The sequence below is a fragment of the Pan paniscus genome, chromosome 19 (genome assembly GCF_029289425.2).
Source record: "Pan paniscus chromosome 19, NHGRI_mPanPan1-v2.0_pri, whole genome shotgun sequence".
In the NCBI taxonomy this organism is placed as follows: Eukaryota; Metazoa; Chordata; class Mammalia; order Primates; family Hominidae; genus Pan; species Pan paniscus.
Genome location: NC_073268.2, coordinates 18,591,118 through 18,662,221, shown reverse-complemented (window position 1 = coordinate 18,662,221; position 71,104 = coordinate 18,591,118). Strand labels below are relative to the sequence as shown.

General features: G+C 47.3%; 2 protein-coding genes across 5 annotated transcripts in view; one reads left to right on the top strand and one right to left on the bottom strand.

Annotated features, from left to right (window-relative positions):
* Nucleotides 1-25,613: 25,613 nt before the first annotated feature.
* LOC100988926 (putative uncharacterized protein encoded by CRHR1-IT1) lies at nt 25,614-54,687 on the bottom strand. 4 transcript variants are annotated; one of them, XM_063598983.1, is made up of 5 exons: nt 51,521-54,687; nt 49,851-49,984; nt 41,243-41,498; nt 30,809-35,128; nt 25,614-30,005 (listed from the first exon to the last, which is right to left on the bottom strand). In XM_063598983.1, the coding sequence occupies exons 4-5, from the start codon at nt 30,891-30,893 to the stop codon at nt 29,620-29,622; spliced, it is 471 nt and encodes a 156-aa protein (XP_063455053.1). In that variant the 5' UTR covers nt 30,894-35,128; nt 41,243-41,498; nt 49,851-49,984; nt 51,521-54,687; the 3' UTR covers nt 25,614-29,619. The 4 variants fall into 4 exon arrangements, 1 of the variants encoding a protein (XP_063455053.1); XR_010110624.1 differs by lacking the exon at nt 25,614-30,005 and adding an exon at nt 43,331-43,633 and having other exon boundaries at nt 32,159-35,128; nt 51,521-53,784; XR_008621677.2 differs by lacking the exons at nt 25,614-30,005; nt 51,521-54,687 and adding exons at nt 43,331-43,633; nt 50,741-51,171 and having other exon boundaries at nt 32,159-35,128.
* A 10,854-nt stretch (nt 54,688-65,541) lies between these two features.
* LOC100985578 (C-Jun-amino-terminal kinase-interacting protein 1-like) overlaps nt 65,542-71,104 on the top strand; it is a 5,566-nt gene continuing 3 nt past the window's right edge. The window contains 2 exon segments of the mRNA XM_034941619.4: nt 65,542-69,368; nt 69,371-71,104. The exon segment at nt 69,371-71,104 is cut by the window's right edge and continues 3 nt beyond it. Coding sequence (XP_034797510.3) covers nt 68,933-69,368; nt 69,371-70,359 — 1,425 coding nt within the window. The 5' untranslated portion in view covers nt 65,542-68,932 and the 3' untranslated portion in view covers nt 70,360-71,104.

Sequence of the window (71,104 nt, the reverse complement as noted above, 5' to 3'; positions counted from 1 at the left end):
AGGGTCCCCATGGCCGAGTCTAGTTGGAGGTGAGGCCAGCTGGACTTCCTGGGTAGAGTGGGGACTTGGGGAACTTTCCTGTCTGACAAGAGGATTGTAAAATGCACCAATCGGCTGGGCGCGGTGGCTCACGCCTGTAATCCCAGCACTTTGGGAGGCCGAGGCGGGCGGATCACGAGGTCAGGAGATCGAGACCATCCTGGCTAACACGGTGAAACCCCGTCTCTACTAAAAATACAAAAAATTAGCCGGGCGTGGTGGCGGGCGCCTGTAGTCCCAGCTACTTGGGAAGCTGAGGCAGGAGAATGGCCTGAACCCGGTGGGCGGAGCTTGCAGTGAGCCGAGATTGCGCCACTGCACTCCAGCTTGGGCGACAGAGCAAGACTCCATCTCAAAAAAGAAAAACGCACCAATCAGCGCTCTGTAAAACGAGCCAATCAACGCTCTGTAAGATGCACCAATCAGCAGGATTCTAAAAGTAGCCAATTGTGGGGAGGATTGAAAAAGGGGCACTCTGATAGGACAGAAACAGAACATGGGAGGGGACAATCAGGGAATAAAGCTAGCCACCCACTAAGGCCACCCAACCTCAGCCAGCAGGCAACCTCCTGGGTCCCTGTTCCATGCTGTGGAAGCTTTGTTGAAGGTTTGTTCTTTCACTTTTCACAATAAATCTTGCTGCTGCTGGCTCTTTGGATCCGTGCCATCTTTAAGAGCTGTAACACTCATGCGAAGGTCCGCGGCTCCATTCTTGAAGTTGGTGAGACCACGAACCCACCGGAAGGAACCAACTCCGTACACACTAGGGCTGCCTTCAGCCTGGTTGAAAAAGCCAAGGTGGGCTGTGTCTGTGTGACTTGAAGCCAACCTGGCAGGGATGGACCTTAAAAGAATAGGATCCAGGAAGGAGGGGATGCTGCTTACCTAGTTCTGCCCTCCTGGGCGTCAGAATCTTGGCTCTCAGAAGTCAGGTTCGGCCCCCTGGCTCAGGTAGCTGTAATACCTACACATGTTCTTGAACTTGGACTTTATGAAAAGTACAAATGATTGATATTTTAATGACTTAGCCCTCACAGACTCAAAATGAGAGCTCAATGTAATTAAACTATATGGAAAATATTTTGATTATCCTTATCAGGCAATACTTAATAGTATCCACGATGTGCCAGACTTTCTAAGGACTTATTGAATCATTAGACCTTTTGAGGGTAGATAGAATTATCTCCGTTTTACAGATGGAGAAACTAAGGTCCAGCAAGGCTAGATAACTTGCCTGAGGGAACAGAGCTAGTAAATGGCAGAGCTCGTTACCAATGCCTTAAACTTCCTCGCAACTCAGGCATAATTAACAAGCACACAGCTAGTAAAAAACCTATTATCAGGAATGGCTAAGAGGATGCCCGGCTCTTTCCCTGATTGAATTGGAGTTTGTTCCTTATTTGGAGGAGCTTGGACCTCCTCAGGGGGCCCCAAGGTCTTTGTGCTGCACAGGAGGTTTGGGGTTTGGCACTGTCGCTAAGCCCTTTGTTGCTCATTCTCTGTCTGCAGTTGCTTCAAGTTCACCTGAGCACTGGTTCTTTAGCAACAGCATTCCCAAGGAGGTTTTTGCCCTCTGAGATGTAGTATGCAGGATGCCAGGTTCTGATGGATGCCAGGGCATGGCCTCCTTCTTGATGTACAGGCTCAGCGCCCTGACCTGGGCACTCTGTAATTATGCTACCCTCATGATGCCCTGTGCCTGTCCTCCCTGTTCTCACGAGGTGAGCATGGGAGGGGACTGACCCACTTTTCTGGACAGCAAGAGTAGCTTCCTGATTGAAACAGATTCTCTACTGGACAAAAAAATGTGAATGTCGTGACCCCTTCTGGGGAACATCATTGATTATCCGCGGAGTTTCTGCAGCCCAGGAGTGGTCGTGTTTAACCTCGTTTTTTTAGCCAAGACCCCATGGGTTTCATACCTGATGAGGAGTGCCATCCAGAGGATGGGGGGTGTGGGCAAATCAGAAGACCTCTGGAGTCTTCCAGACTGCATGAGCATCAGCCGGCTGGGAGCCATCCAAAGTGGGGAATCAGGAACTCGAACTGAGCAAATGCGTTGTATCTATGGAGGGGCAGTTTGGAGCAACCACCTCCAGGAGCCTTCTCTGAGTCTAGCCCCATGAAGAAGAGGGAAGGAAGTGGAGGGAGGGAAACCAAAACTCACAGCAGCAGCAGCAGCAGCAGTGGCTGATATTTCCCACCCAAGGGCCTGGGATACATTCGATGATGCCCAGATGTTACAGGGCACCTGCCGTGTCTATGTCCTTTTCCAGACAGAAGAACACCACCCAGCTGGGAAATAGGACATGTATACGACATAAGAGCTGAGGACTCAGGACAGCATTGCCTGGAGGGGCTGCAGGGAAGAGGTAAGCTGAAAAAAAAAAAAATGACACACCTTGACTGGCCAAGAGGAAGGTAAACATGTTCCAGACAGAGAGAACATTTGTTCATTCATTTGTTCATTAATTCTATAAGCATTTCTTGCTCTTCTACTCTGGTTGGACACTGTTTCAGGCCCCAAGCTCAAAGATGAATAGAAAGTGACCTCCCTCCTAAGCAGGGCTGTGTGTAGGGTGACCTACGAAGGGGACCTAGGATGCAAAATAAGGAGGCAGTCATTATCAGGTGCCGGCGTGCACTGGTGCGGCTGAGAGTGAGTGTCTCCGTAAATTTTGCACCTTGCTTGTCCTGCTCCTGAGGGGGCACAGTCTATGATGAGCAAAGGCCTGGAGGTGAAAAGCCATGACCTCTCAGTGTGACATTCAAGGCCTTCAGGGTTTGGCTCCACCCAGCATTTGAGGACATCTCCTGCCCTTTTACCCTCAAGCCCTTGCCAGGTCAAACCATGTATATTCTTCCGAATATGATGCCCACCTCCATCTCCTACCTGGAACTCCCTGCACTCCATCCCCTCACCTGCCTGGCAAACCCCTGCCCACCCGTCAAGACTCAGGCAAAGCATCACCTGCTCCCTGGTGCACCCTGAGCCACCAGAACTATAACTGGCAACCTTGATGCCCAGGACAAGGATGATAAAGGTGTCCTCACATCAGCTTGGGAGTGCCTGGTTGTGGCTGGGGAGACAGTGAGGAACAGGATAGTATTATGTGCACTGCCTGGGAGCTTCCTATTGTAAATAACCATTCCTGCCAAGTACTTGCTGCATGGGAGAGCATGTCCTATCCTGTAAGTGTAACATTCCCCATCACACATCTAATCATTTCCCCCAAATGTCATAGCCTGTGTATTTGGCTGGCCTGGGGCAAAACTCCAATTGTCTGACCTCCAGCTCTGCCAATCACTGTGCTTCCAAGAGATGAGGGTTTCCCTCTTTGAGCTCCCAAACTCCACTGTGCATGGTACCATGAGCACAGGCATCTCATGTTAGTGTCTTGTCTTCCCTCCCACCCACACACTCAGCTACCTGAGGGTGAGTGGGTGGAGAGGGGGCTCCCTGTTCATCCCTGGAGCTCCAGGACATGGTATGGGTGAAAGTATCAGCTGAGCTTGTGGATGTGCTGGAGCTCAGAGGTCACCATTGAGGGGACCATCAGGCTCGGACAGTGCAAGAAACAAGAGGTGACCGAGGCACAGGCAGGTGCCACCCATGGCAGAGACAGCTGGAGGCCACACGTGAGTCAGCCAGAGAGGGAGGCAGAGAAGGTGGTAGAGGAGGAGGACAGAGGTAGAGAAGGAGGACAGGCCCCAGATTCAGAGCTCCTCTGATTCAGAGCAAAGCCCAGGACCTCTGGGGGGCAGAAACAGTGATGAGGCCTTGTCACACCCATGCAAGTGGCTCCATAGACGTGCCCTGTCTGCTCCAATGAGAATTTCCTCACAGCATGCCAACAGATGCCTCATCAAGGAGGGAAATTGCAGAGAAATTACAACCCCTTGTTGTGAGTTCTCCCACGGAACTAAAAACAGCACATCAATCCCACGCTCTCTGTCTCCAGATGGATTCTGCAGCCTCCCCACCCTGGTGGGACTAAGGAGGAAGGGACACTGGCCCAGGGAGAGGGTCCTTGGAGGAGAAGGACAATCCTTGAAGCTAAGATAATGGGGTTCCTCCTCAGGCTGGGTTTGCAAGCCTGGAGAAAAAACACCTAGTGTGCTCTCTGTGCCATTCCCCATGACACCCCAATCTCCAGGCAAGTCTTGGGGAGCCAGGAGACAGGGGGTCTTCTGTCCCCTTTATCTCAATGGGGTCAGTCAGGCATGGTAGGCTAGGGCACATCAGCACCAGCTGAAAAATCAACCTTTTCCCCCACGTGACCCACCTGAAAAAGAGCTCTGAACCCTGAGAAAGGAATCAGAGGTTAAGAGCATGGCTTGAGAAGCTGGAGTGAGGCAAGTCATAGTAAAGCACCTGTGAACATGAAGCTGCTATGTTAGTACAGCTGGGTGGGGTGGCATCAGGGTTCTGAATGCAGTTACAGTCACCTGGAGCCTAATTGGGTGGACCCCAAATCAACTATCCAGTCCCCTTCCAGGCCCACTGGTCTGTTCCCTCCTCCCCCGCTCCCTGGTCTATGGGAAGGCTGCCCAGGTGTCAGGTAGGGTGGCTGCGGTGGGCTCAGACACCTTGGGCCCGGCCTTAGTAGTGAGGAGGGGGTGGATTGCAAGTTCTGGAGGAGGGGCTGCCACAGCCAGAGCACATGGAAGGATGTGACAGTGATGGTCAGGGAAGACTTCCTGTCCCAGCCCAGGACCAAGGCACTCTCTTCCCAGAGCAAATGGCCCTGGGTCAGAGCAGCACGGGATCCCTTAGGGGTATGTGGGGAGCTCCAGCCAAGTACAGCTTCTTGCTTCCCATCCATGGCATCAAACAGAAGCTCCTTGGCCATCCTGCCACGGCTTTTCCCTGCTGTGCCTCTCTTATTTTAATGTTTATTAGAAGCTGCTTCCTTTTCAGCCTGACTGGCTATGCCTATTGTGTGCCACACAAGGTACAAGGCCCCTTGGAGGCTACCAACACACAGGGCACACCTGCCCTCACCAGGGGCAGTTTCCCCAATCCAGCAGGGTGCAGTAAAGACCCTGACCACAGCGGAACAGAAGCTCAGGAGCTGGGGGAGAGGAGGAGCAGGTTCCAGGTGGCAGTCTGGACACAGGCAGGTTTGGTGACATTTGAATGGGTCCCCAGAGCTGGGTCTCATCACAGCTTGCTCACCCCCACCTCATGGCCTTTCTTTGGCCATTGCCCATGCCTGGACTGCCCTCTACCTTCCAGCTGGATTCCTGCTTCTGACTTTGCTAAGTGCACCCACAGCAATGGATCTAATACCAAGATAAAATAAAAATACTTGTAAATGCTGCTGTTTATTAGCACTGGTTGTGTGCCAGGAACAATGCTAAACATTTTACATGGATAATCCCTTCTAATCCTTACAACACCCTCACAAGGCAGGCATTATGATCAGCCCTATTCTATAAATGGAGAAACAAAGTCTTGGATTAGGTAACCTGCCCATGTCACACAAAGCTAGTAAATTGAGTTGTTTCTCTCTAAAACCTACCTTTACAAAAAACTGCCCTCCATGTTCCCTCCCAAACTCTGTTCCCCAGTGGGCCCTCAGGGTGCCCCATTTTCATTTTAGTTCCTAGATCAGCCGATCTAAAGTTTACATGGGAAAATCCACCTGTCAGGAGGGGAGAAAGATGACAGCCCCGAGAGGCAGCTCAGGTCAGAGATCTGACCCAAATGGCACTTTGCCGCTTTGGAGGAGTCCCTTAAATCAGACTGACTGTGAGAACGTAGACCTGCTGGCTGTCTCCGGGCTTCGGTTTCCTGATGTATAAAATGATGCAGTTGGATTGGGGCAGTGGCTCTTAACCCCAGACTGCATGTCAGAACCACCTGGGGAACTTGAATAAATGCCCATGCTCAGGTCTGGCCCCCAGAAAGTTGACGAAATTGACTTTCTACATGGGGCCCAGATATGAGTAGTGTTTGAAAGTTTCTCAGGTGACTTTACTATGTGGGCAGGACTAGAAATCACTGGTCTCTGAGGCCCTCCCAGTTCTGTCCTTCTCCAGGAGTCTACACTCACTGGGCCTGTTTTTATAAATAGTTATTAGAACACAGCCATGCCCATTCATTTACATGCTGTCTGTGGCTGCTTTTCAGTGGGGGTGGGAACGTTCCACAGGAAGGGGGAACCTCATGTCCACATGGACCAGGGACCTATGCACTTGCTCAGATGCTGCAGGCAGTTGCCAGTTTCCTGTGAAAGCAACTTTGCTTCCTACGGACTCAAGTTCAAAGAGACTGGAGAGCAGCCTGTCATGGCCCCCTTGCAGGGGTTAATACAGGGGTTAATAACCCAACTGTTTCCTGAAGATAGTTGTGAAGCTGCCCCTCATGCTGCTCTTCTGTAGCTCATAACCCCGGTTCATTTCATCCTTCCCTGTAGGTCCCATGCTCCAGCCCCTTCGTCGCTGTTAAACGCTAACGTTTTCTCCCTTTCCCACATGCCTCTGCCTCTCCAAATACACAGCAGGACAGAAGCCCTTAATGCCACCTTCTGGCCAAGGAGGCAGCCCTGGGATGATGCTCCCACCTCTCATCTGGTGCCTCTACTTCCTTCTATGCACTGAGATCCCAGCTCCTGTCTGGGCCTATGGGATAGGGGGCTTGTGCTCCAGCAAAGTCAGCCACAGAGTGAATTGCTGTCAGCAGAATCTTTCCTCACAGCGTCCGTTATGCAACCAGTGATTATTTTCAAGGATGGCAGAGAAAACCTTAACAAGCAGGGTTGTGAATGGTCCTGCATGGTGGGGCCCCAGCAGCCTTATAGGAAATGGATGGTATCACCACCACCTAGTAATTCTTCCCTCCTCTCCCTACTCTGCAATCATCCTCCTTTTTTCTTTTTAGCTGCTTTGTTGAGATGTAATTCACATACCATAAAATTCACCCATTTAATTCAATGGCTTTTAGTAGATTCACAGGCCTGTGCATCCGCCCCTTTGTTACCCAAGTTAACAGTGTCTCCCGTCTGTGGGCTAAAGAAATGTTTATTGTGGTATGCCACTCAGGTTTTGTGGCTATTTGTTATACAGCATTATTGTGGCAATAAATAACAATGATCTCATTTGTTTTTTAGCACAATCTTGTGAGATTGGTAGAGTAGAAAAAAAATCTAAAGTTAAGAGATTAAAATAGAGGAGAGGGAAGAAATTAGCATGTATTGAACACCTACACTAAACCAAGTTCTAGGCTTGGAATTTTTGCATATTTGTTATCTTATTTAATGCTCACAACAACCCTGTGAGATTGCTGTACTACAGGGAGGAATGCTTTAGGTGCAGGTAATGGAATACCCAATTGCCAATGTCATATGGAATAAAGATTCTTCGCTCTCAGATAAGAAGTCTGGAGACACACACAATCCCAGAGTCCATGCAGCAACTGACACTGCCCCCAGAGGGTTGACAAGGGTTGCATGCCAGGTTCTGGACAGAAATGTAGTTAGAATTCAGCACTAATCAGGCTGCACTTTGGCCCATTTCCTTGTTGCTAGAGGTCGGGTAGTGCTAGATCCTGACTGTTTGCATCCCCATTGCTCCTATAGACAGAGTCTCTGACATCAGAATCCTAAAGCTTTTTTTTTTTTTTTTTTTTTTTTTTTTTGAGACAGAGTTTCACTCTTGTTGCCAGGCTGGAGTGCAGTGGCACAATCTCGGTTCACTGCAACCTCCACCTCCTGAGTTCAAGCAATTCTTCTGACTCAGTGTCCCAAGTAGCTGTGATTACAGGCGCCCCCCACCACACCTGGCTAATTTTTGTATTTTTAGTAGAGACGGGGTTTCACCATGTTGGCCAGGCTGGTCTCACACTCCTGACATCAAATGAGCCACCCCCCTCAGCTTCCCAAAGTGCTGTGATTACAGGTGTGAGCCACCACACCTGGCCAAATCCTAAAATTTTATGTAGCGTATCCATATAATGAAATAATATTCAGCCATAAAAATGAATAAAGTAGTGATACACGCTATAACATGGATAAACCTTGAAAACATTATGCTAAGTAAAAGAAGCCAGTCATAAATACTATATATTAGATTCCTTATGTGAAATGCCCAAAATAGGTATATCCATAGAGAGAAAAAGTGGATTAATAGTTGCTTAAAGCTGGGGGATGTAGGGGGTTGGGGAGTGATAGCAAAAGCATAGAGAGTTTCTTTTTGAGGTGAAGAAAATATTCTAAAATTGGTTGTAGTGAAGTTTGCACAACTCTGTGAAGATACTAGGAATACTTTAAGTGGGTGAATTGTATGGTATGTGTAGTATATGTCTCAATAAAGCTGTTAACAGCCCCTCCAAAAAAAAATCATAAGGCTTTTGTTTAAGGATCACTTCGGATGTTTTTCACAGAGGAATGGGCTCAGTAAGAGAATTCAGCTTCTTCATCTCCCTGTCCCATGACTTCACCCTGTACTCTTCAGCCAATCAACGATCTCCACAGTTTGGCACACTCCAAAATCCTTTAAAAACCCTAGCCCCAAACTCCTCAGGGAGATAAATTTGAAGTTCCTTCCCTTCTCTTCATCCAGCGACCCTATGATTAAACTTCTTTCTCTGCTGCAACCTAGTGTCTCAGCATATTGACTTGCCTCGCACATTGAGCAATGAACCTATTACAGTTCCACAGATCAGCAAAATGCTCAAGGACCCAGCTTCTTTCTGTTTTTCTGCATCACCATCCTTGCTGTGTTTTCTTTTCTTTCTTAGGCTTATCACCTCATGGTTGCAGAATGGCTGCCACAGCTCCAAGCATCACATCCTCACCCAACCACATTATGGTAGGAAGATGACAGTAGGACTCTTTGACATAATCAGAAAGAAAAATCTCATTGGTTAAAATTAGGTCACATGCCCTCTCCTAAACCAATCAATAGCTAAAAGAAAATGACATGATTATGCTTAGATCCGACCAATTGCAGTTTATCTTGCTGAAGCTGCAGGAGAGGCCCTTCTTCCCTAATGTTTCATCTAAACAAAATCAAAGGAGAAAGGGAGATTGGCTTGTGGATGAAAAACAAACAGTGACATCCTTGGGTATTATTCCTACTTTACAGCTAAGGAAACAGATTTAGGAGTTTTCAAATAAGATGCTCAAGGTCATCTAGCTGCCAATCAGTAGAGCTAGGATTCAAGCCCAAATTCATCTGACTGCAAAGCCCTTTCTACTCCATTGTCAGGGTCTTTGGGCAGATTTACAGAGCTAAGTGCCAGAGCACAGCTAGAACTATGGGAACTCCAGTGGGAGCTTCACCCTCACCCCAGGCGCCTGGGCACTCCCTTTACACATACAATGCCGTTGCACAGTTCCCATCTTCCTTCCTCCCTTTTAATATTTCCAGTGCCTCTGGAGTAGCCACGGTGCCACAATTGATGGTGCATCACTGGAGGAGCTCCCACCACGTAATGTATTCCAGCCTGAGAAGCCTCCAGTCAGGGCTTCAGGGTCTGCAAAATGATTTAGAGTCCTGCCTCTCCCTCACCATAAATCCAGAAGCCTGTACATCACATTTCCTGCAATAAGGATACGTGTACCTGAGCCTGATAAATAGATAGTCCCCCATCTACCCACCCTAGCCTTCTGCCTGCTCTTCTCCAGAAGAAACAGCCTCAGCTCTTTCAACTCAGCATATTTTACCCTCTTCCTACCACCCTTCTGGCTCCCAGAGAAGCATCCCAGGGACGCTTGCTTCTGTCCTGATGATCAGGTATTACAGGCTCATTCATCGTGCTGATGCGTGTCAACTTCAGGCCCATGAGGCCAATTTGATAGCCAGAAAACATCCTTGTGGGTGGCTCCCACTTGACCTCCCTTCTCACCCTCCACTGGGCCTGGGAGTTCACTGGTGTTTCACACAGGACTGTCATGGGAACTGTGAAACGAGTTCCTACTCCTTTGTGGGTGGCGTCTTCCACGTGGAAAACACACACACACACACACCCGGGAAGGCTCGTAGTGACCACTGCAACCTCCTTCCCCTACTCAGCCCCACTCCACCTTGCTTGAGGTGCCATGCCCTCCTAGACTGGCCAGAGGGCTGCAGCAGTCACCACCCAGCCAGCCGGCCACTGCCCTATCCCTGTCATGGAAGAAACACGTGTTCCTGAGCATTGAGTTCCAGAAGCTCAAGGAAAATTCAAGACTGGTGTCACATGCAGGCTGGGACTTGGAAAAGATGTAATGGTCAAAGAACTATAGAATATAGAAGATGAAACCAGAGGGGAAAATGTTCAAGATCATCTCGGCTGTTGATTTTCAAACTACTTTTTCGCAGCAGAACTTTGTCTTCCAAATGAGATGTTTACATAGAACTTTCAGATATCAAATACAAACGAGGCCACTCTAATAAAGCAGAGGTGGCGAACTCGGGGTATACCTTGGCCTTCAGCAAATCCTCGAGCTCTGTGGAACATGGTTACAAAATCATTGCTCTCGTCGTTTAATTTGAACAATGGGGAAACTGAGGCCCACAGAAGGGAAGTGATTTGTATGCAAAATGGGGAAATCTGAGATGTTGGAAACTGTTTGCCAAAACCAGAGGCCAACAGTAGGCAAAGGTCTCCAAAACTAGAGTTTGGGAGAAAGAGAAAGGGGCGGGTCAGAGGGAGCCAGAGTTGGGAGCTCTGAAGCAGAGGACCCTGTGACTGGCTACCTTGGACAGAGCTTCAGTGGACGGCTCTGGGGCCTGGATGAAAGGCTCTCTGCTCCAGAGGAGAGGCCAGGCTTTCATTGTTTTTTTCCCACAGGCCTTGAGGGAGGTATTTCAGGGCAATCTTTCACCAGACTCAACGCCTGTCAGCCATTTAACACACTGAATAAAATGCCAATGCCTCACCTAGAACAGCTCCAGAGTGAAAAGTCGATTGAAGCTGATCCAAAGCTAACTTGGAACTTAATTCTTGTGCCGCTGTTGGCCCCAGCAAAGGCCCTGACTTGTTTGCAGAGACAGAACAGGGGACACTCATATTCCAGACGGAGCAGGACAGAGAGTCTGGGAATTGAGGAAGGGAAGGAATCCCTTCCCTGTCTTCCTCCCCGGAGCCTAACAAGATCTTGAGTTGCGGGACTTCTGTTTTATGCAAATGTGGAAGGGAAAGAACTAAGCAGAAACCTCCTAGAGCAAAATATAAAATGTGATGCCTTCAAGCCTTGGTTCTCCAGTGATCCCCAGACCAGCAGCATCAGCACCTCCTGGAAAGTTGTTAGAAATGCCAGTTCCGGGGCCCCACCCTAGACCTGCTGATGTGGACCTTCATCTCAGCACCCCACTTCCTGGGTTACTGCAGCAGCAGTTGGGCTAAGGAGACTTGGGATGTGATGGGACCATTTGAGGTCGAGTTCTAAAGAGAACAGAAACCTCCTGAAGATGACCCAGAGGGGGCTGTTGCTAGAAAGAATAAGAAACCTGTTTCGGCTGGGTGCCGTGGCTCATGCCTGTAATCCCAGCACTTTGGGAGGCTGAGACAGGCAAATTACCTGAGGTCGGGAGTTCAAGACCAACCTGACCAACATGGAGAAACCCCGTCTCTAATAAAAATACAAAATTAGCCGGGCATGGTGGCGCATGCCTGTAATCCCCTAGCTACTCGGGAGGCCGAGGCAGGAGAATCACTTGAACCAGGGAGGCAGAGGTTGTGAGGAGCGGAGATCGTGCCATTGCACTCCAGCCTGGGCAACAAGAGCGAAACGCCTTCTCAACAACAACAACAAAAAAAAAAAAAAAAAAAGAAAGAAAGAAAGAAAGAAAAGGAAAGAAACCTGTTTCAAAAATAACAAGAGTTGTTCAGGATGGAGAAATCAGAACCCATGCATGTTGCTGGTGAGAATGTAAAATGGTGCTCTCACTGGGGAAAGCAGTTTGGTGGTTCCTTAAAAAGCAAACATAGAATTATCATTTGATCCAGCCATTCCACTCCTAGGTATGTACCCAAAGGAATCGAAAGCAGGAACCCAAGACTGGGCGCGGTGGCTCATGCCTGTAATCCCAGCACTTTGGGAGACCGAGGCAGGTGGATCACCTGAGGTCAGGAGTTTGAGACCAGCCTGACTAACATGGTGAAACCCCATCTCTACTAAAAATACCAAAATTAGCCAGGCGTAAGCCAGGCATAGTGGCAAATGCCCATAATCTCAGCTACTTGGGAGGCCGAGGCAGGAGAATTGCTTGAAGCTGGGAGGCAGAGGTTGCTGTCAGCTGAGATCGTGCCACTGCACTCCAGCCTTGGTGACAACAGCAAGACTCTGTCTCAAAAAAAAAAAAAAAGAAAGAAAGCAGGAACTCAAACAAGATACTTGTACACAAATATTCACAGCAGCATTATTCACGATAGTCAAAAGATGGAAACTACCCAGTGTTATCAGTAAATGAATGGATAAACAAAGTGTATATAGACAATGGAATATTATTCAGCCATAAAAAGGAATGATGTTCTGACACATGCTACAACATGGATGAACCTTGACATTGTGCTAAGTGAAAGAAGCCAAATATAGAGGGACAAATATTTCACTTATATGAGGTACCTAGAATAGGCAAATTAGCAGAGACAGAAACATTGATTAGAGGTTACTAGGGGTTGGGTGGTGTGGGGGATGTGGAGATGTTGCTTAATTGGTTCAGAGTTTCTGTTTGGGGTAATGAAAAAGTTTTAGAAATAGATAGTGGTGATGATTGTACAACATCCTGAATGTGATTGATGCCCCTAAATTATCACCTTAAAAATGATTAAAATGGGCCATGTGCAGTGGCTTACGCCTGTAATCCCAGCACTTTGGGAGGCCGAGGCAGAAGGATTGCTTCAGGTCAGGGTTCGAGACCAGCCTAGCCAACATGACAAAACCCCGTCTCTACTAAAAATACAAAAATTAGCCGGGTATGGTGGTGCATGCCTGTATTCCCAGCTCCTCGGGAGGCTGAGGCAGGAGAATGACTTAAACCCAGGAGGCAGAGGTTGCAGTGAGCCAAAATTGTGCCACTGCACTCCAGCCCGGGCAGCAGAGTGAGACTCAGTCTCAAAAACAAAACAAAAAACAAAAACAAAAACAAACAAAAAAATGATTAAAAAGGTAAATGGTAAATTTTATGTTATGTCTATTTTCCCACACAAATTCTGCTGGTGGAAGATTAAGGCAGGGTCGACTTACAGGTGGCTGTGAAGTGAGAACAGGCGTCAGGGAGGAGACCCCTGTGAAGCCAGGCAAGAGCTGAGGCTCAACTGGGAAGGGCAAGGGACCGTGATGGGGCCAGGCAGGCGTGAGGGACAGAGAAGGGGAGAAGGTATAAGTTCAGGGGCATCAGTAAGTCTATCTCAGGGTTGAAGACATTGGAATACAGTCAAGGGATTAGACAGAGGAAGACAGCTCAGGCTACTATGATTATGCTACTGCACTCCAGCCTGGGATGGCTCTGGGTTTGAAGGATTTGGGGAAACCAGACTGCAATCCTAACTAAGCTAGTCTTGAAGATTTAGCTTCCCAGGCTGGCCACGGTACTGGCCTGGGCAGGGCCATAGCACTGCTCAGTGGCTATTTCTGGCCACCTGCACACATCTAAAGTTACTGTGCCTCTCTGAACCTCCCAGGTGTCTCCTGCACCTCCTGAGGCCTGAGCTACAGCCCTGGAGAGGCCTGAACCCCCACCTCAGCTGCTTGACCTGAGGGAAAACGAGGTGGCCTGGGTCATCTAGGGACTTGACAGCCAGAAGAAGAGCGGAGTGCATATGAGTACCAGGGAGGTGTGGACACACCCAGCTGAGCACTGGCTTGACTGTTACTCTGAACCTCACCCAAGATCACATGGATAGTCAATGAAGGATAATCAGGCCTCCTGGCTGGATTCACCAAGCACCTACACAGGTGCTCAGAGGCCCTTTCTCTGTACTCTAGAAAAGCAAGTCCCTTCCTTTTGTGGGCTTAATTTCCTTCTGTATAAAATGAGGAGCTGAGGCCAGGTGTGGTGGCTCATGCCTGTAATCCCAGCACTTTGGGAGGCCGTGGCGGGAGGATTGCTTGAGCCCAGGAATTTGAGACCAGCCTGGGAAACATAGTGAGACCCTGTCTCTATAAAAATAAAAAAAAATAGCTGGGTGTGGTGGCATGCAACTGTAGTCCCAGCTACTTGGAAGGCTGAGGTGGGAGGATCACTTGGGCCCAGGAGGTCAAGGCTTCATTGAGCTGTGATCACCCCATCACTGCACTCCAGCCTGGACAAGAGAGTGAGACCTGTCTCAAAAAAAAAAAAAAAAAAAGGAACTGGACTAGGGATCTCCCAAGTCCCTTCTGGCTCTGAACTTCTAGGACTTTTAGGAGAGGGTCATGACTTATGGGGAGGTAAGGGTGGGGAGGCCTGAGTAAGAATGGGAGGGGGAGGAATAAACTGAAACTAAAGGTGACAGGTGGCTCCTTGGCAAAGGGATTACCCAAGTCCCTTCCATTAGCGTGACCTAATGATTCCGTGAGTTAATCCGTAAATGCTATGTGCAGCCTGGCACATAGTAAGCTCTCAATCATTTTTAGCAGCGATTATTATTATGATTATCAGCAGCCTAGATTTATAAACACTCTGCTTACTTAATCGCCGGTACCCACAAATCTTCAAATGACCACATCATTGAATCAAGAATTGCTGAGTCATTGAACCTGAACGCTGCTGGACCATCAAAAGTGAGTCTCTCCAAGTCACAGCATGGACCCATCGCTGAGTCGGCACAAAGTGCCCTGCCGAGCCATGCCTCTTATCCATGTTGCCCTTGCTGCTTTTGGTGTCCTTCTAGATCTTTCCACAAGGCAAATTCCGCTTGAAGGTCCAATCCATGGATGTACTGTGTGGACATGACTTCATGTGACTCTCCCAACTCCATAAATAGTTACTGCCATATGGTACTAATAAGGAAACTGAGGTCCTCAGAAGTCACACAGCCTGGTGTTTCATGCTAAGGCCCATGGGTGGCTGGTGTTTCACTCTAAGGTCCATGGGTGGCTTCCAGCTTCCCGAATGAGCTGAGCTAACTTTTCCCTCCGTGCTGCCCGGTTATTTTACCTTCATGTGTAGCACACTCCACAGCACCCTGTAATTTCTCTGGGTGCCTGTTTCCCCAGCCCCCTAGACTAGGAGCGCCCATACAGGCTGACAAGGGTCATGTCTGACCTTCCTTATGTTCCCCACAAGTGCCAGGTTCATCAGGGGTGCCAAACAGGTGCTTTGAATGGGATCATCCATAGAAGGGTCTTGACTACTGTCCAGGTAGCATGGGGACAGACCTTGTGAGGGAAACGACATCCTGGGGCTTGAGTCTCTATCTTCCTTTGGGTACCCAGCCCACCCCGAAACTGGAGGTGGTCTGCATTCCCCACTCTTGCAGTGGCCCTGCTGGAATCATGTGCTGGCCCACCTTTTCCTGCCTTAGCATGGTCTACCATGATGGTTTCCATGGTGGGTGCCGAACCCACTGGAGAGCAGGTAAAAGCTCAGGCCCCCTTCCCAGAAAAGAATTCTAAACCCGGCCACATGAGATTTTTTTCACACCCATAAAGTTTTGCATATAATATCAATGGATTTTCTTTTCTAGAGACAGGGTCTCGCTCTGTTGCCCAGGCTGGAGTGCAGTAGCATAATCTTGGCTCACTGTAGCCTCAAATTCCTGGGCTCAATCGATCCTCCTGCCTCAGCCTCTCAAGTAGCTGGGACTACAGGCTCAGGCCACTATGCCTGGCTAATTTATTTTAAAAATTTTTGTAGAGATGGGGGTCTCACTATGTTGCCCAGGCTGGTCTTGAACTCTTAGCCTCAAGCAATCCTCCCACCTTTGCCTGCCAAAGTGCTGAGGTTACAGGTGTGAGCTACCACACCCGGCCCAATATCAATGGATTTTAAAGTTCATCAGTGGGGCCCCTAAATTGCACCCCAAATTAGAGAAAAGCCCAGGAAGCTTGGGAAGCAACTAGTATAAATAACAGAGATAGGGCACTGAGCTCTCTGGGTGGACATAGGGGTCACAGTGAACTTCAGAGGGGAGCCTAAACCATCCCTCCCTAAACCTTCTTGGGCCATCCTCACATCTCCCCCACCTCTTCCTTGGCCCACCTTCTCTGAGAAAGCCTCTGCTCTCCCCAGTATGGCTGTACCACAGAGGTTTGTCTAATGTGTGAGTTGTTTTGTATTCGCTTCATTAGAAAGCCTTTTAAAATGCATTTTCAGGTCTGTGTTCAGTACAGTGTGTATCCAAATAAAAATTCTCTGGCAAATCACCTTAAGAAGTTTGGCTGTTTTTATTCCTTCCCAGCCAGCATTGTCAGTACAAACCAAGGGAGAATGTCATAAACCATAAAGCAAATTTGGGGCATCTGAGGGCCCTGACCTGCCTGATTATCTCCAACACTACATCTAACTGGTGGGGACCGGTGGCTATCACCTGTGCAGCTAGACCAGAAGATAGACTGTGAGATATCAGTAACCCCTTCCCACACCCAGACCCAGGTTGACCTTGACCACAGTCATAAAACTACCCTTCATAGGGGTTCTCGTCTCAGTTTTACAGATGAGGAAAAAAGCTCGGGGAGATGACAGAGACCCAGTGGGTCCCTGGCAAGGCCTGGTCATCTGGCAAGGTGAAGAGGGCCTCAGAAACCACTGCTGGCGTGTGCTTTTCTGCTGGTTAAACATTCCAAGAGAAAAGAAAACACTCAGAGATTGTAGACAGAACCTAGAATTGGCCTGGAGTTTTCTAGACGCTGTAGTTCAATCAGCTCAAAAAGGCCCAGACAGGGCCGGGGACAACTGTGGGGACAGGGCTGGCAGCTGGGCTCCAGACCAAGTGCAGGGCTGCTGACTCTGAGTGATGACATTTGACTCCAGTCCCACAACAGGGGTGATGTGTCTGACAGAGGGGCAGCAGGAAAACAGCTGAGCCTTCCACTCCAACTCAGGTTTCTGAGGTCTCTGTGCAGTTTCTGCGGCAACAATTCCTTTTAGAAGTGAGACAGAGGGCAGCATGGATTTCTCCTCTGAGCACAGGGGCCTGATGTCCTCAGGAGACCACCTGTGTCCTTAGATCAGATGTGGCCCTGCTTCCCATCTGGTTTTCTGTGCCCATCCTACTCTTCCTCTGCCTTGATGGTACCTGCACAGACTCAGGGGCATCTTGAGTCAGATGTGCTTCTCCCTGGGCGGGTGATAATCTCAGTCCTGCCACAGAGGCAGGTAATGAAGTGGCCCAACCCAATGCCTTGCACACAGTGGGCATTCAATAAGCTTTTGCTGAGTTAGAAATTTGGGGGGTGGGGGAAATCATGAGGGAGATGTAGAATCTGGAAGACCAAGTCTGTTGGGGGAAAACACATTGACATCTACTGGCTCCAAAGGAATATGGTTCTGTCCTAGACAGAGGAGGCTTTACTGGGAGGCTAATAAGCTTATGCTTAAGGCCCACTACTGCAGAGTTTACGAGCCCCTTCCTAGGCCCCGTATCTAATTTGACATCCATAATTTTGCATTATTTTTCTTATACAAAGCACCGAAAATTGTATAAGCTTCAGGTTTCACAATACCTGGGTCTGTCCCTGGTCCTGATGCTCTCTAGCTTTGCAAACTCTGAGCCCCTCGACCCACTTGAGGGTAGAATCCCAGAATTAGATGGGCTCTCAAAAGAGTATCTGGTTTGTCCCTCAAGCAGGTATTAAAGATCCATCAACTCCCAGGAACTCTTTTTTTAGGGATCTGCAAGGATAGATATCACCTTGTCTTGGTCCATTTTTTGCTGTTATAACAGAATGCCAGGGGTTGGGTAATTTATAAACAATAGAAGTTTATTTGGTTCACAGTTCCAGAGGCTGGGAAGTCTGAAATTAGGGGACAGCATTTAGTGAGGGCCTTTTGGCTGCATTGTAACAGGTGGAGGATGGCCGGGCACAGTGGCTCATGCCTATAATCCCAGCACTTTGGGAGGCTGAGGTGGGTGGATCACTTGAGGTCAGGAGTTCGAGACCAGCCTGGCCAACATGGTGAAACCTCATCTCTACTAAAATACAAAAAATTAGTCAAGCGTGGTCGCGGGCACCTGTAATCCCAGCTACTTGGGAGGCTGAGGCAGGAGAAGTGCTTGAACCTGGGAGGTGGAGGTTGCAGTGAGCCAAGGTTGCGCCACTGCACTCCAGCCTGGGCAACAGAGTGAGACTCCGTCTCACACATACATACACACACACACACACACACACACACACACACACAAAGATAAGAGGAGACATTTCACCCATGATACCAAAACAAACAACTATACACAAAAGAATAATTTAAACTGGATTGTGGTGATGGTTACAGACCTCTGTAAATTTACTAAAAATCATTGAATTAGACACTTAAAATGAGTGAATTTTAGAGTATGTAAAGTGTACCTCCAATAAAACTTTTTTTAAAAAAAAAGAATAATCAGAAAAATAGTGCAAAGTACTGAAAATTTGATCCCATAAATAAAATAGTCAGTAGAGGATTTGGAAGATAAGGTCAAGGAAATCTACCTGGAAGAGGAAAAAAAATAAAGGTATGGAAAATCAGAGAGAAAATAGAAAAGCAGAAGATCCATCTAGGAGGCCCAACAAAAGGAATAGGGAGTAGAAGAAATGGAGGAGAGTCCATTATCAAAGAAATAATACAAAATCACTTCCTAGGACTGAATGACCTGCATCTGCAGAGTTTATGAGCCCATTGTGCACCCAATACAATGAATGAAAAAAGGCCCACGCTAATTTCATAGTGATGTATATGAAAGTAAAATCTTAAAATTTAGGCCAGGCATAGTGGCTTACGCCTGTAATCCTAGCAGTTTGGGAGGCCAAGGCAAGCGGAACACTTGAGGTCAGGAGTTCAAAACCAGCCTGGCCAACATGGTGAAACCCCATCTCTGTTAAAAATACAAAAATTAGCTGGCCATGGTGGCACATGCCTGTAATCCCAGCTACTTGGGAGGCTGAGGCACAAGAATTGCTTGAACCTGAGAGGCGGAAGTTGCAGTCAGCAGAGATCGCACCACTGGACTCCAGCCTGGGTGACAGAGTGAGACTCCATCTCAAAAAAAAAAAAAAAAAAAAACACTTAAAATTTTCCACAGAGAAAAATAAAAGATTATAAAAAAAGATCAAGACTAAGAATGGCATTAGACTTCTCCCTGGCAACTTCTTATTCTAGAAGTCAGAAAACAATAAATGTATTCAAATCGCTCTCTTATAGTATAAAAACAACAAAAGACAAACTTTAATTTTACAAAGCAAGTTTTCCATAAGATCAAAATGTGTGTGTGTGGAGGGATGGTTCCATGTTCATCTCTTCTCCACTCTCTCTCTTTGCGTCATCATCTCTGTGTCGTACTCTCCTTCCTTCCCATCTACCCTTCCCGTTCTATCTTTTCTGTGCTCTCTCTTCCTTTACTGGCCATCACATAGAACTGGAGTAATTTTTTCTAATTACTTCCTTCATTTGTGAAGTCATTTTATGTTCTCTGTTCTCCATTTTAAAAGCAAACAAGCAGAACACTTCATTTCTGCATTAAAAAATCTAAATTAAATTGCTTGTTTGTTTGTTCCCTCTGTAGCCTTTGAGGCATCTCCCTGGGTTCTCACTGGGAAGCCCCATCTCACTTTCCTCCAAGTGGGTGCAGTTCAGGTTTCGTGAGTGCCTTCAGTTGGGAACAAGAGGCTCCGCTACCTCTAAACTCAAACTCATCCTGTACATTTAGAGACAATTCCAAACTGGTCTCTCCTAGTTTATTAGGAAAAAAGAGTTGAGAGCTTTGGTCCTCAATAGGAAAAGACCTCCTCATTCTAGATCCTTGTATCCAGTGGGCCTTCCAAACCCCAACCCTTCACTAAAGCAGGTTGGTCACTTTAAGCCAGGCTTCCAGCAGGGGTGGGAGGCTGCTCCGTGTCAAGACTTGTGCAGGGGTGGATGGTGACATCAGTAATGACAATCCATTCCTCAGCACGCATTTGCAGAGTGCCACTGTGTGCTCGGTCCTGCAGAGAAAGCTGAGACTTGGCTGTTCTTGGCCTCAAGAACTCAAGGTCTAGGGTAAGGAGAACAGACACCTAAACAAATAATGACCACCCAATGTGACAGTGTGGTAGTAAAAGCATGTCCAAGGCATCAGGGCCACTGGGGGGAGGTAGGGACTCCCGTGATCCTGGAGCACTGCAGGCTCCCAGAGCTTCCTGGGGACTGAGGCTTGGGGACATGTGGGACACTCAGATGGAGAAGGCCCGATCCAGGGGAGGGCAGGCTGGGCAGAGGGAGCAGCCACGCCAAGGCACAGAGGTGTGTAAGAACATTTCTGTGTGACTCTGGGGATGCGTGGCATGATTGAGGGGTGGGCAGCTAGCCTAACTTTCCCCCCGAAGCTTCCCAAGCCCTCATGACATCTATTACCCTGCCTAGGCAAAGGCAGCAATGTCTGGTTCAGCACAATCCAGGGGAGACCTGTGAGTGACATCCCTGTCATTAGCAGGGCAGAGGGGCACTGTCCATGGATAAGCTTTTGAATGTGACAGCCAAGCTGTCAGCCAGCAGACCCATTCACTCCCAGCCAGAATCTCACCTCTGCTGCCCCCATCTTGTCTTGGGAAGGAGGATCTCCATCCCGCTGAATCACCCGGCTCTTCCTGGACGCTGAGGCCAATGGCAGCTCTCTTTTCGGTGGGGGCTGGGCAGGCTCCGTCTTCAAGGCCTGGGTGTCTCCAGATTCCGGCTCCCCCGTGACGATGATGAATCCTGCATCAGCATGGACTAACTGCTGTTCTGCCTAGCTGTGGGCACTCGGAGGGTCCTGTGCAGGGCTCACTGTTTATTCCATCTCTGTAGCCCCCCATCCTCCCCGTCCCCAGCGCCTGGCACAGGGCAGGCACTTCATCCGTGTTTGTTGAATAAATAATGTGCTAAGAAAGGGAAGATGAAAGGGAGAAAGATACGGAGACAGAGAAGTGAGATTGATTTTTTAATGGGAGAAAAAGAGACTAGATATTGGGGCGCCTAGGGCACCAGGCACACAGACATGACCCCAAGACCTGGAACCGATGCACAATTGGCCACAGAGATGACAACAGCCCCAGATAACACCTGTGGGGCACTTTTTAAATGCCAGGCACTGCTGCCATCTCCTTATAAGCATGAACTTGGTGAACTCTCACAACTCCATTTTGTAGTCCAGAAAACTGAGGCAAAATGTGGCTAAGTAACTTGCCCAAGGTCACACAGCTAATGCATGAACCCAGGTAGCCTGGCCTCAGAACCTGCCCTTCTAACTGTGCATTGTGACAGGTAATCATGGCCATGGCAGGGAGCAGTCTTCATAGGATCCAGAGGAGATAGTAGCCCCACGGGACAAGAGCACTGACCAGGAAGGAAGGGCTGTCACTACTCCCTGGCGATTTGCTCAGTGCAGGCTCTGGGCCTCTGGCCTTGGCACTGGCTTCCTGGAGACAATCCTGCACCCCCTGGCCGCTGCAGTGTGCTGGCTGGAAGACTGCTGATGAGAAGGTGATGGTCTCCAGGAGGACTTCTTTGGCCTCCGGTGCCAACTGTGGGTCAAAGGAGCCCAGCTCCCAAAACCTTTGACACCATCTCTTTTTGTTGCAGAAACAGCCGGCCAGATGGTCAGCTCGCTTTGCCAGGTGCCCAGATCCCTGCCAGCACGGCTGCCTGAAAATGTCAGCAGAGTAAAGGTGTGTTCCCACAGCAGCTTTCGAGAGGTACCAAGAAGCCTTCCTCTGCAGAGCCCACCGTCTCTTCCCTGGCATGTCCTTCCCTCCCTAACTCTCCTTGTCGTCTCCTCCCCGGGCTGATACCTCCTACCCCAATGTCTGCTCCTGATCTAATAGTCACCACTATTTGAATATCCCCATGTGCCAGGCACTATACCAAGCCTATTGCACGCCTCTTCTCATTGAACCCTCACCACTGCATCCTATAAAGCAGGTACCATCTCTTCTTTTTAAACGCAGGGAAGGGAGCCTTGGGGCCTTCCTTAACAAGCCCCTGGTCACACAAATGCTAAACGGTGGAGCTTGGATTCCAAACAGGATGTGGTGGCGCCAAAGCCTAGCTCTTTAGCTGGGTCTGTGAAGACAGGCCTTTGCCTTCTAAGCTTCACACAGGGGTCTTGGGGTCTTCTTTCTTTTAGCATTGGCTTTTTCAGTCTGCCTACCTTCATCTTGGATGGGAAACTAAGTCAGAACAAGGGTGTTTCCAAGAGTGGAGCTGGCAGCCTCTGTCACAGGCGGATGGGAGCCCAAGGCGTCATCTTCATCTAATGCTAAAATGCTTCACAGGGATTAAACACACTGCCTGCTGCAGTGGTTCCCAGGGGGCCAAGTGGGGGCTGGGTGGCTTAATTTGGTGAGGTGCGAATGTGATGGCGGGGGGGGGGAACTTTTGTGAGGGATACACACCCAGGACATGCAGGTAAAGGAAATCCAGACTGGATCCACCTATAGTGCCAAACACGCCCACATCTAGTCTGGCTTGACTAGACTTGGACATGTTTAATCAAGCTGCCCTGATTTACTGCTGGCTGCATTCTCCAGGCCACAGCGCCATCTGCAGGGAAGCCCTGCACCAGCAGGGGTGGGGGGGGCTGGTCCTAGGGCCTGTCCCAAGACCCTGTGATGGTCAGCATTAAGGTAAAGGTTGTGAGCTACAAAGCCGGCACCGATTGCTGTCCTTTCAAGCTTAGGGCAGTCGTACAGGCACCACCCCTTCTCAACAACCAACCTCCTGAAATGATCTGGGCAGATATTATCATGCCCATTTTACAGATGACGAAACTGGGCCTCAGAAAGCCACAGTCACCCCCCAGCGATGGTGCCAGGCAGGATTCCAACTCAGGCTCTTTGACAAAAAACTCTGGGCTCTACATCTGCCTCTCCTGATGCAGAAGAAAGAGAAGAAGTGTGGAGGGTGAAGGATGAAGCGAAAAGCTGCTGGCTGGATGGACTGAGAGCCAGGATTCGTGGCTTGGTTCTGTTCGCACTGTCTCTGCTGCCAAACCCTACTCACCCCAGCCAGGAAGAGCAAACATTCCCAGACACAACATCCTCCTGGGTCTGTCATCAGGTTGACACAGAGAAAATCGAGCTCCTTACAGGAGACTGTCAGGGTGGGCTGGGGTGGAGTTTTTAAGTGTCTCAATAACTGGGAAGATAATTGAAGACATTATATTTTTTACTCTTTTCAGTGCCTGTCTCAGCAGCAAGCACTTGTCAGCCAGATCTTGGAGGCCAAAGCCTGTCTACCCTAACACAAAGAAGACACTCAAGTTGTCTAAATTCATCGACTTTTCTGAAATTTGAAATCTGCAATTTCCCGAGCTGTGTTCTGTTGTTAAGTGGCTGTCCAAATTCCTGAGCTCATGTTTAAGTGTCGCTGATAAAGAAGGAAACAATCCAATCAGGTTTACATTGGCGGTTCAATTAGGCACATATGAAGTAGTCACTCCAAAGCGGTTCACAGCAAATTTATTCCTGGGACAACCTTCTTTTACCACCCAACTTAAATCTCCCAGGAATTTGTTCCAAGAATAGAAGCTAACTGCTATAATATCCCGAGCTAATTGCAATATTATCCTGATTGGAGCCTAATTAGAAGGCAGATCTGCCTCACTAGCCAACACCACCTCTCCTCCTACACAGAACCCTCAGGGATAGATTCTCTTGTCCTAGACAACTTTGTTATTTGATTATCTACACTGCAGCTCTTTCTTGCTAATTTACCACTTTTACATATTTATGCCCCCTAATTAGTCAACAAGTATTTATTAAACACCTACTGCATGCTCATGCTCATCCCATGCATCCCAAGCAAACAGAAGGATGTTTGCTTCTGGTTCCAAAGAGTAATACATGCTTCTTTGGGGTGCTGGTCTCTTTTGGGGTCTTCAGTCAGATGAACAAGTAACGTATATGAGCAGAAGCTCATGCCTGTAATCCCAGCACTTTAGGAGGTCAAGGTGGACAGATTGCTAGAGCCCAGGAGTTCAAGACCAGCCTGGACAACATAGTGAAACCCCACCTCTACTAAAAATACAAAAAATTAGCTGGGCATGGTGGTGTGCACCTGTCATCCCAGCTACTTGGGAGGCTGAGGTGAGAAGACCACCTGAGCTCGGACAGTCAAGCCTGCAGTGAGCCGAGATGGCACCAATGCACTGGTGCATTAGACAATGCCTGGACAATGAACCTTGTCTCAAAAAGTAAAATAAAATCATACATATGCAGGAGTATTTGCACATAAAACACACGCCTGGAAAAATACATGTCTGGGGTATTTGCATATGCCTTGTGGAGAATTTCTAGGGTCGGTTAAAAGGAGAAAGAAACTAAATTATATTGTTCTGGAACTCTTCTCCACATCACCCAGCCAAGGAGCATAAGGAGAGTGCTTTCATTTCATTCATTAACTCACCAAATATTTGCTGAACATTGACCCTGTGCTTGGCCTTGGAAGACAATTTTGCAGAAACACAGTCCCTTATTTCAGATTTGACAACACAGTGGGGAGACTGTATCTTTTTTTTTAACGCAAATCATAGAACAGAGGCAACATTCAGGACTGATGAGGAAATTTGGCTCTTGGGAAATGGTCAGAACACCTCATTCTGCTAAGAGCAGAACATCTTGAAAAGTTTTACCCTGCTCGTTGCCCCACTTAGCCCTCTGCAGGTCGAGGAAGCAGAGGAGGGAGCCACTCCTGTGGACTCAATTCTCACCCTCGCTGGTGAAAACAGAAATGATGGGTTCACATTGCTCACAGCTCCCCCTGGAATGACTTCCTTCTCTCCACTTCCAGACCCAAGCCCAGGCTTCCCAGGTTTCACCTTTGGACCTTTTCCCACTCCCCGCACCCGGGGCCCAGTGCTCAACCCACCTCTCCGCCCTTCACATCCTTCCGTGGTTAAATGTTGGCTTCTCTCTTCCCGTCTGTGGCTGTCTGTTACCCCAAGTCAAGGCCTTACATCATCTTGCTCGCCTCAGGGGACCCACCCCTCCTGCAGCCTCGGAAGGCTGAACTCCTCCGGTGCCCAGTTTGTCCTGACCTCAGAAGTACAACCCACTCCACTTGGAGGAAGCAAAGAGGGTTTTTAAAGAAATACAAGCAGCTTCACTGAGAGCTCATGACTAAGCTCAGATTTTAAGAGGACAAGAACAAGAAAAACTAAAGGACAAATTGTAAGAATAGTTTCAGAAATGTTTACTAATGAGATGAATACATGGAAGGCGTTTAGCACAGTGCCTAAAACACAGTAAGTAACCAACAAATGGTAGGTGGTATTAATACTATTGTTATTAAATCCCAGAATGACGGGATTACAAGAAAATGCATACGTAACAAAAGCAGCCTTAAAAAGCTAATTTTTTTCTCAGGGCCAGAGCAACAGGAAAGAGATAGACCCATTATTCAAGACAGATGATGTAATGTGAATAAAAGAGTGAACATTTTAAAGTGTATTTTCTCCTAATATTCTTCTATTTTCTTTAGAAGAGAGAATAATCTTCAACCTGGAAAGGATAATAAACATGATTATGGGGAAATCGGGATCTAAGACAGATGATGCAGCACTCAAGGAGAGCCCTTCTGCTTTATGGGAGCCCAACAGTCTTAACTCCAACTAAATATATATAAACTAAACTCAAGGAGAGCCCTACTGCTTTATGGGAGCCCAGCGCTCTTAACTCCAACTAAATATATCCAAGACCTTTACTGTGTGATTGCAAACTCCTACTGTAAATATTGAGAAGTCAGGAAGCTGAGAAGGGTGGAGAAAAATTAGAGATGAGCAAATGTCGCCCAGGTTTGTGACAGAGAGAAGGTGGATTCCAGAAACTACAGATGGGTATGTCTGAGGTTGATCTGCAATCAGATAGGCTTATAAAAGATGGCAGATGTTACCAGTGGTCAAAGCGGCTTACTAAGAGTAATTAGTCAAATTAACCTTATTTCCATTGCTGAGGGATTGGTACATGAAGGCATTGCTACGCATATTGTATACTTAATTTTAGCGAAGCACTTGATAGAATCTTTCAGGATTCCTGGTGGATAAGATGGAGAAATAAGGGCTAAATTTAAAGTATGATTAGCCAAGTTACATAGATGGCTGAACATCCACATCTAATGAATGGAACAGTGTCCACTACAGAGCACATTATAGGTGCTTAGTAAATATCTGTTACTGTTACACAAATGAATCAAGCTGGAGGGAAGTTTCTGATGGTATGTCCCCATCTAATTTTATATATATACATGGAGAGAGAGAGAGAGAGAGACAGACAGACAGAGACTTCCTCTGTCACCCAGGCTGGAGTGCAGTGGTGCCATCTTAGCTCAGTATAACCTCCACCTTCCAAAGTCAACCAATTTGCATGCCTCAGCCTCCCAGGCAGCTGGGACTACAGGTGGGTGCCACCACACCCGGCTAATTTTTGTATTTTGGGTAGAGATGGGGTTTCACCATGTTGGCCAGGCTGGTCTCCAACTCCTGACCTCAAGTGATCACCTGCCTTGGCCTCCCAAAGTGCTGGGATTACAGGTGTAAGCCACCGTGCCCAGCCTTATTCAGTATTTTTTATCATGACTCAGATGATGACTTATGAGTCATGGGTATCAAATTTATAGGAAGCAAAGCTTGGAGGGAGATCTGATGCATTCAATAACAAAATCCAAAATTCAAAATGAAGCCAACAGGTTAGGATGATGGGCCAAAGCCTAGATGAAATGAAAAGAGACAAATGCAAATCATTCATTATGTTCTTAAAAGCAGCTGCACAAATGCAGAAGAGGGAGCCCTGGCCCCACTGCATTTCATGCAAAAGAGATCTGCAGGTCTGAAATGATCCCAAGCCCAGTGTGCTTCATTAGTATGAGGCGGCTGCCAAACACAGCTGCGAACTTAGGCTACACAAGAGGATGGAGAAAAAGAGCCCCAATATGCATTGCCTCAGCAATAATAGCTCGTATTTATTGAGTGCTTATTATACTAGATGCTGCTACTGCACTGTGTTTACAGAAATGATCTCATTTATGTAAGTACCCGGGGGTGTAGTTTGCTTTCTTTTCCTTTTTCTTTTTTTTTTTTGAGACAAGGTCTTCCTCTGTTGCCCAGGCTGGAGTGCAGTGGTGAAATCTTGGCTCACTGTAGCCTCCACCTCCTGGGTTCGAGTGATTCTCATTTCTCAGCCTCCCAAGTAGCTGGGACTACAGGCGCGCGCCACCATGCCTGGCTAAGTTTGTATTTTTAGTAGCGACGGGGTTTCACCATGTTGGCCAGGCTGGTCTCAAACTCCTGACCTCAAGTAATCTGCCTGCCTCGGCCTCCCAAAGTGCTGGGATTACAGGCATGAGCCACCACACCCAGCCTTGGGTGTAGTATCGATCCAAAATGATATCTGATGTACAGGAAGGGGGAAAGATCTGTTTTGTATGTAAGAGTAAGTTAGTAGAAATACAGTGAGGAGAGTCATGAATGGAGGGGAACATTGAAGAGACAAGGCTGGCGGAAGGCTGCAGGATGTTTACACCCCTGGGACCCCGAAGAGGTCAGTGAGAAGAGAGTCAAGTTAGATTTCAATCAGATGGCACCATAGACCCGGCTAAGATTGAACCGGGTAGGCCTACCCTAGGCTGATCTAGTTCGGGAGCCCCCCTCCTTGGGGATCGTTTTGGGGAGGGGTTTGTGCAGTGGACAAAGGATGAGATCAAGAGGAGACTATGTTGAAAAAAAAAATGCCAGCCAGGCGCGGTGGCTCATGCCTGTAATCCCAACCCTTTGGGAGGCCGAGGCGGGTGGATCCCCTGAGGTCAGTTCGAGACCAGCCTGGCCAACATGACAAAACCCCATCTCTACTAAATATACAACAATTAGCCGGGTGAGGTGGCGCACGCCTGTAGTCCCAAATACTCAGGAGGCTGAGGCAGGAGAATCACTTGAACTCAGGAGGCGGAGGTTGCAGTGAGCCAAGATCATGCCATTGCACTCAGCCAAGATCACGCCTTTGCACTCCAGGCTGGGTGACAGAGCGAGACTCTGCCTCAAACAAACAAATAAAAATGTTGGGGAAAGGAAGAGAAAGCCAGCAACTTCCTGGGTATCCAAGTCAGGCACATCAGCAGGTGTTTGTGTGCTCCCCCCAGCAAGTTCCTCACCTCCTTTACCAGGGGTTACAGCTCCATGACAGAAAAGCCTGATAGATAGAGATGGAAGAGCCCCTTCTCCTAATGGTGGCTGTGTCTCTGCTTGGCTTATCAGCAGTGTGACAGTTTGCTGTTTGGATTGCTCTCCCTTGCCCAACCATTGCCAACCCAGGTTGAGCCCACCTCAAGGGATTGGGCAGATAGAAAGTGTGGGTCAGTACAATCCTCACAATAACTTAGATGATGACATTAGAGCTCAGAAAGGTAGATGTTTTTAACCATGGTCACACAGCTGGCCTACAGTGGAGCACGGATTTGAACCCGGGATCTTAATGCTAGGATCCAAATTGTTAACCACACAGCACTGGGCTGGCATCTGCAGAATCTCAGGTTCCCCATGGGTCCCCACATTTTAAGAAGGATGTGGACAGATCAAAGGGGTAGCTCCTGGAGAGCTACCAGGAGAATGGGAGAATGGGAGAGGCTGGAAATCTTGTCCTGTAAAAAACACAAGGAGAGCCAAGTACAATGGCTCACACCTGTAATTTCAGCACTTTGGGAGGCCGAGGAGGGTGGATCACCTGAAACCAGGAGTTCGAGACTAGCCTGGCCAAGGTGGTGAAACTCCATCTCTACTAAAAATACAAAAATTAGCCAGGTGTGGCGGCTCACACCTGTAATCCCAGCTATTTGGGAGGCTGAGGCAGGAGAATTGCTTGAACTCGGAATGTGGAGGCTGCAGTGAGCCAAGATTATGCCACTGCACTCCAGCCTGGGCGACAGAGACTCCATCTCCAAAACACACACACACACACACACACACACACAAAACAAGACAAAAAAACAAAAAACCTACAGGTCATCAGGGAATTCTGTCTGAGATAAAAATGACTTGGGAAAATGCAATAACTGTCCTCAAGCTCTCAGAGAAATGTTATGTGGCAAAACAAAGACATTTATTTTTCACAGCAGTACTAGAATAATAATGATGTATTTCAACATTCTAAGGTTTAGAGTTCTCTTAAACCGGAGTGGGCTGCTTTGAGATACTGAGTTCCCGGGCACTGAAAGTATTCAAGCAGAAGCTGGACGCCATGGGCCAGGCTTTCTTTTATTAAAACCGAGATGCTACTCTTCCTCTTCTCAAAGTGCCTACAGAACAGCTGAGACCTACTTACCCAGCTCCTTTGTCACTATTGGTTTCATGACTATAAATTTCATACAGCTTTACTGAGGGATAACCTATGTACTGTACAATTTACCCATTGTAAGTGAACAATTTGATGGTTCCTAGTAAATCTATACAGTTCTGCAACCATGACTACAGTCCAGTTGCAGAAACTTTGTGATTATAGATTTTTTCCCCAAAGAACATTGTTAGCATCAAGGGTAGATCCAGGTCCCATGGGCCGTGGTTTCCGCTGACCTAACAGCAGGCCTCTGTGCTGTGGCTCTTTCCTCACATCCTCTCCTCATTCCTTCTTGGGAGTCACCTGATGCTGCCCTGCCACATGCTGCTTGGCCTTCCTGGGCCCTGGGCACCTCGCCGCTCCCCGAGTTGTCCCCACTGGGCACCTTTGCTTCCTTCCCTCTTTTGCCATGGCTTGGGAGCAGGGGCTTGGTCTTCAGCAGATTCCAAGGCAGTAGGGTGTACTTAGAAGTACGTGAGCCCTGATAACCCAGACCTGTATTTGGCTCACAGCCATGTGGCCTCCAGCAAGTCGCCTTATTTTTTGTTGTTTCTGTTTTGTTTTGAGACAGGGTCTCACTCTGTTGCCTAGGCTGAGTGCAATGGCTCAGTCTCATCTCACTGCAGCCTCTATCCCCCGGGCTCAAGTGATCCTTCCACATCAGCCTCCCGAGGAGCTGTGACTACAGGCACACACCACCACACCCAGCTAATTTAATTTTTTTGTAGAGATGAGGTCTCACTATGTTGCCCAGGCTGGTCTTGAACTCCTGGATTCAACCAATCCGCCCGTCTCAGCCTCTTAAAGTGCTGCGATCACAGGCATGCGCCACCATGCCTGGTGACTTTATCTTCTTGAACCTTAATTTTTCCCCTTTTGTAATGCAGACATAATACACATGCCTCGCTCAGTGCAAAGATCAGAGATGATGTGTATCAAGTGACTAGCACAGTATCTACTTTTTTTTTTTTTGAGACAGTCTTGCTCTGTTGTCCAGGCTGGAGTGCAGTGACGCGATCTCAGCTCACTACAGCCTCCACCTCCCAGGTTCAAGTGATTCTCCTTCCTCAGCCTCCCGAGTAGCTGGGACTACAGGCGTGCACCACCATACCTGGCTAATTTTTGTATTTTTAGTAGATAGTTTCACCATGTTGGCCGGGCTGGTCTCGAACTGCTGACCTCAAGTGATCCACCCACCTTGGTCTCCCAAAATGCTGGGATTACAGGTGTGAGCCACCATGTCTGGCCAATATCCACTATTTTTAGTAAATGATAGCCATGATTACTGCTGCCACCTTCATTATTGACACTCAAATGTCCTCTGCTCTGAGTGCTTATTTTGCCTTTCTCTTCTAGGAATATCCCTGTTTTCTGGGTCTCTCCTGGTGTCCAGCCATTACCACAGGCACAGAGATGAATTCCTCTACACTTGGGAAACCCCAAGGCTGACCCCAGCCAGGGATGCATGTGGGTTAGTTGGGATGGAGCAGCAGCACCACCTAGTGGCAATGTGCAGCAGCACGCTAATTACTGGCCAAATGCAGGAGTTTGTCTAATAGCTACTACATCAGGACACCTTGGAAGTCACCTACTCCAGCGGTTCGTCTAGTGCTTGTGTGGCCACAGCATCCTCCTAGAGAGGGCTTCCCATGCCATGCACTAGAACAAAAGAGGATGCGGAGAATGAAAGACAAAATAGGAGAAAACTTCTCAGTGTAATGCTCCTCAGGGACCATAGGGTAGTAAAAAAAAGTTTAAAAAGCATCTCCACCAGATCTAGAGACAGGAAGTAGGTCAGTGGTTAGTGGTTGCCCAGTGCTGCGGAGGACGGGGGAAATGAGGAGTGACTGCTAAAGGGTACAGGGTTTCTTTTCAGGGTGATAGAAATGTTTTAAAAGTGGCCAGGTGCGGTGATTCACGCCTGTAATCTCAGCACTTTGGGAGGCCGAGGCGGGCAGATCGCTTGAGGTCAGGAGTTCAAGGCCAGCCTGGCCAACATAGTGCATCCCCGTCTCTACTACTCATACAAAAATTAGCCAGATGTGGTGGTGCACACCTGTAATCCCAGCTACTCGGGCAGCTGAGGCACGAGAATCACTTGAACCCAGGAGGCAGAGGTTGCAGTGAGCTGAGATTGTGCCACTGCACTCCAGCCTGGGTGACAGAGTGAGACTGTCTCAATAATGATGATAATAATAATAATAATAATAATGATGATGCTGATGAGTTTGTGGCCAGCACTGCTGTTCATACTTGGACAAGATATCTCCAGGGAAACACCGGAGCAAGACATTCAAAGGTAGGAGACAATCCTCATAACTCTATGAGGCAGGTATCAGTATCCCCATTTAACAGTTAAGCAAACTGAGGCTCCGACATACAGAGGCTAAGAGTCAGTGGCCTGAGGCTAGCAGCCAGTGAGGGACATGGCAGGGATGCAAACATGGCTTTCAGAGACCCAAGTCTTTCCTCAAAACTACTGTACTGAAAAGTGCTCCCCACTTATACTTACTCTGACTCACCAGCTCCAGTGTCACAGTGTGGGAAAGGCTGTAGTGGGTGTGCCGTGAAAAGGCAAAGGCGTACTGCCAGGGCCTAAGGCTGGGACAGCACATCTCAGTTTGTCTTCCATAAACACACCCTAGGAGTTTCAATAGAAACTCTGCTAAAATTGATGGGGAAAGAGATTTCAAGAAGTTCAATACATTCAGAAGCACATGACTATCCTCTCCTCCTTCCAAAGCAAGTTCTTTATTGTCTGAGCAATCAATAAGTGTTTAACGAGGCCTGGCACTGTATTAGGTAAGCTGTAGCATAAATACAAAAGTGTAAGACACAGTCCCTGCCCATTTGAGGCGTACAATCTAAATATTTCTCAGAGGCCAGGTGCGGTGGCTCACACCTGTAATCTCAACACTTTGGGAGGCTGAGGCAGGCGGATCATGAGGTCAGGAGTTCAAGACCAACCTGGCCAACGTGGTGAAACCCTGTCTCTACTAAAGATACAAAAATTCGCCGGGCGTGGTGGAGGGCGCCTGTAATCCCAGCTACTCAGGAGGTTGAGGCAGGAGAATCGCTTGAACCCAGGAGGCAGAGATCACACCATTGCACTCCAGCCTGGGCAACAAGAGCAAGACTCTGTTTCAAAAAAATAAAATAAAATAAAACAAATATTTCTCAGAAATTACTCCATGGTTAAAAAGCAAATCTGGACTTAGTTGCCAGTATTGCAATGAACATTCTTTAAATTCAATATTTTAAAGAAAAACATGATACCACACATTTATCATGGAATGAAATTTTTTCCTAGTAATATCAACTTCATTGTTATGAATAAATAAGGTTTGCTTCAGTTAAAATTCACCTGACATGGCCCTCCTGTATAATTTTTTATTTAATTTTATTTTTAAAATTTTATTTTATTTAAAATTTATTATATTAAATTTGGGACAGGTTCTCGCCATGTTGCCCAGGCTCATCTCAAACTCTGGGCTCAAGCGACTCTCCCACCTTGGCCTCCCAAAGCGCTGGGATTACAGGCATGAGCCACTGTGCCTGGCCAATCTTCTATAATTTGAATAAATATTTCTTGAAAAAGTAGTTTTAGAAGGTTAAATAGGCCAGGCGTGGTGGCTCACGCCTATAATCCCAGCACTTTGGGAGGCCGAGGCAGGTGGATCACTTGAGGTCAGGAATTCAAGACCAGCCTGGCCAACATGATGAAACCCTGTCTCTACTAAAAATACAAAATTTAGCTGGGCGTGGTGGCGGGCGCCTGTAGTCCCAGCTACTCAGGAGGCTGAGGCAGGAGAATCGCTTGAACCCGGGAGGCAGAGGTTGCTGTGAGCCGAGATCACGCCACTGTACTCTAGCCAGGGTGATAGAGCAAGACTCCGTCTCAAAAAGAAAAAAAAAAAAGAAGAAGAAGTTTAAATAGAAGTGCTTAGGTACTAATATGGCCAACAATTGCCTGGACAAACGAGCTCTAGGCTACTTAGTGAACCTCCTCTCCGGGATATTTTTATTAATATTTGGAGAACAACATAAAACACATTTCCAAGTGGTTCATGAGATGCCATGGCCATCCAAAAGAGGGAGGCAATGCGCCGGAGCTTGGTCTTGACAAGAGATATTTTCCATAGCAAAATTTACCACTAACTCGAGGGCAATACCAGGTGGGCTGGGAATCTCACATCTCCCAAAATAGCCTCTTGATTCTGTCACAAACTTTCAGAACTCAAAGGCTTGTGGTTCTGGGAATGGAAACTAACCAAACATCATCTGGACTGAGACAGCCAAACCTGGGGACAGCGCCATCCCAAAAGTGAACCGTCTGCTTCATGGGAAGAACATTTAGCTCAGAGCAGGGATGTAGCAGCTGCAGTCGCAGGGGACCGAGACCCAAGACGGTGATGCCCAGAGCACAAACACGACCCTCCACTGGCCTGTGGGGCTCTGGGAAAGAGCTTCGGCCTCACACTGGGTCACCTCCCCACAGGGTCCCCATCTGGCAAATAAGGGAAGGAACTAGCATAAGGAAAAGGCTGGATACCTTCCTAGTGTTATGAAGTATTGATATGCCAGTGAAAAAGCTCACGGATGTCTTTAAATAAAGCATCTTACATCAGGAACTCTGGGCTACAATACAGCTTCAGGGAAAAGTTCCAATCTGAGCCTCTTTGCACCTGCAATAAGCAAATACCTTTTCTTTCCTGAGGATCATTTGCTTAAAGCACTGAAGAGTGAGCTGCTAGCTGCAGCAGTGGTGGTAAAGAATGACCATTTCTCAGTAGCGCAGTGGCTCATGCTTGTAATCCCAGCATTTTGGAAGGCTGAGGTGGGTGGATCCCTTGAGCTCAGGAGTTACAGACCAGCCTGGGCAACATGGCAAGACCCTGTCTCCACAAAAAATACAAAAATTAGCCAGGTGTGGTGGTGCACACCCGTAGTCTCAGCTACTCAGGGGGCTGAGGTGGGAGGATTGCTTGAGCCCGAGAGACGGAGGTTGCAGGATTGCTTGAGCCCGAGAGACGGAGGTTGCAGTGAGCTGAGATCGCACCACTGCACTCCAGCTTGGGCGACAGAGTGGGAGGCTGTTTCAAAAAAAATTTTTTTAATAAAAAATAAATAAACATGAAAAGGTACAGTAAAAATATGGTTAAAAAAAAAAAGAATGACAATTCCTTCCTTTTTACGAAAGGATGCCAAAGACTAACAGGACTCCAGACGCCAGACCAGGATTGCAACAGCTGAACTCAGTCCCCGCTCCAACTCGCCTCCATGAAGCCCGCTCTGGCCTTCGAGCACCAGCAAGCCCTCTGGACTTCTCCATCAATTGCAAAAATGATCATCAAAGCTACTGAAATGGAAGGTGGTGTTTAAAACTTAACACTGGGTTTCTTAAAATGTAACACTGCTTTTCTTATGGCATGGATAAGGCACCGTGAGAAAGCTGCCTCCACTCCCAGCACACACGTACACGTGCACACAGCAGAGGCTAGCTGATGTGGCCACAAGGCACAAAGAATAGATCCTTCTGATCAGTTCTGGTTCTGGAACTGGTTGGCGAGCCAGTTCAGGCCTTCGTAAAGCCCATGTCCAGTAGTGGCACAAGTAGCCTGAATGTGCCAGTTTCTGTAGCGGAGGGAATGGAGGCCGAGCTTGTCCGTTATCTCTGCCGCGTTCATAGTATTAGGGAGATCCTTGAAAAAGAACATTCAAAAGTCAATGTATACTGTTGTATCCATATAGCGAAATATGCTCTTCCCTGTTAAACGTGCCCAAACCCACAGTCTTCTCTGTTGATGGCCAACTCCAACCTTCCAGTTGCTCAGGCCAAAAAGCTTGAAATTATCCTTACTTTTTTTCTCTCAATGTCACAGCCCATCTGTCAGGAACTCCTAATGGCTCTACTATCAAAATGTATCCAGAATCTGACCACTTACTAACTCCACAGCTGTCGCCGCGATCTGACACCACATCGCTTCTCACCTGGATGACTGAAATAACTTCCTAACTGTCCTCCCTACTTCTCTGCTCTTGCTCCCGTGAAGCCTATTCTCAACCCAGCCATCGGTGAATCAGATTGAATCATTCTTCTATCAAAACTGCAACAGCTCCCCCTCTCTCAGGATACGAGTCCGAGTCCTTATGGTCTACAAAGCCTCCTGGACTGGAGACCTCAACGAAGTGGTCTGTTCCATCTTTTCAATATGGCACTCACCATACATTACTACATCACGACATTTACTTATTTAAGTATATTTATTATTGACTATCTATCTGTCTCCCCTAACTAGAATGCAAGCTTTACAAGGGCAGGAATCTTGGTCTATCTCGTCCTCTGATGTATCCCAAGTGCCTTGAAATGTGCTTGGCACAGAATAAGCTCAAACTAAATTTGAATAAATCAGCATTAAAGAACAAAGTAAGGCTGGACACGGTGGCTCACACCTGTAATCCCAGCACTTTGAGAGGCCGAGGTGGTCGGATCACCTGAGGTTGGGAGTTCTATACCAGCCTGACCAACATGGAGAAACCCCGTCTCTATTAAAAATACAAAATTAGCCAGGAGTGGTGGCGCATGCCTGTAATCCCAGCTACTCGGGAGGCTCAGGCAGGAGAATTGCTTGAGCCCAGGAGGCGGAAGTTGCGGTGAGCCGAGGTAGCGCCATTGCACTCCAGCCTGGACAATAAGAGTGAAACTCCATCTCAATAAATAAATTAATTAATTAATTAATTAAAGTAGCTGTAGATGTACTGATATGGAAGGACTTCCAAGATATACTAAGTGAAAGAACATAATCATACAATTGCTTACACAGGCAGAGAAAGTTGGATCTCTGGAAAGAGAAAGAATAAATTTAACAATGAATAGTAGCACTAGAATATTTCACTTGAATATTCTGAACTGTATGCATATTTATACCATGAGAACATTCTGTTTTCATCATTGAAAACAACAGAGGCACCAAGCACGGTAGCTTATACCTATAATCCCAGCACTTTGCGGGGCTGAGGTGGGAGGACAGCTTGAGCACAGGTGTTTGAGACCAGCCTGGGCAACATAGCAAGATCTCAGCTCTACAAAAAAATTAAAAAATTAGCTGGGCATGGTGGCACGTGCCTGCAGTCCCAGCTACTTGGGAGGCTGAGGAAGAAGGATCACTTGAGCCCAGGACTTCGAGGCTGCAGTGAACTGTGATCGCACCACTCCACTCCAGCCTGGGCAACAGAGTAAGACCCTGTCTCAAAACAAAACAAAACAAAAAAATCACACACACATACACACACACACCCTCCAGAGTCATTTTCTTTCTTTAATAGTCATATGTTCACTGTGCAAACTCTGGACTGACATTGAACCTGAACAGTGAGAGTAACGGTTGTACAAATGATGATCCATCCACCGTTTAAAATCAGGTCTACAAAGAGTTGGATAACAAGAGACAATGATTTTGATAAATCTAAAGTGATAAGACAGGATGCAACATTGTCACAACAGTATGATCACAATTACATAATGAATGCACTCATGGAAGAGAAAGTGAAGGAAGGATGTCAGAATGTGACGGTGGTCATCTCAGACTGGTACAATTCCACGTGGTTCTTTCTACCTTCTTTTTCATGCTTAGTTTAGCTCAGAGTCCTGAGGCTGGATAGTTCTACACTTGGTCTTCCTCCCGTATTTCTTTTACTGTTTTACATTTATGTACAAGCCCTTTTCCTCCTCCAAAACAGGCCCTATATGATTCAATCTCATCTCCTCTCTCTCTCCCCGGCTCATTCTGTTCCAGCTGCACTGGCTGCCATGCTGTTCCTAGAATTGTGTGGCTCCCTTCCTCCCGGCCTTCTGGTCTCCGCTCAGATGTCATCTCATCAGAGAGGCATTCCCAGTCTTTCCCACACCCGCCCTGCCCCTTTACTATGCTTTTGCTTCTTCCACAACACTTAAAAACCATTTGACACGTATTATTATTTATTTTACTCTGTAGCCCAGGATGGAGCATAATGGAATAATCTCATCTCACTGCAGCCCCAAACTTCCAGGCTTAAGTGATCCTCCCACCTCAGCCTCCTGAATAGCTGGGACCACAGGTGCATGCTACCACATCCAGCTAATGTTTGTACTTTTTTGTAGAGATGGGGTTTCACTATGTTGCCCAGGCTGGTCTTGAACTCCTGGGCTCAAGTGATTCCCCCCGCTTCAGCCTCCCAAAGTGTTGGGAGTACAGGCATGAGCCACCACACCTGGCACATTTCATGTTATTTATTGGTTGACTCTCTTCCCCCTAGCAACGTAAACTCCAAGAACACAAGGACTTTATCTGTCTTGGTTTAAGCCTAAAACCAAGTCTGGAACTTAGTAGATGCTCGGTGGCTCACACCTGTAATCCTAGCAATTTGGGAGGTCGAGGTGGGCAGATCACTTGAAGTCAGGAGTTCGAGACCAGCCTGGCCAACATGGTGAAACCCAGTCTCTATTAAAAATACAAAAATTAGATGGGCATGGCGGCGCATGCCTGTAATCCCAGTTACTTGGGAGGCTGGGGCAGGAGAATCACTTGAACCCGGGAGGTGGAGGTCACAGTGAGCTGAGATCACACCACTGTACTCCAGCCTGGGCAACAGAGTGAGACTCTGTCTCAATAAAAAAAAAAAAGACATTCTAGCAAGGAGATGGTGGGAGATATTATGGTTGGTACTGGAGACAGGGAGGCAGACATCTCATTTAAATGTCTGTATTTACAAGTGAGACATTTGGCAGTAAATTTCAGTTCCAGCATTCAGAAAGCCAATAACAACATACTTGTTTATTGGCAAATACCAATAAAACTGCATTTCTGAGCTCATCGTCCTCTAACAAGTAAGTTAGCACTTCCCAGGCCTCATCAATCCGCTCTCTGTCATTACTGTCAACCATAAAAATCAGACCTAGAAAGAAATCACGAGCATGTTAGTGATCTGAGCCTGGAAAACGCAGCTGTTTATGTATCTTCACGACTTCTCCCTGCTTATGTGTGTGACTTCACAAAGGCAATCGATACGGAAGGATACATCATCTCTAGAGTTAGGAGGCCTGCTATACACTCAACTCACATTTTGCAGAAGCATCACAGCCCTGCACCATATTAACAACAAGAATATATCCTGAAAAAGTTAGTCTCATTTTTTAATCACTTAATTTCCACGTCAGGGAAAAAAACTTTTTTTAAATTTATTTATTTATTTATTTTGAGATGGAGTCTCGCTGCAGCCCAGGCTGGAATGCAGTGGCGTGACCTCGGCTCACTGCAACCTCCACCTCCTGGGTTCAAGCAATTCTCCTGTCTCAGCCTCCCGATTAGCTGGGAATATAGGCACACCATCACACCCTGCTTATTTTTGTATTTTTAGTAGAGACAAGGTTTCACCATATTGGTCAGGCTGGTCTCGAACTCCTGACCTCAGGTGATCCGCCTGCCTTAGCCTCCCAAAGTGCTAGGATTATAGGCGTGAGACACTGCCCCTGGCCAAAACATTGTTTTTTAAAACATGTAAAGTTTAGTGTAATAAAAGCATTCTAGGGCTAGCCCTCTAAAGCAAAACTTGAGACAAAAGCTTAAGTGCAGGTACTTTCTTTGGGAAGTGATCCCAGAGAGCAGGAATGAGGGGCTGAGGGAGTAAAACAGGGCAGGAGGGACAGACAATAGAAGGATGACTTATCAAGCTGGGCCCCCACTATGGGACCACTGCTCACCGTTGTTGGACATTCTAAGAAGCCATATCAAATGCCTGTCAGAACTGTCCACCCAGAGGACAAAAGAGGAAATAAGTATCCTTCAGTACCCATTCCCTGTTGCTCAAGAACAACTCAACAGGTGTTAGGCCACCCATACTTCTGGGTCACATTGGTATGAACACCAAGAGATTCCTATGGGCATCTGTATAGTAATGAATTTGGCTGGTCTTTGTCCCCAGTTTCTAGAAGGTAGCCTCTAAACCCTTGGACTTTTCAGAGTGATAGCAGTATCTTTTTTTTTTTTTTTTTTGAGACGGAGTCTGGCTCTGTCTGCCAGGCTGGAGTGCAGTGGCGCGATCTTGGCTCACTGCAAGCTCCGCCTCTCGGGTTCGCGCCATTCTCCTGCCTCAGCCTCCCGAGCAGCTGGGACTACAGGCGCCCGCTACCGCGCCCGGCTAATTTTTTGTATTTTCAGTAGAGACAAGGTTTCACCATGTTAGCCAGGATGGTTTCGATCTCCTGACCTTGTGACCCGCCCGCCTCGGCCTCCCAAAGTGCTGGGATTACAGGCGTGAGCCACCGTGCCTGGTCAGCAGTATCTTTGTTATCACGGCGGGCCCACACCTCTAAGTTGATGCTAACAAGGTGACTCAGAGTGGGCCCCTAGATAGTGCATGCTAACAAGATCACCTCTGGGGAAATGAGGGTGCTAAAGTTTGAGTCACATGGCCAATGATTCAATCAATCGTGCCTATGCAAGGAAGCCCCAATAAAAATGACAAATACTGAAGCTCAGGAGCACGTCCCTGGTTGGCAATACTCTATACATTGTCACGCATCGATGTGCTGGAAAGGTTAACAGCCCCTGACTCCATGGGGAGAGAACAATGAAAGCTTTGCGTTTGGTGTCCTCCCAGATCTATGTGTCTTTCCCTTTGACTGGTTCATTTATATCCTTTTGCTTTATTGATCAATTAATAAAACTGTAGTTGTAAGCATAGCATGTCCCTGAATTCTGTGAATCATTCTAACAAGTGATCAAACCTGAGGGGGTAGTGGAAATCGCCAAATTTGTAGCCATCTGGCCAGAAGTGAGGGTGGGCTGAGGACCCCCAAACCTGTTGCCAGCTGGTGGCTGAAGTTGGGGATTCTTGTGGAGGATGGTGCCCTCAACCTGTGAAATAAAGTCCAACTCCAGGGGGTTGGTGCCGGAAGTCTCTGCAGCATTCCATACTATAGCATCAAATACATCCCAAGAAGTAAAAGATACCTGGGGCAGGCCAAAGAAAGGCACCACCCCATCACACCTGAGTGAAGGTGACCAAAACCTGCACAGACCCAGTCACTGCTACATTGGCTGGAGGAAGCTGTGGGGCCAAAAGCATCTCCAGGGAGGGGCACAGGTGGCATCCAACACACCCTCCAAGCACAAGAAGGGGAGATGCCTTTGGCAGTAGTTCATGTGACATTAATGATAACAACAATCTGTCAGCCAGGTGTGGTGGCTCAGGCCTGTAATCCCAGCACTTCAGGAAGCCAAGGTGGGCAGATGACTTGAGGTCAGGGGTTCGAAACCAGCCAGGCCAACTTGGCAAAACCCCATCTCTACTAAAAATACAAAAATTAGCCAGGCATGGTGACGCGTACCTGTGATCCCAGCTACTTGGGAGGCTGAGGTAAAAGAATTGCTTGAACCCGGGAGGCAGCAGTTGCAGTGAGCTGAGATCGTGCCACTGCACTCCAGCTTAGGTGACAGAGTGAGAACCTGTCTCAGAAAAAACAAAAAACAAAACAAAACAAAATTTGTGTTTGGCTAAGAGTAAGCCCTTAACACAAAAATGTGAAGTGGCTGCCAAAAGAACAGTTTGATCCTAGGCTGCAACACCAGTAGTGACGGGGTCTCAGTTCCTAGGACATGGGTGATACCAGGCTTACTCTACATCAGTCAGAACATCCTGGGAACGTTATATGGGCAGTGCTGGATCCCACACTCTGAGACATGGGCAAACTGAAGAAATTCAAAAAATGACCAGGAGAGCAAACGCATTAGACACTAGGCCATATGAAGAACAGCTGCTATAACTGGAGATTTTACCTGGAGAAAAGAGTCACGTAGCGGCTGATGGCTATCTTCAAGTAGCTGAAAGTCTATGATGTAAAGAGGATTCAAGCGTTTTATAGAGCTCTGTGAGGTGGACTGAAGATCAGTGGTGAAAACTACAGAAGTCAGCCTAGCAGAGTGTCAGCAGATGAAGATGCAATGGGCTGCCTCAGAAGGCACTCCTGTCACTGGAGATACTTGTTTGTGCACAACTTCAGCCACAATTCATGGGGACCCTGCAGAAGAGACCCTGGAAGGAAAATAGTAGCAGGATAAGATGACTTCTTGGTTTCCTTTGACCATGAGATTTCACGACTATGTCTAGGAGAGTAAACCAGTGCCGGCCCTCTTCCCTTTCCCTCCGTGCCTCCCAGGCCCACTCAACAGCTGCCTGAACCAACGGCTCCAGAGCAGCCTACTATGGCTGATAGAGAGCTCCCGCGGCTTCGGCATGTTTGGGGCTTGCATGTGAGTCAATGTCATGTCTGCTACATCATATCAGATTAAAAAATGAAAAACATTCAAAACTCGCCCGAAGATTTCATATGCTATCAGCAAGTTCTGGTCTCTCGTCGTAACTAAGCAAGCCAGATTATCCAGAAATTTGAGATCCTTAGTCACCAATGCAGAACTGACAGGGAGGAAGCTGCCATATTATCCCTTTGCCATTCCTAAAAAAGCTTTGTAATATTAGGTACCATTTTATACTATCTTTATATAGGTCCTTACCTAAGAACCTAACATCAGACTGGTCCTACATCTGAACTAAGAGAACCTACAAAAAGCATATTTACAGCCGGGCGCAGTGGCTCATGCCTGTAATCCCAGCACTTTGGGAGGCCGAGGCGGGTGGATCACCTGAGGTCGGGAGTTCAAGACCAGCCTGACCAACATGGAGAAACCCCATCTCTACTAAAAATACAAAATTAGCCGGGCATGGTGGCACACGCCTGTAATCCCAGCTACTCGGGAGGCTGAGGCAGGAGAATCGCTTGAACCCGGGAGGCAGGGGTCACAGTGAGCCGAGATCGCACCACTGCACTCCAGCCTGGGCAACAAGAGCAAAACTCTGTCTCAAAAAAAAAAAAAAAAAAAAAAAAAAAGGTTGTCTATGGGAGGGGAACCGAATGGTTAAGGGACAGGAATGAGACAGTGACTTGTTACTATAGAATTGGCCCTCCACATCCATGGGTTCCATATCCATGGATTCAACCAACCACAGATAGAAATTATTCAGAAAAAAAAAAAAAAAAAAAAACTACATCTGTGCTGAACATGTACAGACTTTTTTCTTGTCATTATTCCATGAACAATAGCGTTTCACAACTATTTATACAGCATTTATGTTGTATTCAGCATTATAAGTAATCTAGAGGTGATTTAAAGCAGGGGTCCCCATCCCCAACCCTTGGGGCACAGACCAGTACTGTTAAGAACTGGGCCTGTTAGGAATGGGGCTGCACAGCAGGAGGTGAGCAGCAGGTGAGTGAGAGAAGCCTCATCGGTATTTACAGCCGCGTCCCATCCCCATGGCTCACATTACCAACTGAGCTCCATCTCCTGTCAGATCAGCTGCAGCATTAGATTCTCATAGGAGCGTGAACCCTATTGTGAACTGCACATGTGAGGGATCTACGCTGCGTGCTCCTATGAGAATCTAATGCCTGATGATCTGTCACTGTCTCCCATCACCCCCAGATGGAACCATCTAGTTGCAGCAAAACAAGCTCAGGCTCCCACTGATTCTACATTACAGTGAGTTTGTATAATTATTTCATTATATATTACAATGTAATAATAATAGAAATAAAGTGCACAGTAAATGCAATGTGCTGAATCATCCCAAAACTATCCCTGATCCCCCTCTCCGGCCCCTGGCTCTGTGGAAAAATTATATTTCACGAAACTAGTCCCTGGTGCCAGAAAGGTTGGGGACCACTGATTTAGAGTATACAGGAGGATGGGGGGCTGGAGGTTGCAGTGATCCAAGTGCCACTGCACTCCAGCCTGAATGACAAAGGGAGACCCTGTCTCAAAAAAAAAAAAAAAAAAGAGATATGTAGTACTCCTAACATTCAGTACCTCAGAATGTGATCTTAGAGACGGGATCTTCAGACCAGGTGCGGTGGCTCACGCCTGCAATCTCAGCACTTTAAGAGGCCGAGGTGGGTGGACCACTTGAGGTCAGGAGTTCGAGACCAGCCTGGCCAATGTGGTGAAACCCCATCTCTACCAAAAATGTAAAAATTAGCTAGGCATGGTGGCGAGCACCTGTAACTCCAGCTACTTGGAAGGCTAAGGCAGAAGAATCACTTGAACCTAGGAGGAGGAGGTTGCAGTGAGCTGAGATCACCCCACTGTACTCCAGCCTGGGCAACAGAGACTCTGAAAAAAAAAAAGAGATAGGATCTTCAAAGAGGTCATAAAGTTAAAATGAGGTCATCAGAGAGGACTCTAATCCCAATATGACTTGTCCTTATAAAAAAGGGGAAATTGTGGACACAAAGAAATACACACAGGGAGGCTGGGCGCAATGGCTCACACCTGTAATCCCAGCACTTTGTGAGGCTGAGGGGGGCAGATCACTTAAGGTCAGGAGTTTGAGACCAGCCTGGGCAACAAGGTGCAGCCCTGTCTCTACAAAAAATACAAAATTTAGGCTAGGTGCTGTGGCTCATGCCTGTAATCCCAGCACTTTGGGAGGCCGAGGCAGGCAGATCACCTGAGGTCAGGAGTTCAAGACCGGCCTGGGCAACATGGTGAAACCCTGTTTCTACAAAAAATACAGAAAATTACCTGGGCATGGTGACACGTGCCTGTAATCCCAGCTACTTAGGAGGCTAAGGAAGGAGAATCACCTGAACCTGAGAGGCAGAGGTTGCAGTGAACCGATATTATGCCACTGCACTCCAGCCTGGGCAACAGAGCAAGACTCTGTCTAAAAAAACAAAAGAAATACACACAGGGAGAACTCTACATAAGGACTGGAGTTATGCTGCCACCAGAAGCTAGAAGAGAGGCTTGAAACAGATCCTGTCCCAGTTGCTTCAGAGAAAGCATGCCTCTGCCCTTAGATTTCTAGCCTCCAGAACAGTGAGACAATAAATTTCTGTTATTTAAGCCACTCAGCATATGTCACTCTGTGGCAGCAGCCTTAGCAAACAGATGTCATAAGAAAATTCACAGCTCAGGTTTACTAAGTACCTACCAGGTGCTGTTCTAAACACTCTGCGTGAATAAACTCATTTAATCCTTATAAAGTCCACTCTAGGATCTAGGTACTATCATTATACCCTTTTTACAGTGTGGACACCGAGGTTCTAAGAGGTTAATGAGCTTACCCAGTATCACATAGCCAGAGCCCTCTCTCTCACCACTAGTGTATGAGGAGCTATTATTAACAGTAATTACAATAAGAGCTGGCGTGGTGGCTCACGCCTGTAATCCCAGCACTTTGCGAGGCCAAGGCGGGTGGATCACTTGAGGCCAGGAGTTTGAGACCAGCCTGGCAAACATAGTGAAACCCCGTCTCTACTAAAAATAGAAAAATAAGCCGGGCATGCTGGCAGGCGCCTGTAATCCCAGCTACTTGAGAGGCTGAGGCAGGAGAATTGCTTGAACTCAGGAGACGCAGGTTGCAGTGAGCCGAGATCGTGCCACTGAACTCCAGCCTGGGCGACACAGCAAGACTCCATCTCAAAAAAAAAAAAAAAATTAGTAATTACAATAAGAACAGTAGTAGTCCACTGAGCCAAACACTGCCCTATGTCCTTTACAGATATAATACAAAAGTCCTCTGAAGTAAGTGTTATTATTTCCAGTATGAAGGAGGAACCTGAATCTCAGAGAGATTAAGAAAATCGCCCAAAGTCACACGGTTAAGAGTGCTGAGATTAGGCCGGGCATGGTGGCTCATGCCTGTAATCCCAGCACTTTGGGAGGCCGAGGCGGGTGGATCACCTGAGGTCAGGAGTTTAAAACCAGCCTGGCCAAGCTGGTGAAACCCCATCTCTACTAAAAATAAAAAAAAAATTAGCTGGCCATGGTGACAGATGTCTGTAATCCCAGCTACTCGGGAGGCTGAGGCAGGAGAATCACTTCAACCCAGGAAGTGGAGGTTGCAGTGAGCCAAGATCACCTGGACAACAAAGCGAGACTCTTGTCTCATAAAAAAAAAAAAAAAAAAAAAGAAGAAGAAGAATGCTGAGATTATATCTAATTGCTAATTTAAGGGGATATACAATGAAAACCTGTTTTTACTAAAACTTTAAGAACAAGTTAATTTTTTTTTTTCTTTAATGAGACAAGAGACAAGGTCTGGCTCTATCACCCAGGCTGGACTGCAGGGGCACAATCACAGTTCACTGCAACCTCCACCTCCCAGGCTCGAGCCATCCTCCCACCTCAGCCTCTCAAGTAGCTGCAACTACAGGTGCACACCACCATGCCTGGCTAATTTTCTTTTGTATTTTTAGTAGAGATGGGGTTTTGCCATGTTGCCCAGGCTGTTCTCAAACTCGTGTGCTCCAGCGATCTGCCTGTTCAGCCTCCTAAAGTGCTAGGATTACAGGCGTGAGCCATCGCGTCTGGCCAAGTTAAATTTTTTAATGCCTGACTTTGCAGTTCAATACTAGAAATATACATCTATAAATTCAAAATTCTTGAAGATTCCAAGAGAACACATGTCCTAGATTATGGGCCCTTTTGCATGTGTATCCCCTCAACCACTGTTCAAGAACTATTCTCTCGGCTGGGCACGGTGGCCCACGCCTGTAATCCCAGCACTTTGGGAGGCCGAGTTGGGCGGATCATGAGGTCAGGAGATTGAGACCATCCTGGCTAACACGGTGAAACTCCGTCTCTACTAAAAATACAAAAAATTAGCCGGGCGTGCTGGCGGGCGCCTGTGGTCCCAGCTACTCGGGAGGCTGAGGCAGGAGAATGACATGAACCCAGGAGGCACAGTTTGCAGTGAGCCGAGATTGCGCCACTGCACTCTAGCCTGGGTGACAGAGTGAGACTCCGTCTCAAAAAAACAAAAACAAAAACAAAAAAACTATTCTCTCAGTTAGAACCCTTGCCATTTCTCTGACTTCCAGACACAGAAAGAGAAGAAAAGGAAGGATTGAGATGCTGTTCTTTAAAATTTTTTTTTTTTTTTTTTTTTTGAGACGGAGTCTCCCTCTGTCGCCCAGACTGGAGTGCAGTGGCACGATCTCGGCTCACTGTAAACTCCGCCTCCTGGGTTCACGCCATTCTCCTGCCTCAGCCTCCCGAGTAGCTGCGACTACAGGCGCCTGCCACCACGCCCAGCTATTTTTTTGTATTTTTAGTAGAGACGGGGTTTCACCGTGTTAGCCAGGATGGTCTCGATCTCCTGACCTCATGATCCGCCCTCCTCGGCCTCCCAAAGTGCTGGGATTACAGGCGTGAGCCACTGTGCCCAGCTAAAATTTTCAATTTTCTATTTAATTTTTAAAATCTGATACAAACATCAGAAAGTGTAAAAAGATATAATGCAATGAGAAGTCTCCTTCCTACTCTGTCCTCTACCTGGACAATTCCTAGACCTAACAGGTAACCAGTGCCACCATTTTCTTATTTATTCTTCTAAAGGTTTGTGTTGTTGCTGTTGTTTGAGACAGAGTCTCGCTTGGTCAGCCAGGCTGGAGGACAGTGGCGTGATCTCAGCTCACTGCAAGCTCCGTCTCCCGGGCTCAAGCAATTCTCCTGCCTCAGCCTCCCGAGTAGCTGGGATTACAGGTGTGTGCCACCACGCCCCAGCTAGTTTTTATATTTTCAGTAGAGACGGGGTTTCACCATATTGGCCAGGCTGGTCTCAGACTCCTGACCTCAGGTAATCCACCCACAATGGCCTCCCAAAGTGCTGGGATTACACGTGTGAGCCACCATGCCCAGCCCTAAAGATCTTTTTTTTTTTTTTTTTGCATACATACACCAATGCAAATTATCTTTTTCTCCTGTTTTTTTTTTCCAAAAAACACAAAGGGTATCAAATCATACATACTGTTCTGCATCTTGCTTTCATCACTTAACTGTCTGCCTTGCAGATCTTTCTATATCATATTAAATTATGTTTTAATTCTCTCGTTTTGCTTGTCAAGAACAGTTTTTACTTCATTTCACCATAGTTCAGTCTAGCACACAAGGCATCCAGCAGCCCTAAGAACTACCTGAGACAACTGATGATGGCTCCATGCTACACACTAAAGACCCTGTATCTTTTCTCTCCTCCTCATCTTCATTTCACTCTTTTCTCCAACTCACTCAATTCTCCTTCCTTTCCCTATTCCTCTCCCATCTCACCCACTCCTTAGCCCTAACCCTGACAACTAGACCCTAGTAACATCACTGACATTGCTTAGTCATGGCTAGAAATATTCAGGCTTTAAAAAGGTACAGACCCCTAACACAGAGAAAAAGGGATAAATAATAATTTCCATGAGAACTTCTAATTAACGAGAGTGCCTTAAATTGAGGAGTTTTGGTTTGGAGTTATTCTTCCTTGTTACTTGCCTCCTCTGGCATTTTCATTTGTGAAGACTGAGTGAGTGTGACGCTATTTTCTATACGCATGGAAACAAGCACATACTCAGTCTAACATTTACGCAATGCCTGACAGAACGACAGAGTTCATTCTACAATAAGATAATTGGAAACAAAATATAAGATCTATATAAAATAAACATTTAGGCTCCAAAATATGCACTTTAATTAACCTATCATTTCTTTTTACTTAAATTAAGTAGCTCCAATCTGAAACTACATCTTAGAAATGTTTTAAGGATATTCACCAATGAAAAAGAGAATAAAGTTCCCTCTCCCCACTTTTATTTCCCAGCCCACAAACTCAATGCTATCCTCCCCGCAAAAAGGACCTTTTTTTCTGACCAGACGAACACTGTAATTTTTAAGGTTTCTAAGTAATAAAAATAGGAAGAAAACATTACCCCCAAAAATTGGTTTACACTTAGAAGATGTTTCCCACTGAGCAAAGGATTGGTAAGGAACATAATATTAAGGCAACCACCTAACTGCATTCTTAAGTAGTAACAGGTGGTAACTCACGATATGGAGCTGATTTCCTTTCTCTATTCCTGCCATGCCAGAGACCTCTAGTAGAACTTCTGAGGTTACTGTATTACAACCCAGGTTCAGAGAGATTTAGAGGTAAAACCTTAAACACTGGAAATATCTTTAAAAGTAGGGCTTTGTGTACCAAATACATTCGTTAAAACCTAGGAAACTATAAAATGAAATCCAATGTGTTGATCTCAATCCCCTTGCCTGCTTCCTAAAGAGGACAGAGGCCACCAACACTGGTGCTCAACACTTGCTAAGTCGAAACACTCTTACACAGGTCCTCTGATTCTTAACGGGTTCAGAACTTCTGGTTGCATTCCCCATGCAACCCCTCCAACTCTACAGGGAGAATGCTGGAAAAACTGTGTCACTTTGGCTTCCTGTATATTAATATAAGCACTCTTATCCAGCAATAGCAGCTGAAACATAAATGAAGATGAGAACTCAGCCTACATGACCTAAGATTTCCCACAAGTCCAGATATTTAGGTTACACACACTGCACTATTGTCTGATTTCTCCTCTGCATCAATCTGGAAGTCCACAGAGCAGATTAGCACCCAACAATCTTAACTAAGCTAGTATCCAACTCTGAAGAAAGGCGAAGCTGGTGGAGGGTTTCCAAGACTCCTTATCCTTCTCTGTCCTTCCTCCCATCCCCTCCTTATGTCTTTTCTGTTTGTTTTTATTTAATTTTTTTAAATGTATTTTTAGTCACAAGAAAATCAAAGAAGCCACCTACTTAAGTCTTAAGCTCTGCCCTTTGCTTAGTCCTAATGGAGAGTTCTTTGGCCATCTATGTACAAGAGATTAGAGGAGCCAAAGAGACTGGAGAACCACATCAATGGGAGCTTTTTCATCTAAAGGTCATCTGTCCACACTGTCCAAATGAGGTTTACCCTGTGAAATAAAACTTGGTGTAAGTGCTACCTGCTGAGAAAAATAGTATGAAATGTCACACAAAGGACTGGGGTGCAGCAGGAGGACTCTGAAAGAGTCATACGTGTAAACCAGCAGGTCTTAGAATGCCCTAATATACTATATGAAGTTTCAGAGTAAACAAATGGTTAATGACACATCTTTTGTAACACATGAATCAGCTACTGATTTGCAAGAGTGGGACACACCCTAGTACCTATGACTCTAAAGTACCTGTTTGAAAAGTGGACCTAGATGTTTGAATTGCCAACCCATCCTAAGACCAGAACATAATTTTACAACTATGTAAGTTGCCATAATTTAAAGTTAAAAAGATCACTGCCTTTCATTATAATGGAAATTAATTTGAGAACTTCATTAAAACATTCAAACCGATAATCAAAGAACAGTAGAGATACAAAGTAAGATATAGCCAATCAATCCTAGGAAGCAAACACAAGAGGCAAGAGAAATGGCAGGTAAAGGAAGTGAAGAATAGCAAATTCAAAAACTACAATATTCCCAATTCTAAAGAAAAATGAATAAAATGAGGCTGGTAATGAAAAAATAACACATCTTACCTTAAGAGGCATCCAAGTAGCATTCATAGTGTCAGGATATAAAGACAATACTCAGAAACGAGCAAGAAGTCTTAGAAATTCCCTCGGTTACCAAGTATAAGCAGGTAGGAAAATCTTTTGTTTCGAGAAGGTATCTGAAAGAGAGGATTTTCATTTAGACTAAAAAATAATCAAGACGATGCAAATAGTTTAAGCTACCTGGGCAGGGATTTTGAAGTACTATTTGCCTCATCGCACTAAAAAAGTATAGAAAATACAGTCCCCTTTAGAAAAGGGCAAATGTGTGTCTCCATATATATGTGTGTAGAAACATACTTTACATAAAAAGAGAAATAAATATGTAACACGTATTTTAGATAATGTAAAATTGCTTATCAAACAATTAGCCAAAATCCCAGAGAGAATAAAGTAATTTTCCAGGGTACTTCATAAACACTAAACGTGATTTGTTAACTAACCGTCTAAAAAAAGACCGTTGCCACATTTAATTGTATTTAGTAAAGTAAAACCTCTCTAATCATCCCGACTGTCCCAAGATTATGCTTAAGTTTCAGAGTCAATTCCACATGAAAAGTAAAACCTATTCTTGACTGAAGTACTAGAAACAAATAAAAGACCCTTCTTCCCCAGAGATCGTTAAAAGCAGACCGAGCAACTTAATTTTGAGGGTGGGAGGAAGGTAAATTTGCCTGGAGGCAGGAGGATGGACTAAATGACCTCTGGTAGGATCCTCGTTCAAGTCCTGGGCCTGTATACAATTCCAGCTTAACCAGTTACTGCTTCGCTTAAAATGGAGGCTTGCCCGCGTAGGGACAAAAATAACAGCACCCACTTCTTAAAAATAAATGTCGAAAAGTACCCCTTTTTAAATAAAAATAAAAAATAAACACCTCTGGAGTGGATGTGTTCTTGCTATGCGTTTGTCACTGAGGCTTCGAAGACTTGGCATCACTTTCCTTACCGCTCACCGGATTTTGGGGGAGGAGCGGGGGGCGACAGTTTGACTCTTGACCCAAGTCTCAGGCGGACTTCAGAGCCCCACAGGGGCCCCCAACTCCAGAGCCAGAGGGAGCGGAGAAGCGAGAGCCCGAGATCGCACCTCCCCCCACCGCGGACCCCAGTCCCAAACCTACCCCTCACCTCCCCGCAGTGGGGCGCCTCCTTCTGCCCCATTCCCATTGTTAGGGAGGGCAGAGCGCGGGGTGGGCTCAGGGCAGGGGCGCCCGCGGCCGTTGCCCGGCTCGCTTCAGGAGGGGCGCCCCGCGGGATGCGGCTTCCCTTCCTCTCCGCGTCGGTCCGTCCCACCTCGGCTCGGCCTGGCGCCCCGAGCTCCGCTCCGCGCCCCCGGCCGCGGCCCCGGCCCGCCCCCCGGGCAGCCAGGCCCTCAGGCCACTCGGCCGGCAGCCCGCGTCCCAGGCCTACGAGTGGGCGCTGGGCGGGGGTCCCCGTGCCCCACACACGCGTCCCCTCTCCCCCAGCCCGGCCGCTTCCAGGGCCCTCGGCGGCGCCCGCTCCCCGGGCCCCGCGGCCCCCCGCCTCCCAGCCGGGCCGCTCCCTCGAGCTCGTCGGGTCCGGGACACCTCCTCTACCTCACCATCACCCTGGCCCACTCGTGCCCCCACCCCCAGGGGCACCAGTGCCAAAGGCAGCTCCCCCAGCCCCGGACCTACCTGCACGGTTCAACCAAGCCTAGAAGTGGGGGCGGGGAATCTTCCGCCCTCCTCTGGCGCTCATTGGCCCTTCAGGGGCACATCGTGAGCGACATTGGCTGAGCAATGGTGTCCGTCAGAGCGATGGGGCGGGACAGAAGGGGGAGAGGGATGCTGGTGCCTTGGCGTCTCTGTCTCTGTGTATCTCGTCTCTGTCTCTGTCTCGGCCCTTGGAAACGAGAGGCTTTTGGCTGAGAGGACTAGAAGGGGGCCTGAGGTGGGAGGAATAGGAATAGGAATCCTGACAGAGCGTCACGCCAGTTGGCCACTCTGAACCCCCTACCTAAGTCCCCTTTAGGTTCTCTTCTCCATCACCCCCAACCCCTGCCCGTCACCCCTCGAGGTTCCTTCATCCAGGAAGCGACGTGATGAAAACTCCAGGCCGGAAGGCCATAGGGAGAGATGTTATATATGTATATAAAATATACACATAAAAATGTTTATATATAAACTCAACCAGATATCAGTTCCCTAGGGCCTGGAAAGGAAAGGGCACACATCTCACAGACAGGGAAGGACTTGAGATAGAGCCGGTAGAAGAAGGAATCAAAAATCACTCTAAGAGCTGGCAACAGTGGTTACCTCCTGGGAGAGGAACTGAGTGCCTAGGGAACCAGTGGGCGGAAGACTTCCATATCTCGGCATATCATTTGTATCCGTTGATTTTTGCACCATTCATCAAGATTCCAATTTAAAGAAAAGGATTTAAATGTTTAAATAAGGTCGCAAAACCAGGGGACAGACAAGATAATTGGGCAGGAAAATTGGCGCAACATGCAGATTTGGGGAGGAATCTTAGCTTTTAATATGTTCAGTTCCCGGTAACAGGGTTTTGTAAAACCCAGTGAAGGTGTCCCAGAGGCAACTGAAGTTATGGAACTTGAGAGAGGGTAGACAATCAGGACTAGAGAAGATGCAGGGTCCTCTGCCTAAAGATAGTGATCTATGACATGCTAAAGGATAAACTCCCAAAGAAGGGTAATAAGACACCCACAGTAAAAGGTAGGAGGACGAAAAAGGTCAGTGAGGTAAAAGAAACAATATTAAAGAGGCATGAAAATTAAGGGAGGAAGGGTCTGTGGAAAATAGAATAATAAAACTATGAGAGAGACCGGGCACGGTGGCTCACACCTGTAATCCCAGCACTTTGGGAGGCCAAGGCGGGTGGATCACCTGAGGTCAGGAGTTCGAGAGCAGCCTGCGCAGCATGGTGAAACCCGATCTCTAATAGAAATGCAAAAAAAAATTAGCCAAGCGTGGTGGCACGCATCTGTAATCCCAGCTACTGGAAAGGCTGAGGTGGGAGAATTGCTTGAACCGGGAGGCGGAGGCTGCAGTGAGCCAAGATCGCGCCACTGCACTCCAGCCTGGGCGACAGAGTGAGACCCTGTTTCAAAAAAAAAAAAAAACTGTGAGAGCCTCATAGGTCTTACCTCTTTACCTCTTTAGGCTCTGGTAACCATGGGACAACAAGAATGAAAGCCAAGGCCGGGCACGGTGGCTCACGCCCCTTGGGAGGCCAAGGGGGGCGGATCACAAGGTCAGGACATCAAGACCATCCTGGCCAACATGGTGAAACCACGGGCATGGTGGCGCATGCCTGTAATCCCAGCTACTCGGGAGGCTGAGGCAGGAGAATTGCTTGAACCAGGGAGTCAGAGGTTCCAGTGAGCCGATATCACGCCACTGCACTCCAGCCTGGCCGACAGAGTGAGACTCCGACTCAAAAAAACAAAAAAACAAAAAAAAACCACCTTTATCGATTAAGAATCTTTTTTCTGAGTTTATTAATTCTATTTAAATCAACCCCAGAAAACACCTTCAACACAGCCTCTCATTTCATATCTGCAAAATGGGGCAAAAAAAAAATAGTTCCTACCCTTTAGAGTTCTTGTGAAGATTAAATTAGTGAATACATATGATGGATTTTTTTTTCTTTTTTCTTTTTTTTGAGACACAGTCTCGCTCTGTCTCCCAGGCTGGAGTGCAGTGGCACTATCTCAGCTCACTGCAAGCTCCGCCTTCCGGGTTCACGCCATTCTCCTGCCTCAGCCTCCTGAGTAGCTGGGACTACAGGCGTCCGCCAGCATGCCCGGCTAATTTTTTGTTATTTTTAGTAGATACGGGGTTTCACCGTGTTAGCCAGGATGGTCTCAATCTCCTGACCTCGTGATCCGCCCGACTTGGCCTCCCAAGTGCTGGGATTACAGGCGCGAGCCATGGCGCCCGGCCTGTATGATGGATTTTTTAAGAGCCTGACTGGCGGGGTGAGGTGGCTCATGACTGTAATCGCAGCACTTTGAGAGGCTGAGGCAGGTGAATCACCTGAAGCCAGGAGTTCGAGACCAGCCTGGGCAACATGGCGAGACCTCGTCTCTACAAAAACACACACACAAAAATTAGCTGGGCATGATGGTGCATGCCTGTAGTCCCAGCTACTCAGGAGACTGAGGTGAGGGTCACTTGAGCCTGGGAGGCAGAGGTTGCAGTCAGCCGAGATCTCACCACTGCATTTCAGCCTGGGTGACAGTGTAAGAACCTGTCAAAACAACAACAACAACAACAAAAAAAAACAACAACAACAAAAAAACGCACGAAAAAAACCACATAAGCTCCTTGAGGGCAGAAACTGTCCCCTAGTCTTCTATATTTTATTTCACACAATGTACAGAAGACTAAATGAATAATTGTTAGCTGGTTTTTTTTTTTAAAAGGGGATAAGATCAGTTACAATGTCTTTTTCCTCAGTCAATCACATAAGTATCTAAAATGACATTCCAAAGTAAGGACAGGAGTTTAAATCCTGAACTATGGTATCTAAAGTAAACTTGAACTTTCCTTATTTTTAAAAAATTTTGGCCGGGCGCGGTGGCTCACGCCTGTAATCCCAGCACTTTGGGAGGCTGAGGCGGGCAGATCACAAGGTCAAGAGATCTAGACCATCCTTGCCAACATGGTGAAACCCCATCTCCACTAAAAATACAAAAATTAGCTGGGCGTGGTGGCACGGACCTGTAGTCCTAGCTACTCGGGAGGCTGAGGCAGGAGAACTGCTTGAACCCGGGAGGAGGAGACTGCAGTGAGCCAAGATCACGCCACTGCACTCCAGACTGGCGACAGACTGTCTCAAAAAAAAAAAAAGAAAAGAAAAAGAAAGAAAGAAAAAAGAAAAGAAAAAAATTCCATACATAGAATTCTGTGTGGCATTTTAGAGAAAGTCATGGTGACTAGAGACACCAGGTGAAATTTTTTTTTTTTTTTTTTTTTTTTTTGGTGACACAACCCCAGGAGATCCTGTGAACATGTGTCCCTTGACCAGGTGAATTTCAGGAGCTTGCACTAGTCCCAGGTTAGCTGGCACCAGGTTGGCCCTAGTTTGAGTGCCTTCCACATACCAGGTACTGTGCTGGAGAAGTAACATCAAAAAGGAAAATCAAATTTCATCTTCAATAAGCAATCACAATACACTGTGATGAGAGTTAGGGTGAAGGAGGTTCAGGTTACCATGGGCTTATATTAGGAGGGCAAATTCTGTCTTCAAGTCTTTTTGCTTCAACAGTAGCGTTTAGATCTTGTGGGCTGGGCATGGTGGCTCTAGCCTGAAATCCCAGCACTTTGGGAGGGTGAAGTGGGCAGACTGCTTGAGCCCAGGAGTTGCAGATTAGCCTGGCAACATGGCGAAACCCTGTCTCTACAAAAAATACAAAAGTCAGCCAGGCATAGTGGTGCCTGCCTGTAGTTTCAGCTACTTGGGAGGCTGAGGTAGGAGGATCGCTTGACCCCAGGAGTTCAAGGCTGCAGTGAGCTACCATCGAGCCACTTCACTTCAGCCTGGGCCGCAGAATAAGACCCTGTCTGAAAAAAAAAAATCTTGTGATATAATAACAGCTTGTGCACTCTTCGATAGCTCAGCTGGTAGAGCAGAGGGCTGTAGACTGCATAGATAATAATAACAGTTTGCGTTTTTGAGTCAAAGATGATACCCCAGAATCATTATCGAAAATAATGGTTGATCCGTTCACCTGTGCCTATGACTGTGAGCCACATTGTGAGCAATCTGTGAGCAACATGGGTGGGAATGCAGTTTGGGGCCATGGAACTCACTTAACAGGAAGTTCCAATAGCAGTGGATTTACCATGTTGCGGCTGTAGGATCTTGGACAAATATTTAATGACCTCTGTCTCTCAGTTCTCTCAATAATAAAACATCCCTCCGAGAGTTGCTGTAAAGGTTAACATAGGGGGAGTCTTGCAAATAGTAGGTGCTAAGATCCTGTCTTGAAAAAATATATATATATATATGTATATATATATGAAGAGATGAGATCTTCAATTGTACAGACTGTCCCTGTACCCATTCATTTGCATTTCTTTTCCTTTACAATAATACATATCTATGATTTCCTTTCATTCCCACTGTCATCAATTTAGTTAGATTACTGGGCAGAGATCACCAGTGGGACTAGAGTAAGATGAAAATAAATGTACATTGACTCTAGGTATTCCTAAGTAATAGCACAGTTTACTGTGTTCTCCCTCATAAATCCTGGTAGCTGAATGTTGCCTGCTTTTAGCGGTTACGTTTCTGCTCATCTCACCCTCAATGTTCATTAAGAAAATAGTTATTGAATGGCCAGGCTCACTGGCTCAAGCCTGTAATAGATTACAGGCGTGAGCCACCGTACCCAGCCTTGGTTATCATATTTCTAATTTATAATAGTTTTTCTTGTTTTCTTATTGTTCATTTTTTATAGCATCCTGTTCTTATATTATGGATATATATCTTCAGGTCTCGCTGAAGAAATAAAGAGGTGTATGTGTATATATGTGTGTGTGTATTATCTTTATTTTTATTTTTTGAGATGGAATCTTACTCTGTCGCCCAGGCTGTAGTGCAGTGGCGCTTTTGGGAGGCTGAGGTGGAAGGATCACTTAAGGCCAATATTTGGAGACCAGCCAGGGCAACATAACAAGACCCCCAACTCTACAAAAAAATTAAAAATTAGCTGGCCATGGTGGTGAGTGCCTGTAGTCTCAGCTACTTGGGAGGCTGAGGCAGGAGGATTGCTTGAGCCCAGGAGGTTGAGGGGGAGGTGAGCCATGATTGAGCCACTGCACTCCAGCCTAGGTGACAGAGTGAGACCCCATCTCTAAAAAAAAAAAAAACAGAGAGAGAGAAATAAAATAGTTATTCAGCACCTACTGTATGTCAGGTCCAAGACCCTAAAGATGTAAAGATGAATAAGGTGGTGACCCTGCCTTCCAGTTTCCACAGAGGTGGGGAATATGGATAAAAGCAGACAAAGCCATTGCCATGGGATAAGGGCAGAGAATAGCATGTGCAAATTATAGAAGGTGAGGGATAATATACCACTTTCCAGAAACTGATGGTTCAATGAGGCTAAAGCATGGAGTTCAAGAAAGGAAACCAGATGAGATTAACTGCAATGTGGTTCTCAAACTTAAATGTGCATAAAAACTGGCCTTGTTGGCTGGGTACAGTGACTCACACCGGTAATCCAAGCACTTTGGGAGGTCGAGGCAGGCGGATCGCTTGAGGTCAGGAGTTCGAAACTAGCCTGGCCAATGTGGTGAAACCCCATTTCTTTTTTTTTTTTTTTTTTTTTTTTTTTTTTTTTGAGACAGAGTCTCGCTGTCGCCCAGGCTGGAGTGCAGTGGCGTGATCTCGGCTCACTGCAAGCTCCGCCTCCTGGGTTCACGCCATTCTCCTGCCTCAGCCTCCCGAGTAGCTGAGACTACAGGCACCCGCTACCATGCCCGGCTAATTTTTTTGTATTTTTAGTAGAGACGGGGTTTCACCATGTTAGCCAGGATGGTCTCGATCTCCTGACCTCGTGATCCGTCCGCCTTGGCCTCCCAAAGTGCTGGGATTACAGGCGTGAGCCACCGCGCCCGGCCTGAAACCCCATTTCTACTAAAAATGCAAAAATTAGCTGGGTGGGGTGGTGCACACCTATAGTCCCAGCTGCTCAGGAGGTTGAGGCGGGAGAATCACTTCAACCTGGGAGGTGGAGATGGAGTAAGCCAAGATCAAGCCACTGCACTCCAGCCTGGGTGACACAGCGAGACTCTGTCTCCAAAAAACAAACAAACGAACAAAAAACTGGCCTTGTTTACATAGTCTCGCAAGCTCCAAGCCTAGAGATCTTGATGGAGCGGGTCAGAGTGCTGCTGCTCGGAGGGCTACACTCTGAGAACCACCGATGGAGAAGAAGGGCGGGGTCAACTTGCAGAGCTGTGCTGGGAGGTGTGTGCTGCAGCCTTGAGGGGGTGAAGAACCTTTGAGAGGTTTTAAGCCTGCAAGAGATGTGGTCACATTTACATTTTAGAAAAATCACCCTGTGTGCAATATGAAAAATGAAACAGAGAGGGCAAGACTGGAGTCAGGGAGAGCAGTTAGGAGGCTGCTGCAGAAACCCAGGCAAGAAATCATAAAGACCTGAAATAAAACAATGCCAGTGGGGAACGGGGAGGAGAGGCCAAATCCAAGGGGTATTTAGGAGCCAGAATTGAGAGGGTGTGATGAGTGTTGATGGGATACAGGACAGGATCCTGAGATGGCTTGCAGGTCTTCAGCTTTGAGTGACCCATGGAAGCGAAGGAAGATGGGAAGGAGGGTGCCTATCACACAGAGAGAATGAAGGTTTGAGAGGCAAGTGTAGCTTTTGACATTTTGCTTTTGAAATGTCTATGGGACATCAGAAATAATCTCAAAAGACCACAAGTCAGGCAGGGCGTGGTGGCTCACGCTTGTAATTCCAGCACTTTGGGAGGCCGAGGTGGGCAGATCACGAAGTCAGGAGCTCGAGACCAGCCTGGCCAACATGGTGAAACCCCGTCTCTACTAAAAATTCAAAAATTAGCTGGGCATGGTGGCGGGCACCTGTAATCCCAGCTACTTGGGAGGCTGAGGCAGGAGAATCACTTGAACCTGGGAGGCGGAGGTTGCAATGAGCTGGGATCGAGCCATTGCACTCCAGCCTGGGCAACAAGAGTAAAACTCTGCCTAAAAAAAAAAAAAAAAAAACCATGAGTCACTGGTTAACAGCCTGAGCAGCAGAAATCTCACAGATCTGAGTCTGAATCCTATCTAGCTTGGCTCTGAAACTCACAATCTGGAGCTGGGGCTTGGTGCAGTGGCTCAGGCCTGTAATCCCAGCACTGTGGGGGGCTGAGGCAGGTGGATTGCTTGAGGCCAGGAGTTTGAGAGCAGCCTGGCCAACATGGTGAAACCCCATCTCTACTAAAAATACAGTTAGCCAGGCATGATGGTGTGCACCTGTAATCCCAGCTACTTGGGGGGCTGAGGCACGACAATCGCTGGAGCCCAGGAGGCAGACGTTGCAGTGAGCCGAGATTGTGCCACTGCACTCCAGCCTGGGCAACACAGCAACACTGTCTAAAAAAAAAAAAAAAAAAATGCTGGGCGCGGTGGCTTACGTCTGTAATCCCACTTTTAGAGGCTGAGGTGGGAGGATCACCTGAAGCCAGGAGCTCAAGACCAGCCTGGCCAATATGGTAAAACCCGCCATCCCCTCCCTGCCATGCCCCATCTCCCCCAACACTCCCCCACCCTGTCTCTACTAAAAATACAAAAATTAGCCGGGTGTGGTGGCACACACCTATAATCTCAGCTACATGGGAGGCTGAGGCATAAGAATTGCTTGAGCCCGGAAGGTGGAGGTTGCAGTGAGCCAAGATCGCACCACTGCACTCCAGCCTGGGTGACAGAGCAAGACTCTCTCTTAAAAAAAAAAAAAAAAAAAAAAAAAAAAAAATTTTTTTTAAAAATATAGAGATGGGCTTTCTGTGTTTCCCAGGCTATACTCAAGCTCCTGGGCTCAAGCTATTCTCCTGCCTCTGCCTTCAACCAGCCTCAATCCTCCAATTTTCTTATTTTTTATATTTTTCAACACCTTTTAAATTCTACATTCTGGCCAGCTGCAGTGGCTCATGCCTATAATCCAGCACTTTGAGAGGTTGAGATATGAGACTTGCTTGAGGCCAGGAGTTTGAGGCTTGCAGTAAGCTAGAATGGCGCCACGGCACAGCAGCTTGGGAGACAGAGCAAGACCTTGTCTCAAAAGAAAAAGAATTTAAATACTACATTCTAGGAGATTTCTTCAACCTTCAAATTTTGTATTGAATTTTTAATTTTGGCTTTTATTTATTTATTTTATTTTTGAGACAGGTTCTCACTCTGTCACCCAGGTTGGAATGCGGTGGCTTGATCTCAGCTCACTGCAACCTCCGCCTCCTGGGTTCAAGTGATTCTCCTGCCTCAGCCTCCTGAGTAGCTGGGATTGCAGGCGTGGGCCACCATGCCCAGCTTATTTTTGTATTTTCAGTAGAGACGGGGTTTCACCATATTGGCCAGGTTGGTCTCAAACTCCTGGCCTCAAGTGATCCACACGCCTCAGCCTCCCAAGGTGCTGAGATTACAGGTGTGAGCCACTGCACCCAGCCTTGGCTATCACATTTCTAATTTATGATAGTTTTTCTTGCTTTCTTATTGTTCATTTTTTATAGCATCCTGTTCTTATGTTATGGATATATATCTTCAGGTCTCGCTGAAGAAATAAAGAGGTGTATGTGTATATGTGTGTGTGTATTATTTTTATCTTTATTTTTTGAGACGGAGTCTCACTCTGTTGCCCAGGCTGGAGTGCAGTGGCACAATCCCAGCTGGCTGCAACCTCTGCTTCCCAGGTTCAACTGATCCTGCCACCTCAATCTCCCAAGTAGCTGGGATTACAGGCACCTGTCACCATGCCCGGCTAATTTTTCTTTCTTTCTTTTTTTTTTTTTTTTTTTTTTTGAGATAGAGTCTCTGTTGCCCAGGACGGAGTGCAGTGGTGTGATCTCGGCTCACTGCAAGCTCCACTTCCTGGGTTCAAGAGATTCTCCTGCCTCAGCCTCCCAAGTAGCTGGGATTACAAGCGTGTGCCACCACACCCAGCTAATTTTTGTATTTTTAGTAGAGATGGGGTTTCACCATGTTGTCCAGGCTGATCTCAAACTCCTGACCTCAAATGATCCACCTTCTTCAGCCCGCCAAAGTGCTGGGATTACATGCATGAGCCACCACACCAGCAAAATTTTTGTATTTTTAGTAGAGATAGGGTTTCGCCATATGTGTGTGTGTTTTAAGTTTTTCTGTTTTCATTTCTCTTGGCATATATACCTAGGAATGGAATTACTGGGTCATATGGGAGCTCTGTGTTAAACACTTGTGTCATATCTAAGAAAACTTGCTAATCCAAAGGTCATAAAGATGTATGTCTATGTTTTCCTCTAAGGCCAACATGGTGAAACACTGTCTCTATTAAAAAAATATAAAAAACTGGGTCGGGCATGGTTGCTCATGCCTGTAATCCCAGCACTTTGGGAGGCCAAGGTGGGTGGATCACCTGTGGTCGGGAGTTCGAGGCCAGCCTGATCAACATGCAGAAACCCCGTCTCTACTAAAAATACAAAAAAATTAGCAGGGCATGGTGGCGCATGCCTGTAATCTCAGCTAATTGGTAGCTGAGGCAGGAGAATCGCTTGAATGCAGGAGGCAGAGGTTGCGGTGAGCCAAGATCATGCCATTGCACTCCAGCCTGGGCAACAAGAGCAAAACTCGGTCTCAAAAAAAAAAAAAAAAAATTAGTTGGGCGTGTTGGCACGCACCTGTAGTCCCAGCTACTCCAGAGGCTGAGGCAGGAGAATGGCTTGAACCCAGGAGGTGGAGGTTGCAGTGAGCTGAGATCATGCCACTGCACTCCAGCCTGGCAACAGGGCAACAGAGCAAGACTCCATCTAAAAACAAAAAGAAGAGTTTTCTACTTTTCAGTCTAACAAATGTTTTATAAACAAAGGCTTTGTTATATTTTGAGTTAATTTTTATAGATAATATGAGGTGAGGGTTCATTCTATTGTGTGTGGGTATCCAGTTGTCCCAGGACCATTGTTTGAAAAGACTTTTTTTTCTACACTTTCTCTCATTGAATTGTCTTGGCATATTTGTTAAAAATCAGTTGACCTTGGCTGGGCACCATGGTTCACACCTGTAATCCCAGTATTTTGGGAGGCCAAGGCAAGAAGACCATTTGAGCCCAGAAGTTCAAAACCCGCCTGGGCAATATAGGCACAATCCATTTCTAAAAATAATTATTAAAAAGATTAGCTGGGCAGGCCAGACATGGTGGCTCACGCCTGTAATCCCAGCACTTTGGGAGGCCAATGCAGGTGGATCACCTGAGGTCAGAAGTTCGAGACCAGCCTGACCAACATGGAGAAACCCCATTTCTGCTAAAAATACAAAATTAGTCTGGCGTGGTGACTCATGCCTGTAATCCCAGCTACTAGGGAGGCTGAGGCAGAAGAATCGCTTGAACCCAGAAGGCAGAGGTTGTGGTGAGCCGAGATTGCGCCATTGCACTCCAGCCTGGGCAACAAGAATGAAACTCTGTCTCAAAAAAAAAAAAAAAAGATTAGCTGGGCGTGGTGGCACATGCCTGTGGTCCCAGTGACTTAGGAGGCTGAGGCAGGGGGATCGGAAGACGGAGGCTGCAGTGAGCCTTGATCACTGCACTCCAGCCTGGGTGACAGAGTGAGACCCTGTCTCAAAAAAGAAAAAAAATCAGTTGACCGTAATGTGAGCACTCATTTCTGGACTTTCAATTCTATTCCATTGATCTATATGTCAGTCCTTATGCCAGTGCCCAGGGGCTCAACTACTGGTACTTCGAATTAGATTTTGAATCAAGAAGCGTGAGTCTTCCAATTTTGTTCTTATTTTTCAAGATTGTTTTGTCTATTTGAAGTTCCTTACAATTTAATGTGAATTTTAGAATCAGCTTGTCCATTTTTGCAAAAAAGGTAGTTGGGATTTTGATAGAGATTGTGTTGAGTCTGTAGATCAATTTGGGAAGCATTGCTATGTGAAGAGTAGTAAGTGTTTCAATCCATGAACACACAATGTCTTTTCATGTATTTAAGTTTAATTTCTTTCAATAATGTTTTGTAGTTTGCACTTCGTTGGTTAAATTCATTCCTAAGTTTTTTTTGGGTGCCATCACAAATGGAATTGTTTTATTAATTTCATTTTTGGATTGTTCATTTCTAGTGTATAGAAATTCAACTGAGCCAGGTGTAGTGGTGCACCACCTGTAGTACCAGCTACTTGGGAGGCTGAGTCAGGAGGATTGCTTGTGGCCATGTTTGACGCTATAGTGCATTATAATTGTGCCTGTAAATGATCACTGCATTCTAGCCTCGGCAACATAGTGCGGTCTTGTCTCTTAAAAAATAAATAAATAAACAACTGATTTTTATACGTTGATCTTGTATCCTCCAACTTTGCAAAATTAATTTATTACTATTAAGACTTTGTGGCTGGGCATGGTGGCTCATGCCTGTAATCCCAGCACTTTGGGAGGCCGAGGCGGGCAGATCACGAGGTCAGGAGATCGAGACCATCCTGGCTAACACGGTGAAACCCCGTCTCTACTAAAAATACAAAAAATTAGCCAGGCGCGGTGGCAGGCGCCTGTAGTCCCAGCTACTCGGGAGGCTGAGGCAGGAGAATGGTGTGAACCCGGGTGGCGGAGCTTGCAGTGAGCCAAGATAGCGCCACTGCAGTCCGGCCTGGGCAAAAGAGTGAGACTCCGTCTCAAAAAAAAAAAAAAGATTTTGCATTTTGCTTTATCTTGTGTTTGGTGTGGATACTTTAGGAACCAAAAGATAAATAAATAAGAAAAAGGTCTAGCACTTTGGTCAAATTTATTCCTAAGTGTGTGTTTGTAAACTATATTGTAAATGAATTTTCTTAGTTTCATTTTCAGCTTGCTAATTGTTACTGTATAGAAATACAATTTATTTATTTATTTACTTTTTTTTTTTTTTTGAGACAGTCTCACTCTGTTACCCAGGCTGGAGTGCAGTGGTGTGATCTCGGCTCACTGCAACCTCTGCCTCCTGGGTTCAAGCAATTCTCTTGCCTCCGTCTCCCGAACAGCTGTGATTACAGGTGCGTGCCGCAACCCCCAGCTAATTTTTGTATTTTTAGTAGAGATGGGTTTTCACCATGTTGGTCAGGTTAGTCTCGAACTCCTGACCTCATGATCTGCCCACCTAGGCCTCCCAAAGTGCTGGGATTATAGGCATGAGCCACTGCACCAGGCCAATTTTTTTTATATCACTCTTACACCTGCAACTTTGCTGAATTTGTTTACTTGTTCTGACGGTTTTGTGGATTCCTTAGAATTTCCTACATACAAGATCATGTCATATGCAAATACATATGGTTTTATTTCTTCCTTTCTAATTTGTGTGGCTTTTATTTCTTTTTCTTGCTAATTTCCTGGCTAGAAATTTAAGTATAATGTTGAATAGAGGTGGCAAGAGTGAATATCCTTGTCTTCTTCCTGATCTTAGGAGAAAAACTTATAGTCTTTCATCATTAAGTATTACCTGTGGGGCTGGATGCGATGGCTCAAGCCTGTAATCACAGCACTTTGGGAGGCCAAGGCGGGTGGATCATTTGAGGTCAGGTGTTCAAGACCAGCCTGGCCAATATGGTGAAACCCCCATCTCTACTAAAAACATCTCTACTAAAAATATAAAAACTTGGCGGGGTGCAGTGGCTCACAGCTGTAATCTCACCACTTTGGGAGGCCGAAGCAGGCAGATCACGAGGTCAGGAGATCAAGACCATCCCAGCTAACACAGTGAAACCCATCTCTACTAAAAATACAAAAAAAAAAAAAAAAGAAAATTAGCCAGGTGTCGTGGCACACGCCTGTAGTCCCAGCTACTTGGGAGGCTGAGGCAGGAGAATCGCTTGAACCCGGGAGACAGAGGTTGCAGTGAGCCGAGATCACACCACTGCACTCCAGCCTGGGCGACAGAGCAAGACTCCATCTCAAAAAAAAAAAAAACGAAAATTAGCCAGGCATGGTGGTGTGCACCTGTAGTCCTAGCTACTCAGGAGGCTGAGGAAGGAGAATTGCTTGAACCTGGGAGGCAGAGGTTGCAGTGAGTCGAGATCATGCCACTGCACTCCAGCCAGGGTGACAGAGTAAGACTCTGTCTCAAAAAAAAAAAAAGGGATTTATGGGAAGTAATTAAGGTCAAATGAGGTCATAAAGCTGGGCCCTGATCTAATAGAATTAGTGTCTTTATGAGACGAGAACCCAGAGAGCTCCCTAGCTTTCTCTCTGCCACATGAGGCCACTTCAAGAAGGCAAGCCAGGTAATAAAGCCCACGCTGAGGTAGGAGGTGGAACTGGACTCCAGAGATGGGGCTTGGACACCAGACCAAATTGATGACTAGCTGAAACAGGGACAGGGTGAAGGCAGCTTTCCATAAGACACGCTCACCAGTGCGCCATGTCAGCTTACCATTTCCATGGCAGAACCCAGAGTTACCACCCCACCGCCTTTTTTTTGAGACGGAGTCTCACTCTGTCGCCCAGGCTGGAGTGCAGTGGCACAGTCTTGGCTCACTGCAAGCTCCACCCCCCGGGTTCAAGCGATTCTCCTGCCTCAGCCTCCCGAGTAGCTGGGATTACAGGTGCCTGCCACCGCGCCAAACTGATTTTCATATTTTTAGTAGAGACAGTGTTTCACCATCTTGGCCAGGCTGGTCTTGAACTTTTGACCTCATGATCCACCTGCCTTGGCCTCCCAAAGTGCTGGAATTACAGGCATGAGCCACTGTGCTCAGCCTACCACCCCTTTCAATGGCAACAACTTGACAACCCAGAAGTTATCAGCCTTTTTCTAGAAACGTCTGTATAGTCTGCCCCTTAATTTGCATGTAATTAAAGGTCAATGTAAATATGACTGCAGAACTGCCCTGAGCTGCTACTCTGGTCACACTACCTACAGGGTAGCCCTGCTCTGCAAGGAGCAGTCCCTCTGCTATTGCTATAGGCCACTGCTTCAATAAAAGTTGGCATCTAGGCCAGGTGCAGTGGGTAATGCCTGTAATCCCAGCACTCTAGGAGGCTGAGGCGGGTGGATCATTTGAGGCCAGGAGTTTGAGACCAGCCTGGTCAACATGGTGAAACCCCATCTCTACTAAAAATACAAAAAATTAGTTGGTTGTTTTGGCGCACACCTGCACTCCCAGCTACTCAGGAGGTTGAGGCGGGAGAATCACTTGAACCCAGGAGGCAGAGTCTGCAGTTAGCCACTGCACTCCAGCCTGGGTGACAGAGTGAGACCCTGTCCCGAAAAAAAAAAAAAAAGTTGGCCTCTAACACCTTCGGTTTGCCCTTGAATTATTTCCTGGGTGAAGCCAAGAACCCTCTCAGTCTAACCCCCAGTTTTGTGGCTTACCTGCCCTGCATCAACACCAGAAACTTAACCCTTTGGGAATCTCGATCTTGGACTTTCTAGCCTCTAGAACCATGAGAAAATGATCTGTATTATTAGGCTACCCAGTCTATGATATTCTGTTGTAGCCTGGGGTGACTAAGACATTGAGCCTGTATGACTTGAATTTTGTTACCTGCTTGGCCCCTTGATGGCATTTCAGTTTGTGACTCTTGGTTTACGTGATCACGAAGCCAAAACTGTTTAGGAAGGAAGCAAAATCAAGACAGATTAAAAATAAAAATAAAAAATAAAAGGCTGGGCACCGTGGCTCACGCCCTCCCAGCACGTTGGGAGGCAAAGGTGGGCAGATCACTTGAGGTCAGCAGTTCAAGACCAGCCTGGCCAACATGATGAAACCACATCTCTATTAAAACTACAAAAATTAGCCAGGCGTGGTGGTGGGCACCTGTAATCCCAGGTATTTGAGAGGGAGGCAGGAGAATCACTTGAACCTGGGAGGTGGAGGTTGCAGTGAGCCGAGATCACACCACTGCACTCCAGCCTGGGTGACAGAGCAAGACTCTCTCTCAAAAAATAAAATAAAATAAAATAAAGAGCCGAGCATGCTGGCTCACACCTGTAATCCCACACTTCGGGAGAAAGAGGTGGCAGGATTGCTTGAGCCCAGGAGTTTGATACCAGCCTAGGTAACATGGCAAAATCCCATCTCAATTTTAAAAAAAATTTAAAAAAGAATAATAGGGCTGGGCACGATGGCTCATGCCTGTAATCCCAGCAATTTGGGAGGCCAAGATGGATGGATCACCTGAGGTTGGGAGTTTGCGACCAGCCTGACCAACATGGAGAAACCCCACCTCCACTAAAAATACAATATTAGCAGGTCGTGGTGGCACATACCTGTAATCTCAGCTACTCGGGAGGCTGAGGCAGGAGAATCGCTTGAACCTGGGAGGTGGAGGTTGTGGTGAGCCAAGATCGTACCATTGCACTCCAGCCTGGGCAACAAGAGTGAAATTCCATCTAAAAAAAAAAAAAGAAAGAAAGAAATAAGGTATTTTACATAAGGATTAAAAAGAAATTAAAACCATTATTTGAAGATAATGGCTTAAACAGAAACTCTGCAAATCCTTAGAATAAGAAAGTTCAGGCCAGGTGTAGTGGCTTGTGCCTGTAATCCCAGTGCATTGGGAGGCTAAGGTCGGAGGATTGCTTGAGCCCAGGAGTTTGAGACAAGCCGGGTCAACATAATGAGATCGTATCTCTACCAAAAATTGAAAAATGAGCCAGGTGTGGCAGTGCATGCCTGTAGTCCTGGCTACTCAGGAGGCTGAGGTGGGAAGGTCACTTGAGCCTGAAGAGTTCAAGGCTACAGTGTTATGATCATGCCACTGCACTGCACTCCAGCCTGGGAGACAGAGCAAGACCCTGAGACCCTGTCTCAAAGAACAAAATAAAAAACCCTCACTATATTGAACACAACATCAATGTTCAATAGCCATTCCCCTTCTCCTTTTCTAATAAAATTCCACTTTTTTGCGTTCCATCCCAGGACCACGATTTATCTAAACTGGTCATTCTGGGTCAATAAGTTTGGCTAAAAATAAATAATATCGAAATTGGTCACAGGAAATCTATTCTTTTTTTTTTTTTTTTTTTCAGACGACGTCTCACTCTGTCGCCCAGGCTGGAGTGCAGCAGCATGATCTTGGCTCACTGCAACCTCTGCCTCCCGGGTTCAAGCAATTCTCTGCCTCAGCCTCCCAAGTAGCTGGGATTACAGGCGCCTGCCACCACGCCTGGCTAGTTTTTGTATTTTTAGTAGAGATGGGGTTTCACCATCTTGGCCAGGCTGGTCTTGAACTCCTGACCTTGCGTTCTACCCGCCTTGGCCTCCGAAAGTGCTGGGTCTGTCACCCAGGCTGGAGTGCAATGGTGCAATCATGGCTCCCTGCAGCCTCAACCTCCCTGGGCTCAGATGATTCTCCCACCTTAGCCTCTCAAGTAGCTGGGATTAAAGGCATATGCCACCATGCCCAGCTAATTTTTCTATTTTTTTTGTAGAGACAGGGCATCCCTACCTTGCCCAGGCTGGTCTTGAACTCCTGGTTTCAAAGGTTCCTCCTGCTTCAGCCTCCCAAAGCACTGGGTCTATTATTCCCTTTCATATTCAAACTTAATTCTGCATTTTCAAGGCCTTGAATTTTCAAGGACAGCTTTTTCTGTCCCTGAGCTTAATCTTCAGCTCCTCTCACCTCCTGGGAGGTTGGGGGGTGGGGAAGAAAAGTCCCAACCCTCTAATCCTGCTTTGGTCTTTTGCTGCCAGCCCCCATCCTGAAGCTACCAGTCAATTTGTTTGCATACAAGAAGATATCACTTTGGAGATTCTAAGTGTATACGAGGAAATGAGGTCAAAGACCAAATATATATATTTCACTATATCACACTTCAAACTTTTGTTTACTGTTTCCCTTCTCCTACTCTATTATAAACCTTTGAGGGTGGGGACTGTGAGTTATTTATCTTTATATTCCCAGTGTCAAGAGTGTTTAGCTATAATGGGAATGAATCTCAAAGTTTCTTGAATAAATGACAAGAAGAATCATAGTTGCATGAACTAAATTCATTATTCTCAGTCCTTGAGGTAAATGAATATATTGATATCATGTCTGCTTACTCTTTTTTTGCGAGAGAGAGAAAGAGGAGGGAGGGAGAGAAGGAAGGAAAAAAGGAAGGAAGGCGAAAAGAGAGAAAGACAGAAAAGAGAGAGAAAAAGAGAGAGAAAGAAGGAAGGGGAGGGAAGGAAGGAAAGGGAGGGAGAGGAAGAAAAGAAAGAAGAAGGAAGGAAAGAAAGAAAGAAGAAAAGGAGGGAGGAAGGAGGGAGGGAGGGAAGGATGGAAGAAAGGGAAAGAAGGAGGGAGGAAGGGACATGAAGAGAATAAAGAAAGAAAGAAGAAAAGAAAAGACGAAAAGAAAAGGGAGGGCTCTGCGGGCGGCGGCGGCGCGGGGAGCCGGTTGCAGGCCGAGATGCTGCAGATGGACCTGATCGACGCGACGGGGGACACTCCCGGGGCCGAGGACGACGAGGAGGACGAGGAGGAGCGCGCGGCCCGGCGGCCGGGAGCGGGGCCGCCCAAGGCCGAGTCCGGCCAGGAGCCGGCGTCCCGCGGCCAGGGCCAGAGCCAAGGCCAGAGCCAGGGCCCGGGCAGCGGGGACACGTACCGGCCCAAGCGGCCCACCACGCTCAACCTCTTTCCGCAGGTGCAGTTGTCTCAGGACACACTGAATAATAATTCTCTGGGCAAAAAGTACAGTTGGCAGGATCGGGTGTCTCGATCATCCTCACCCCTGAAGACAGGGGAGCAGACACCACCGCATGAACACATTTGCCTGAGCGATGAGCTGCCCCCCCAGAGCAGCCCCGCCCCCACCACAGATCGAGGGACCTCCACCAACAGCCCACGCTGCTGGTAGATGAGCACGCGCAGCTGGAGCTGGTGAGCCTGCGGCCGTGCTTCGGAGACTACGGTGACGAGAGTGACTCGGCCATCGTCTACGACAACTGTGCCTCCGTCTCCTCGCCCTATGAGTCAGCCATCGGAGAGGAATATGAGGAGGCCTCCCGGCCCCAGCCTCCTGCCTGCCTCTCCAAGGACTCCACGCCTGACGAACCCGACGTCCATTTCTCCAAGAAGTTTCTGAACATCTTCATGAGTGGCCGCTCCCGCTCCTCCAGTGCCGAGTCCTTCGGGCTGTTCTCCTGCATCATCAACGGGGAGGAGCAGGAGCAGACCCACCGGACCATATTCAGGTTTGTGCCTCGACACGAAGACGAACTTGAGCTGGAAGTGGATGACCCTCTGCTAGTGGAGCTCCAGGCTGAAGACTACTGGTACGAGGCCTACAACATGCGCACTGGTGCCCGGGGCATCTTTACTGCCTATTACGCCATCGAGGTCACCAAGGAGCCCGAACGCATGGCAGCCCTGGCTAAAAACAGTGACTGGGTGGACCAGTTCCGGGGGAAGTTCCTGGGCTCAGTCCAGGTTCCCTATCACAAGGGCAATGTCGTCCTCTCTGCCGCTATGCAAAAGATTGCCACCACCCGCCGGCTAACCGTGCACTTTAACCCGCCCTCCAGCTGTGTCCTGGAGATCAGCGTGCGGGGTGTGAAGATAGGTGTCAAGGCCGATGACTCCCAGGAGGCCAAGGGGAATAAATGTAGCCACTTTTTCCAGTTAAAAAACATCTCTTTCCGCGGATATCATCCAAAGAACAACAAGTACTTTGGGTTCATCACCAAGCACCTCGCCGACCACCGATTTGCCTGCCACGTCTTTGTGTCTGAAGACTCCACCAAAGCCCTGGCAGAGTCCGTGGGGAGAGCATTCCAGCAGTTTCACAAGCAGTTTGTGGAGTACACCTGCCCCACAGAAGATATCTACCTGGAGTAGCCGCGCAGCCCCGCCCTCTGCGTCCCCCGGCCCTCAGGCCAGTGCCAGGACAGCTGGCTGCTGACAGGATGTGGCACTGCTTGAGGAGGGGCACCTGCCACCGCCAGGGGATGAGGAAGTGGGGGCCGCTGGCTCAGGGTAGGGGAGGGTGGGGCAATGGGGAGAGGCAAATGCAGTTTATTGTAATATATGGGATTAGATTCATCTATGGAGGGCAGAGTGGGCTGCCTGGGGATTGGGAGGGACAGGGCTTGGGGAGCAGGTCTCTGGCAGAGAAGGATGTCCGTTCCAGGAGCACACGGCCCTGCCCCATCCTGGGCCATACCTCCTCTGCCAGGGCTCGGGTGCTCTGGCTCCTGCCTTGATGAAGCCCATGTCCTGCCTTGATGAAGCCTGTGCCACCTGCAAGTGCCCGCCCTGCCCCTGTCCCAACACCCACCGAAGAGCCCTGAGCTCAGGCTGAGCCCAGCCACCTCCCAAGGACTTTCCAGTGAGGAAATGGCAACACGTGGAAGTGAAGTCCCTGTTCTCAGCTCTGTCATCTGCGGGGCTTCTGGGTGGCTCCTGCCACCGACCTCACTGGCATGCTAGCCTGTGGCAGGCCTAGGACCTCAGCGGGGAGGAGGAGCTGCCGCAAGGCCCTATCCCAGCAGGAGAGGGAGGCTTCCTGACTGACACAGGCTAGCCCCATCTTGGTCCTGTCACCCTGGCCCCAACTATTAAAGTGCCATTTCCTGTCAAAAAA

What these genes read in the sequence shown, in the direction of transcription:
- LOC100988926 (XM_063598983.1), bottom strand. Translation starts at nt 30,893, where the DNA reads ATGCATCCCTGGCTGGGGTCAGCCTTGGGGTTTCCCAAGTGTAGAGGA. An exon ending in TGGTAATGGCTGGACACCAG is followed by an intron (nt 30,006 to 30,808) that starts GAGAGACCCAGA and finishes CTAGGCAACAGA; the next exon opens with GTGAGACCCTGTCTCAAAAC.